This window comes from Jaculus jaculus, chromosome 12 (assembly GCF_020740685.1).
Source record: "Jaculus jaculus isolate mJacJac1 chromosome 12, mJacJac1.mat.Y.cur, whole genome shotgun sequence".
Taxonomy (NCBI): domain Eukaryota; kingdom Metazoa; phylum Chordata; class Mammalia; order Rodentia; family Dipodidae; genus Jaculus; species Jaculus jaculus.
Genome location: NC_059113.1, coordinates 50152557 through 50224645, shown reverse-complemented (window position 1 = coordinate 50224645; position 72089 = coordinate 50152557).

Genomic DNA, 72089 nt, shown 5'->3' with positions numbered 1-72089 from the left:
CATCTGTGAACCTGTCAAACTAGAAAATAAGTTATCTATCCAAAAATGCAATGGCAAATCAAAACCCCAAGTAAGAAAAAAACATGGAAACTGTAGTGTAAAAAGGAGTCATCAAACCTAAGAATATCAAAATCACTAGAGAAATTTCCATCGGGTTTCAAGACCTGAGATTAATAACCAACACTCTGGGGTCTCAGCCCTATTCATTCCTATACAACAGATGTCATTCAAGCAATGTAAAATCAGCAAGCTAAAAATTCAGTCATTTTTTAAAAATAGTGACTAGAATAAAATACTTAAAACTACCATTTAAGATAGAAAAAGCAATGATAGCAATGGATAGCTTGTACTCTCCATTCAGTTTAAGAAAATTATGCCTGCATTTCTGTGATCCTGCAGATGATGCTGCAGTCCTGTCCCTTCAATGCATGAGCTCTCTTACTTATTCTTTTCTTTCCTCAGAACTTTTTGATTTTTCATATTTTTAATTTTCTCTACATTTTGAGAATTCTACTAGGTGCATATCTGTATAAAAGCATTCTGTTCACTTTTGAACTATTTTTACACATGTATGTATGTATGTGTGGTGACATGTGTGAATGCATGTTCAGATGCATGTGGGTGCATGTGTGTAATGAGTGTTCATGTATGTCAAGGCCAGAGGCTAATGTCAACTATCTTCCTCAGTTAACTTCTCCACCTTAGTCTTTGAGACAGGGTCTTTCATTGAACCTGGAACTCACTGATTTGGCTAGACAAGCTAGTTAGCAAGCACTAGGGAGTTTCTTGTCTCTCTCAAACACGTGGTTTACAGGAGCACACCACCAAACCCAGATTTTACGTGGGTGCTGGGAATCTTAACTCAGGACCCCATGCTTATGTAGAAAGCACTTGACCCACTGAGGCCCTGTCACAGTCAGGTTCACATTTCTGGCAGAAATCACCCAGCCAAGAGCAGCTTGTGGGAAAAAGTTCATGCTGGCTTACAGACTCGAGGGGAAACTCCATGATGGCAGGGGAAACAATGGCATGAGCAGAGGGTAGACATCACCCCCTGGGCAATACTAGGTGGACCATAGCAACAGGAAAGTGTGCCAAATACTGGCAAGGGGAAACTGGCTATATATAACACCCATAAGCCCGCCCCCAACAATATACTCCCTCCAGGAGGCATTAATTCTAAAATCTCCATCAGTTGGGAACCTAGCATTGAGAACACCTAAGTTTATGGGGGACACCTGAATCGAACCACCACAGGCCTTGTTATTAATTGTCTGTGAACCCAGTCCTACAGTAGGTATTTGTCACTGACTGCTATCTGAACACTGGATCTGAAACCATTTGTGTTGTCTTCATTTTGCTTCATTCACTTTTGCTCTTGCATTGAACTGCACCAAGTGAATGCACCCTGGTTTCATTGTCTTTTCTACTTCTGATGGAACAGTTGAGTGGTAGCTCCTTACTGGTGTAAGCTGTGTCCTGTGAACATCGTGTGTGTATTCTTGCCATACATTTCTCAAGGGCAGATCAAGGATGAATGTGTCTATGAGTTCTGTGACTAGCTCTCTCCAGCAGTGTGCCTGGGAGAGGTCCCCATCCTCACAACACAGAACCTTATTAATTTCCAATAGATGTGAAATGTAATTTCATTTTGGGGCCAATTCATACATTCTGAATTTTGAACTAACACATAAAAATTATACAAAAATGTTTTGGGGTGCCATGTGCTGTATTGATGCATGTGTGTGTTATATAATGTTCAAATTAGGGAATGTACAGTTTTCCACTTAGACATATCTCAATTCTTTTTTGTTTTTTACGTGTATGGTATATGTGCACATGTGTGCATATGTTTGAGTCCCGTGAGCATACATGAGAGGCTAGCAGAGGGGTACAGTATCCTTAATCACTCTTCTACCCTATTTCCTTGAGATAGTGTCGATTATATTGATACACACATTAGCACTGAACCTGGAGTGACTATGTTTAGGTGAGATTGGCTGACCAGAAAGCCTCATCAATCCTATCTCTGAACCCTTTGGCACTGGGGTTACAAGCATGTATGGCCATGCTTGGTTTTTTTACATGGGAACTGGGGCTTGAACTTAGGACCCCATGCTTACCCTACAAATGCTCTTATCCAGTAAGCCATCTCTCCAGCCCTATTTATCAATTTCTTGTAGTAAAAACTTGCAAAATCCTATCTTCTAAAATACATATGTATGTGCATATATATATACATATATATATATATTATCTATCATGTATCTAGACATTATCATTATCTGTAGCCAACCTACTGTGCCTTGCTCCTAACTATAACTTAGTACCCATTCCTCAACCTCCCTCAACTTCACCCTTCCACCCTATACTCCCCAGCCTCTAAGAACCATCATTCCACTGTCTGCTTCTATGACATCACCTTTAAACTCCTCCTATGCATGAAGCCGTATGTTATTTGCCTCTTTGTGTCTGGCTTATTTCACTTAATGCAGCGTCTTCTTCACATTTCATCTGAGTGGACACAAATGACAGGATTTCATCCTTTCATGACAGAATAGTAGTCCATTGTGGACATAGACCACATTTTTTTTTTCTTTCTCCATTCATCAAGTATGTCCCAGATTTCAATAAGATAGTTGGATATTCTGGCATTTGTGACACTCAAGTCTTTTGTCTATTTTACAGTGCAGTTAAGCCTTTTAAAATAAATGTGTGGTTAAATGCAAATTCTGAGTAATATCAACTTTTGTGTACGTCAGTGATATTCCCCAGTATTCTCAGCTGTAAATTTTAATAGGTAATACACACATATCATTGAAACAGGAACCATGATAAAGTGGATAGCTAGAATTCTGCCTACCACCACGGCTTCTAGACAAGATTCCCAGCAGGAAAAGCACAGTCAGTAATCATGGTCAGATTTTATATCTTTAGAAGAATTTTGAGGCACATACAAGATATGCAGTTGATTTTCCCCCATTCTGGATGTTTTACCATCTTACTCTTTGTCACTTAGACACATATATTGAAGTCTTGCTCAGTTTAGTACATGAAAGGGTTCAACAAATGTTTTATAAGTGCACAAATCCATAACCCTATATTATATATGTGCTCTAAGTCAATCAGACTACTCCCTTTTGGAGGGATGGCCAGGCCCTTTATGGTATCTGCTACCACAAAACTCAACACTGTGAGAAGTGCACTCCTGTAATCCTAGCACTTGGGAGGCTAAGGCAGGAGAATCCTGGGTTGGAGGCAATCCTGGATTATATCGAGAGACCTTGTCTCCAAAGTAAAGTGAATAACTGGAGAGATGGCTCAGTGGGTAAATTGCTTGCTACCAAGCATGAAGAGCTGAGTTTGATCCCCACCACCCTCATAAAATTTCAGGTGTGGAAATGCATGCCTGCAACTCCAGTGTTGAGAGGAGCAGAGACAAGAGGATTGCTGGGGCTCCCTGATCAGGCAGTCTAACTGATATATAGCAAGCTCCAGGTTCAGTGGGAGATCCTTTTCAAGGAATTAAGGTAGATGAGTGATAGAGGCCACCCGAAGTCCTCTGGCATCTTCATGTGTCACACAGGGAAACTCATCTGTACACTCAGGTCTATACATCACACGCATAACACACACACACACACACACACACACACACACACGTGCTTCAGTAAAAAGAAGTGAGGGCTATAACCCCAGAACTGGAAGTATGGTGAAATTTTTGTAAATGTATGAAAATATGAAAATGAGAAATTCACTGGCAGGCCAGTTCATCTCCCTCCTCCAGGAAAGATGGGACCTTTTATTATGATATCTTTTGTATTTGTTTTATAAGAATCTCATTCATTCTGGACAATGGTGGGAGAAAGAATCTTTACTGTGTGATTTTACCCCTTTTGTTATTTGAATTGTGTGAAATTACTGCCTGTATATAATGAATAAAAGAGAAGCGAGAAAAAAAAAAACCTAGGTGAACTCAGCTTAGTAAATTGGGCCCTTCTGGGGGGGGGGGGAGGGGTTGCCAGTCTAACAGGTAACTGAAATTTGTCTTTTCCTGGTAAGACTTTGGGATCTTTGAATTATCTAAGTTGTTAAATTAGTGAAGTAGGAATTAAAATTTTTCCCTTTGTGAGTTTATAATATTGAATCCTTAAAATTGCTTCTCATCCACAAAATAATAAAAATAACCCCACCTTCTTGTTTTTTTATTTATTTGAAACAGTCTCAGTATGTAGCCCAGGCTAGCCTCAAACTCATAGTGATTCCCCTGCTTCAGCTTTCCAAGTGCTGGTAGCCCATGCGTAAGCCTGGGGTAACACCTGGCCCAATAAACATAACGTCTATCATCACTTCATAGTTTATGATTCTGTCTTTTATATCCCTTGCAATAGTTTTGTATGTTTATCTAACTTCCCAATTGCTACTGAGGTTCCTCCCAGTGTCCTCCAGTCTTTGAATAAGTGTTCTTTCTGGAAAAAAAGGAAAAAAATAAAACCTACTCATCGAGTGTGTTTTCTCTGGATCTACTTCTTCAACTGCTATAGCCAAGCACAATTTAGCTGAATTGCCAACTGGGGCTGGAGAGATGGCTTAGCGGTTAAGCGCTTGCCTGTGAAGCCTAAGGACCCCGGTTCGAGGCTCAGCTCCCCAGGTCCCACGTTAGCCAGATGCACAAGGGGGCGCACGCATCTGGAGTTCGTTTGCAGAGGCTGGAAGCCCTGGCGCGCCCATTCTCTCTCTCTCCCTCTATCTGTCTTTCTCTCTGTGTCTGTCGCTCTCAAATAAATAAATAAATAATTAAAAATTAAAAAAAAAAAGAATTGCCAACTGGCTACCTCAGTTAACAAATGAGATAAGTAGAAATACATATGTGTGTGTGTGCACGTGTGCTCAGGTGTGTGTGTGTGTTTGTGTGTGTGTGTATTTTGTGAAGTGATTTTTTCCAGAAAACACACTGTAGTTTAAATTTCCTACTTTTCAGCTGGCAGTTGTGAACTGACACAGCTTAGTAGTTCCAACGTGTCTGCTCTTCTGTAACTGTCACTGAGCCATTATGTAACAAGAGACATGATTTGCCATCAGATCAGATGACAGTGGGAGCCTGAAGTGACTTTCAGATGCCATGTTCCACCTGTCTTGGTTGACACATGAAGATGCTCTGACATTAACTGGGAGCATAACACAGCCTCTGAGAAAAGCCACTGCGGGATGAAGACATCACTAGATTGCAGGGTGCTGGGGTGTGTACATTTGGTCTGGTCTTGGCCAAACCTGCTTGACTCTATAAGCTGTATGAAGGCAGCAGGCAGGGTGTCCAGGAATAACATGGCTGTGTACCAATAAAATTTTATTTATGGGTTGATGGAGAGATAGCGCAGGCGATAAAGTGCTTGCCTTTCAAGCATGAGGATATAAGTTTGATACGAGTTTCCCCTAGGACCCATGGGGGAAAAAAGACAAGCATGGTAATGTAATGCATAGCTATGATCCCAGGGCTGGGCAGGCAAAGACAGGAGGAGCTCTGTGCTTGCTGGCCAGCCAGTCTAGTCTACTTTGAGAGCTCCAGGTCAATGAGAGACCATGTTTCAAAAAAGATGGACAGACAGTTCTCCTGAGGAATGACACCTGAACTTGTCCTCTGGTTTCCACATATACACATACACAAATACATGCACACACACACACACACACATACACATGCACATGCATGTGCACATACACATAAAAAATTAATGGTAACAAAATTTGCATTATACATAGTTTCATGAAATATTACCCTTATTTTTCCTTCTTCTTGAGACAGAATCTTGCTATGTAGCCCAGGTTGGCCTTGAACTTGCAATTCTCTTTCCTCTGCCTTCTGAATTACCAGTGTGTACCACCATGGCCAATGACTGTCCTCAAACAAATTCAAAACTATAAGCTTGTGATCAACTAAAAAGTCAAAGAGCTTACCTAAGTAAATATTGATGGCTCTAAGTAAAGCATTTCCTGAAGTTTGTGACAGTCTCCCAAAGTCTACATCTTTTTTAATATTTAGGATAAGTGAGTGAAAGGTGATATTTTCTTGGTGTAGTTGATAGGGGTAGGAGATTGAAGGATAATTGGAGGATACTCTGTAGTGTCTATATTCAGAATGGCTAAAGTAGTGGTGACAGCAAGTAATTCCCAGAAAAGTCCCCGAGCTTCCCACTCCTACGAGGCTGGGAAGAGGCAGAGGAAAGCTGGGGACATCTCACATGAGGCTTTCATGAGGCAGGAGGTCACTCCATATCTCCACCTGGACCACACTGGAGCTCCAGTCCAGCAGGGCAGCAGCCATGTTCTTTGCTCCTGATCTGTTTCATTTTGAGACAGGGTCTCTTGCTGAACCTAAAGCTCATGATTTGGCTAAAGTTCCTAGCAAGAAAGCCCCAGGGATTCTCCTGTGTCCACGTCACCAATGCTGGGATTATAGGCATGCATTACTGTGCCCATTGTTCTCCATGGGCACTGGGGATCCCAACTCACGATCGTGTGACAGGCACTTTGCCCACTGAGCCATTTCAGCTCAAAAAGCCGTCAATTTTTATATCCTGCGAATGCATTGATCAGATGCAAGAGTTTCTCTGGCAGTCTTCAGGGTCTTTTTAGTACAGGATCATATCATTTGCAAACGAATAAGAATCAACTCCTTACTTTCCTAGTTATATGTCTTTTAGTTCTTTCTCATCATTAGTGTCCGAGCTCAGACTTCCAGCACTATGTTGGATGAGTGGACAGAGTGGGTACCGTCGTCTCCCTCGGGTTTCAGAGGAAATGATCTTTGTTGTTCTGCACTTTTTATAATGCTGGGTATAGGTTTGTCATATTAAACCTTTATTATGTTGAGTTATGTTCCTTCTATTCCCAATAACTGCAGGGCTTTTATTGTAGAGGGATGCCCATCTCTGTCAAATGCCTCTTCTGCATCTACTGAGATGCTCATGTGAGGCATCTGATTGCTGCTTCTTTCTTTTGGTGAGTCAGCCTTCTTTGCCCTCCCCAGATGCTCTTTCTCCTTCTCTGTCTCTGGAATAGACTCCAGACTTCTCATTCAGGGCATACTGAGGAAGTTCTAATTCACTGTCTTATCTGGTGTTGCCTCAAACATTTGCTTGTATTGTTTACCCATTCTATTGTAGGTAGGTAGATGTTAGGCCCAGAAGTCACTGTAGGGTGGACTCCACCTCCTGTTTCCCTGGTGTGGTGGTTTGAATTAGGTGTCCCCCATAAACTCATGTGCTTTGAATGCTTTGTTCCCAGCTGATGGTAACCTAGGAGGTGGAGCCTTGCTGTCGAAGGTGCATCTTTGAGGGAGGGTTGGCTAAGGATGTTACAGCCAGCTTCCTTTTCCTAGAGTTCGGCTCACTCTTCTGCAACTGTTGTCCACCTGATGTTGGCAAGGAGGTGATGTCCAGCCTCTCTTCTTCCATCTTTTACCTGTCATCATGAAGCTTCCCCCAGAGACCATAAACCAAATAAAATACATTCCTCTCATCAGCTGCTTTTGTTTGGTGCTGTGTCCCAGAAACAGGAAGGTAACTACAAAGTCTGGTAACATTAGAAGGGGGAGAGCCCTTCCTCCTGACTAGAGGAGGTAAGATCTGTTAATCATTCAACTGGTCAAGAGATCAGCACTACCTCCAGACATGTTAAGGATGTGGGGGAGGGAATAGTTAGCACCTAATGGAGATAATGGGCTATATCCCTAGAAGCCTCTCCCTTGAGGCATTGTTCACATACTCCCTCCTGAGTCCTAATTCATCAAGAATAAGTTTTCCATGTTCCCTTTCTTTCTCTCCTTTGGATGCTGGCTGACATCCTAAGCATGCTTGCCCTCACAAAACGTCTCCTTTGTCTTACTCACGCTTCTCGGTCCATTCTCCTAATATTTTTCTGGTCATAAGACAAAGAACTGAACAGTATGAAAACCTGCAACCACCCCAAGCTTCTTGTGCCTAGATTTTTCTCCCTCCTTAAAGTTTTTGGTCCATCTGTGTTTTGTTAGTAACTAAGTGCATGGATGACTCAATTTGCTTCTCCTTAGATGTGCCCAGTGTGGCTTTGCAATGTAAGAACATCCTTGACCCACTCCTGAGAATAAGGACTCCTATGAGATTGGTGAACCAGGTGCTAAGGAGCCGTTTTTGAGTGTGCCCTGATCCCAGTCAAGCCTTCTTTGGGCTTTGCTGTTTTGCACACAGCAAACACTACACAAAAACCAGGGTTAGGCCAGCCACACATTTAGCTCCCAGGCTTCGTGTCTCCTCAACCACGCAAGTCATTCTAATCCCTACAGTACTGGGGGGCAGTGTGGTCCAGCAGGGTTTCATCTGAGCAGTGCGACTCACCCACTGGAATTCTTGGTCGCCTGGAAGCAAAGCTTTTCGATGCCTGTCCTGCACACAGGGAGGTCATTAACTTTAACTGGATTAGTTACACCAATGTCCTTATTGTGGTGTGCCTTTGTGAGAAGACTAGCCCTTGTGCTGAAAAGGGAAGCAGGCCAGAGTCGACCCAGAGCATCTGAAGTGTGTTCTTTGAAGTCAGAAGATTCAACATGTTTGTGGTGGAGTGTATCCCAGATAATTATCATATAGTAAGAACTTACTGGCTAACACACACATACATGTGCACACAGTGGTTGTTTGAATGACAGGTCATTCCCAACAGGCTCATGTATTTTTAATACTTGGTTTCCAGCTGGTGGAAATTTTGGAAAGTTGTGAGAACTTCGGGAGGTAGAGTCTTGCTGGAAGAGGTGTGTTCCAGATGGGGGGACCTTGAGGTTTATTAGTCCAGCCCACTGGGTGTTCAGAGCTGGCTCACTCAAACTACTTCCTGCTGCCATGAAAAGAGGGGATGCTTCTGCTGCCTGCTTGGCTGTACTTTCCCAACCACAGTGAAACTTCCTCTCACAACTATAAGCTGAAATAAACAAATAGACCCCTTTCCTCCTATAAGCTGCTTCTGACCATGTGTTTTGCCAGTGGGAACACACACACACACACACACACACACACACACACACACACACACACACTTTTATGTTATGAAAGAGATGGCTACTGGAATCATTTGGAAACACTTCACTAATGTTCACTTGACTTTCACTGTGGGTTTATTGAGAGATTTTAAAGGGAGGGGGCACTTGAATGCGTCTCACCTTCCCTTTATGAGTTGTGCATGGGGGACTAGCTGAGATGGGATGGTGCTCCATGGCTTCCATCATATGTAATACTTTTCTACATCTGGCTTCAAAAATCTATAACTAGTTCCTAAAATAATGCTTGAGACATAAGGATAAAAGCCCTATAATTTGCTATGGCTGAACTTTTTTTTTTTTTTGTTTTGTTAATAGGTGCTAGGGCTAACTTCAAAGTGTCTGAGACAGTTTGTAAGAGAGCTTAGGCTTGAGCTAAGTCCCCTGTATTCCTGGAAGTCCTTTCCATCCCAGGTATTGATGTCACTGATTATGTCCACACTATACATGGTCACATGTGCACACGCGTTACAGACATATTTAATCTCTTTGAAAGAAAATGATATAATATATCCTAGAATCATTAATGGATCACTTTTCTTAAAGCCCCAACTTGCTCCCAACTCTGACTGGTCTCCCCATGCCCATTACTGTCTTCCCCAGGGTTACTTCTACATGAAATTCATGTAGTTAAAATTGATGATCAAGCCAGGCATGGTCGCACATGCCTGTAATACCAGCACTTGGTAAGTGGAAACAGAATAATTATGAGTTCAAAGTCAGACTCAAGTACATTTGAGCTTACAGTTTGAGGCCAACCTTAACTATATGAGACCTTTCTTCAAACAAACAAAAACATGTCCAAGTTGATGGTCAAACCTAGAAAACAGTTCCGTCAAGTAGATTGGAGGAAAGTGGTGGGAGCTCTGCAGGTTCTCATTCTGAACACGCTGATGATGGAGCTTCTTCACCAATGTCAGCATGTGCCATGTGTGCACATTGTGTGGAATTAAGAGGTCAACATCAGGCATCTTCAAATTTTTTTTCCACTTTATTCTTTGATACCACTTCTCTCACTGAACCTAGAGCTCATCGATTAACTAGACTAGCTAGTCAGCAAGTTTTGGGATCTTTCTCCATCTCTCCAGTTCTGGGGTTATAACTATGTGCTACTATGCATGACATTTTGTGTGGTACCAGGGATCTGAAGTTGAGCTCTCTTGCATGCATGGCAAGCACTTTACTCTGAGCATCTCCCTAGACCAACTCTGGGAGTTTTTAAAAATTGTGGTAAAAGATATATAACACAAACCATGAAATTATTTTTGCATGTACACGTGTGTAGCATGTGGAACATAAGTGTGTGTGTGTGGTATATACATGTGCATGTGCCAATGTGGGGTGCTGTGTGCACCTGCAGAGGCCCAAAGAGAACACTGGGTGTCCTCCCTCCTTCACTCATCTGCCTATTTCTTTTGAGACAGAGTCTCTCACTGATTCAGGAGTGTGCTGTTTTCATGAGCCCCTGTGACCCTCCAGTCTTTGCTCAGCACAAGTTATAGACATGTGTGGCCACGCCTACCTTTAATGACTTAAACGTGTGCAGTCCTGTGTGCTCAGCATGATCACTTACCATGGCCAGGACTCTCCTTCTCTTAGAAAACAGAAAGGCCTCCCCTATCAGAACAACTGTTTCTATCGGACATACCACTTCCACATGCTCCTTCCCTCTAGGCCCCCTGGTCCCTGCTTCTGTGAATCTGACTACTCTAGCCACCTCAGATATACGTGGAGCCATACAGTATCCAGCTCTTTGTTTCTGACATATTTTACTTCCTGTGAGCTCCTTGAGGTTTATCCATGTTGTAGCATGTGTCAGATTTCCTTCCCTTTCATGGTTGGATAATTGTATGAATGCACCACATTTTACTTTTCTCTTCCTCCATTTGTGGATACACAGTTTGCTTCTGTCTTCTACTTATTACCAAAAATGATTCTGGGGACAGGGAAGAGGGAGAGTGGTTGGAAGGAATTATGATAATGGTTTATTGTGTAAATGTATGGAGGTTGCCAAGAAAAAGTTTAAAAATATGATTCTGGGATTGGAGAAATGGCTCAGCATTTTTGGTGCTGGCATGTAAAGCCTAAAATCCCAGGTTTAATTACCCAGTACCTATGTAAGTCCAGATACACAGAGTGGTCCATACATCTGGAATTTATTTGCAGTGGCAAGAGACACTGGAATGCCCCTTTCTCTCCTCCCTCCTTGCATATAAATAAATAAAAATATTTTTAATAATTCTATGACCCTGCTTCTAATTCATATTGTGTGTGTGTGTAATGGTGAATACATTTCATTCACAATGAAGACTTCTTAGGTGCTACACAAAAATTCATACTCAAGTATGGCTGTCTTCTTGCTTCTAGCATCTCTGGGTAAAGTAGCAAGTGAAAAGAAGCTGAGAGATGGAACTTCCCAGCTCAAGACGTGCATAAATGACCTGCAATTTTCTAAGTATGCCTTGGAAGAGTCTTTTCTCTACAGTAGTCATAGAGATCACATTACAAAAAAACTAAAATGGTTATATGATTGGCTGACTTACAACATGAATTCAAGACCCAGCCCTGAGAGATGTGACAGTTAAAGTGAGGGCACTAATTGGAACAGAATGGGATCCTGTAAATTGGGATGCCAGAAGACCTAAGTAATGCTGAGGACATTGAAATCTCAGCTTCTGATGGGTTTATTGTGACTGAGGATGGACCTCACCCTAATTTAGTAGCAGATGTGTCCCCATGCATCACCCCTCTCCACTCTTGCTTGAGAGAAGTAATCCTTCACTGGATATGGAACCTATAATGACCTTCCCTGAAGGAGATGCCAAGCAAGACCTTGCTGATGCTCCTCAGAGCCCACCCATGTTCATCTGTAGACCTACAATCAGACATCAGACCAAGCAGGCCCCTAGAGGTGAGATAGAAAGTGCAACCCATGAGAAGTTGTCACACAGCTCTAAAGAACTTGAAGAGTTTTCTAACACACTGTAGCAGAAGCCTGGGGATTATGTGTGGGAATGGATTTTAAGGTGTGTGTAAAGATGGAGGAATATGAAATTAGATGAGGCTAAACTCATTGGTATGGGCTCATTGAGTAAAGAATCTAGGCTTAATACTGCAGCTCACATGATTAAAAAGGGTGTCAGGGTGTCTGAGTGTTTGGCCCAGAGATTGCCCAGACCCAGTGTCTGAGTATGGACCCAGAAATTTCCTATTGTGATTGAGCCAGAGCTACCAGATATCCCTCGGTTTAGTGTTGATGAAGGGATCAAAAGGCTCTTGGAAATTGGCATGCTAGAGTATATTTGCCATGTCAAACTTAATCCTCCATAATGGGAAGGTCAAGAACATGTGCCCCTCTCTAAGCCTATAGAAATACATTTGTTCTGGAGAGATGGATTAGTTGCTAAAGGCACCTGCTTGCTAAAGCCTGATAGCTCAGGTTCAATTCCCACATAAAGCCAGACACACAATGTGGCACATGTATCTGAAGTTTGCTTGCAGGGGCAAGAGGCCCTGGTGTGTCCCATTCTTTCTCTTTCTCTGTACCTCTCTCCCTCCCTCTTTCTGCTTACACATAATTCATTAATTAAGATAAAGAAAGAGATTTGTGAGATGATGACCATCATACTTGAAGAACCCAGTCATTGCTGTTGTTTGTAATGTAATGCAATGTAACCTGACTTGGATGATTCACTTCAACTGGTGTAACCAGATCCCAGAGTTACAAGGGCCAATTGACAGAACTGATTTGCTAAAGGTGAGGTAAGCTTGCCACAATGGGCAGCATAGGCAAAGCAATTTTCACAATGCTCTCTCACTCCTGTAAACCTTTGGTACTGCCTGATCAATCATGATGTTCTCAGAAGTAAAATAGATAAGAAGACTACTGAACTCCTGCTTCAGCTGTATAAGCAGAAAAGTTCCAGAGCAAAGGAATGAAAGACTACTTTGAATCATAGCAACAGAGAATCACAGCCTTTTAACCAATTTCTAGACTTGAGCAGTTTACAGACCCAGAATCCCTAGACCAAAGAGGAGGCAGGTCCTCCTGAGGAATGACCCTCCTACATTTTAAAGTTTAAATATTAATTTTTCTCCTATCCTTCCCCAAGAAGACCTACAGCCTTTTGCTAGGGTACTTTGGGAGAAGGAAAATAATCCTACCTTTTGGGGTCTATGGAACACTGGCTCAAAACTGACATTGATTCCAGAAGACACCAAAGTCACTTAAATTTAGGTGGTTGGTGGAATTTTAGCCAAAGTCTCTCACTGGGTTTTCAGTGGGTCCCTAAACCCATTCTGTGGTTATTAAGCCAGTCCCTGACTGTAGAATTGGGATAGATATGCCCGTAAATGGATAGGATATCCACATTGGTTCCCTCACCTGAGGAGTGAGGACTGTTACAGTTGGTTTCCAAGTGGAAGCCATTAGAGCTGCCTCTACAAGGGAATATAGTGAACCAAAAATAGTATCACATCCCTGGAGGGACTTCAGAATTAATGCCACCATAAAGGACTTGAAGGATGCAGAGGTGGTGGTGTTCATAGCATCTCCCTTTAACTCTCCTATTTGGCCTGTTCAGAAGACAGACAGATCCTGGAGAGTGACAGTTGATTAGTGAAAGCTTAGTCAAGTGGTGGCTCCAATTGCAGCTGCTGTACCAGATGTGGTTTCTTTTCTTGAGCAAATTAACACATCTCCTGGTGCCTGGTATGCAGCTATTGGTCTTGCAAATGCTTTCTTCTCAATACCTGTCCATGAAGAGCATTAAAAGCAATTTGCTTTCAGCTGGCAAGACCAGCACTATACCTTTACTGTTTTACCATGAGGTAAATTCTCCAGCATTGTGTCATAGCATAGTTCATAGGGAACTTGATCAACTCTTCCTTCCACAAGATGCCACTTTGGTCCATTATATCCATGACATTATGCAGATTGAAGTGTCAACCACTCTGGAGTTGCTGGTACAGCATATGTACAACAGAGGATGGGGAATAAATCCATCCAAAATTCAAGGTCCTTTCACCTCAATTTCTTGGTCTTCAGTGGTGTGGGGCCATGCAGGGATATTCCTTCTAAGGTAAAGGATAAGTTGTTGCATCTGGCCCCTCCTACCATTAAGAAAGAAACACAACATCTAGTGGGCCTATTTAGATTTTGGAAGTAGCATATTCCTCACTTGGGTGTGTTACTCCATCCCATATACCAACGGACTCGGAAAGCTATTATTTTCAGTGGGGCCCGGAACAAGAGAAGGGTCTTCAACAGGTCAAGCCTGCTGTGTAGGCTGCTTTGTCACTTGGACCATATGATCCAGCAGATCTGATGACACTTGAAGTGTTGGTGGCAAGTAGGGATGCTGTTTGGAACCTGTGCCAGGTCCTCATAGATGAATCACAGTGGAGGCCCTTGGGATTTTGGAACAGGGCCTTGCCATCATCTACAGACAATTATTTTCCCTTTGAGAGATAGCTCTTGGCCTGCTATTGGGCCTTAGCGGAAATTGAATGCTTGTCAATGGGCCATCAAGTTACTATGTGACTTGAGCTGCCCATCATTATGAACTGTCTTATCAGGCCACAAAGTTGAATGTGCACAGCAGAAGTTTATCATTAGTGGAAGTGGTATATATGTGATCAGGCTCAAGCAGTCCCTGAGGGCACAAATAAATTATATGACAGAAGTTGCCCAAATGCCTACGGTTGCTACTCCTGTTACAATGCTTTCTGCCCCCAAGCATGCACCTATGGCATCATGAGGTATGCCCTATGAACAATTGATTGAGGAGGAGAGGACTATGGTATGATTTGCAGATGGATCAGCATGTTATGTGGGAACCTTCCAGAAGTGGACAGCTGCAGCACTGCAGCCTCTTTCTGGGACAACTTTGAAGAACCTTGGTGAAGGGGAATCTTTACAATGGGCAGAACTTCAGGCAGTGTATATGGCTGTGCATTTTGCTTGGAAGAAAAAAATGGCCATATGTGTGGTTATACACTGATTCATGGGTGAGAAGAAAATTGGTGAGAAGGACATTTGGGGAAGGTGTATGTAGATCGACCTCTCTAAATGGCGAAGGATGTAATACTGTGTCCCATGTTAATGCTCATCAGGAGGTGACCTTGGCAGTGGATGACTTTAATAAACAAGTAGATAGGCTGACCCATTCTGTTGATAGTAGTCAACCTCTCTCCCCAGACATTCCTGTCATGTCCCAGTGGACTCATGAACAAAGTGTCCATGATAGCAGGAATGCAAGTTATACATGGGCTTAACATCTTGGACTTCCACTTACCAAAGATTACCTGGCTATGTGACTGCTAATATGCCTAATCTGCCAACAGCAAAGACCAACATTAAGCCCCAATATGGTAGCATTCCTCCAGGTGACCAGCTGGAAACATAGTGGTAGATTAACTACACTGGACCATTTCCATCTTGGAAAGGGCAGCATTTCTAAACAGTATTTTATTTATTTATTTGAAAGAGAGAATGTGTATGCCAGGGCCTCTAGCCACTAAAAATGAACTCCAGATAGATATGCCACCTTCTGTATCTGGCTGTGGTGGTTTGATTCAGGTGTCTCCCAGAAACTTAGGTGTTCTGAATGCTAAGTTCCTAGCTGATGGAGATTTGGAAAGTAGCACCTTCTGGAGACAGTGTATTGTTTAGAGTGGGCTTATAGGTTTATAGCCAGTTTCCCTTGCCAGTGTTTGACACATTCTCCTGTCGCAATGGTCCACCTGATGTTGGCCAGGGGGTGATGTCCACCCTTTGCTCATGCTATCATTTGCCCTGCTGTCATAGAGCTTTCCCTCAAGCCTATAAGCCAACATAAATCATTTTTTTCCCCACAAGCTTCTGTTGGTTGGATGATCACAAGCAGAATGTGACTGCAACAATAAAGTGGTACCGAGGAGTGGGGTTGCTGCTAGACACCTGACTGTGGCTTTGGCCTTTTGGAGCTGATTTTCAAGAGGAATGTGGAAGGATTTGAAACCTGGGCCTAAGAGATGCTTTGCAGTGTTGTAAGTACAGCTTAATGGACTATTCTGGTCAGAGTTGAAAGACCTGAGTGCAGTAAGAACTATGGACTGTGAGGTTTGGCTTATGAGGGTGAGAAAGAGCTTTGCCTGAACTGGACTAGAAGAAATTTGCATGAGAGGCTTGCTGTTATGACCATGTCCTGAGAACTTGTGCAGGGTTGCATTGCATAGAAATGGACTGGTGTGAGCAGAGGGATATGGCACAGAAAAAAATAAAATCTTTGGGCTGAAACTTCTGCCCATTCTGCTGCAATTGTATGAGAGATTACAGCCATTGAGATTGGGTCAGCTGACCTTCCCTGGGGCAACAGAAAAAATGTAGGCTCTTTTGAAGGAGCCTGAGTGCTCAAGGAGTGCCCTGTTCTTCAAAGTCTGCTTTATTTCCCCCTGGATTAACAAATCGGCATTCTACCTGGTATTATGAGTATAAAAATGCAGGAAAGAGAGGGTTATTGAGTTTGTAATGCAGTCTTGTGTTTTGGAAATGGCCATGGATAGTGTGAAGCTGGTTTTCTGGGTGTCTGCAGGGAGACTCAATTAAGTCATGAGGAAGAACCATGGGTTGCAGTGGAGACCTAGTGGAGATGCTGGGACCCTGAGATGGCTGCTAAGGAAAGCTGCTAGCTTCAATGAAGTTTTCCAAGACTGTGAGTAGCCTAGCTGGAGGGGTGGAATTGGAATACCAGAGACTTGTTGCTGGTTAGAATTATTGGACTTGGAGATTTGTCATTGACTAGAGGTATTGGGCTTGGAGATACAGAATTTGATGTTTGCCCTGGTTGTTTTAAATCTTGTATTGGTTGAATATTTCTTTGCTATGCCTAATGCCATCTTTTGCATTTTGAATGTTTATTCTGTGCCATTATGGGTTTTGGGGGGATTTTTTGGTATTATGGCTCAGTTAAAAGACCTTGGATTATGGGGATGTTTGAATACCACTGGGATTGATCAAAACTATGGGGACTTTTAAAGTTGTACTGAATGCATTGCATTTTAAATCATGTATAGATATCAGTTTATGGGGGCCATGGGCAAAACATGGTGGTTTGACTCAGGTGTCCTCCATAAACTTAGGTGTTCTAATGCTAGGTTCCTGGCTGGTGGAGATTTGGGAATTAATGCCTCCTGGAGGCAGTGTATTGTTGGGCACAGGCTTATGGGTTTCCCCTTGCCAGTGTTTGGCACATTCTCCTGTTGCTATTGTCTACCTGATGTTGGCCAGGGAGTGATGTCTACCCTTTGCTCATGCCATCATTTTCCCTTCCATCATGGAGCTTCCCCCTTGAGCCTGTAAGCCAAAATAAACCTTTTGTTTCCCCACAAGCTGCTTTTGGTTGGTTGATTTATTCCTGCAATGTGAACCTGGCTGCAACACTGGCTTATGTGGGTACTGGGGAATTGAACCTGGATCCTTAAGCTTTGCATACAAGTGCCTTAAGTGCTAAGCCATGTCTCCAGCCCCATGGGCAGCATTTTGTCATTACTGGAGTAGATACTTCTTCTGGCTATGGATTTGTTTTTCCTGAATGTAATGCTTCTGCTACCATCATGGGCTTACAGAATGCCTTATCCACCATCATGGTATTCCACACAGCATTGCTTCTGACCAAGGAACTTACTTCACAGCTAAGCAAGTGTGGCAGTGGCCTTATAGAAGTGGTGTATATGTGGAATTCACTAGGCTTACCAAGTTCCCCACCATCCTGAAGCAGCTGGATTGATAGAACAGTGGAATGGCCTCTTACAGAAATAGTCACAGTGCCAACTAGGTGGCAATAGTGTGGAGAGTTAGGGCAGGGTGCTCAAGAAGGCTGTATATGCTCTGAGCCAACGTCCAATATATGGCACTCTTTCCCATAGCCTGGATTCACAAGTTCAGGAACCAAGGGGTAGAAATGGGAATGGTCCTGCTTACCATCACCCCAAGTGACCCATTAGCTAAAGATTTGCTTCTTGATCCCACAACCTTGTGTTCTGCTGACCTAGAAGCTTTGGTTCAAGTGCAGGGAGTGCTTCTGCCAGGAGGCACAAAGAACATTCCATTGAACTAGAAACTAAGACTTCCCTCTGGCCACTTTGGGTTCCTGATGCCCTTGAGTAAATAGGCTGAGAAAGGAGTTACAGTGGGAGCAGGGGTGACTGATCCAGATTACCAGAGGGAAATTGGACTGCTCCTTCACAATGGAGGTAAGGAAGGATATGTCTGGAGATCCTTTAGGGTATCTCTTGGTGTTACCATGCCCTGTTAGCAAAATCAATGGACAACTGCAACAGCACAATCAAGGCAGTGTGATAAAAGGTGGAGATCCTTCAGTGTCACCCCTCCAGGTAAAGAACCAAGACCTGCTGAGGTGCTTGCTGAAGATGGAGGAAATACAGAATGGGTGGTAGAAGAAGGTAATTACAAATACCAGGCAAGGCTACATGATCAGCTGCAGAAAAGAAGACTGTAATTGCCATGAGTGTTTCTGTCCTATTTGTTAAGAGTGTTTATGTATATGTACACAAATATCAAGATACCTTTGGTTTTCTTTCCTCTATTATGTAATTAATATTGATTGAGATAATATCAGTAGTTAAGTCTTACTAAGCCTGCACTTAAATTATTGAATATTAGAAACTAAGCATGACATAAGGAGATGTGGTCTGGTGTCAAGTTGACAAGGGGTGTACTTGTGATAAGTAAGTTTGTTTTAACTTGGTCAGATCAGGAATGGAGTAAGAGGTATGCTTCTTGGTTGGGTCTTAGAGGCTGTTTCTAGGCAAGATTAACTGAGCCAGAAAGTCCTACCCAAAGAGGCAGGCTTCCACTGAGGGACTATGTGTAATCTTGGCTTTTCTTCTTTGTTGGGCTGCCCATGTTACTCCCTGGTGCATGCTTCTGCCATTCCTTTGGCCTCACGAGCTGAGCCACTGTCTGGTTTTTCAACTTCCCAACTTGTGTCCAGCCACTGGGCTGAGCAGCTACTAAGTCTTAGGACTCTTGGGCCTGCCTTCAGCCTTGTGGATTGAGCAGCTTCAAGACTCTTCAAATCTCCCATCTATGATAGCTGTGGTTAGACTACTTGATCCATATTTTGTGAGCTGACTTAATAAATCCCCCCTTTAAAAATATATCCATTCATTCAGTTGAGAGAGAACCCTGACTAAATACACTAATCTAGTTTATTAAAATAAAAGAGTTAATGTAAGTCCATCAGTTTGGTGGGCCTCTCTCTCTCTCTCTCTCTCTCTCTCTCTCTCTCTCTCTCTCTCTCACACACACACACACACACATACACACACACACACACACACACACAGAGAGAGAGAGAGAGAGAGAGAGAGACGCGAGTGTGTGTTCTTCCATGTGTGTATCATGCCATGAGAATTTACCATTAATCCTTCTGTCTTCAGATGTTCAACAGTTTATTTCTGTGGAAATCCAGTTGGTGGAAATAAAAGAAAAGGAAGACCAGATGGAGTTTCTTCATTTTCCTGAACATCTTGGCTTTCCTGGGCTTTTGTAGGAACAGGAGGGCCCAAGCATGTGCCCCAGCCTTCCTTGGGGAGAGGGGGACCTCACTGGATTCTCATGTGTGTCTGCATGCTGTGGATTGCTACAGCAGTAGTAAAACTTCCGTCCAAGGGCTGAAAGACCCTGCCCAGGGCAAGTTAAGGGACACTGGTAGGCATCAGAAGCTTGGGAGCAACGTCTGGGAAGCAGTCTTCCACAAAGCAGCTCAGGAGCGCCTGCCACACCCCCTGGGCTCTTCCTGTTGCCCTTTCCACACTGCTCCAGCCTGAGGGTGGACACTTGGCCTGAAATGACCAGAAGGATGGTGTAGTAAGTGTCTCTGGGCACCATGTCTATAGTGGTTGGCTGCCTGTTCAAAGAGGAGGGCTAGCCAGGTGGTAAATCTCCCTGCTCCTACACCTGGAGCCAAGGCTACCATTCAATTGAATCAACCACTGTGCAGCTGGGTCTTAGGTTCCTATATCATGCATGGCCCCTTCTAGCTGCAGAAGGCTGGGGGCTGCCACCAACCAGCGGTGTCTATTACTTCTAAGGGTGGTGGCCAGGCCACGTCTTTAGTTTCTTGGACTAGATCTTGTCCCTGCAGGCCTGTGGCCATTTATTTCTGTCCAGCACCCATCCTGCGGTTTTTTCCACTCTCTTCATTTCACTCAGACTTATTTTTGCTTTGTGTGCATGCACGCACGCATGCATGTGTGTGTGTGTGTGTGTGTGTGTGTATGCGTGTGTGTGGAGGCCAGAGGTTGACATCATGTGTCTTTCTCAATCACTCTCCACCTTATTTTTTGGGACAGGGTCTCTCTCTCTCACTGAACCTAGAGCTCACCAATTTAGCTGTCCAGCAAGCCTGAAAAATCCTCCTGTCTTTGCTTCCCAGTGCTTACTGGCACACACCACCACCACACCGGACTTCTGTGCGCTAAGTAGATGCAGCTGTGGGCGAGAATTTCCCAACTCCTCACCTCTCTCTCTCTCTCTCTCTCTCTCTCTCTCTCTCTCTTTCTCTCTCTCCACCTCCTGATTGCTTCAACTCTTAGGCTTCTTTCCTTTTCCAAGTGCATGCATGGTAGAAATCTATGTCAAGCAGGGTAAGGCAAGCACCCTATTTTTCCCTCTTTACCCATAGACTACTTGTAGCAGCCCAGTTGCTTCCCTTGAAGACCCTGTGGTCCTCTGGTGCTTTGGGGACTGGCTGGAGGCATACAGAGCCTGCTTTCTGGAAGCACTGCTGGAGCATAGTTTACCTTCAAGCGCTCAGAGGCGTGGCCTCCCAGGATGCTAACACAATGGCCTGTGCCCTGCCAAGTGCAGAAGGACCCTCTTCTCTCTCAGCTGTGCCCACTGAGTAATGCTAATTGCCAGGAAAACAGAGACAGGTGTCAATGCCGGATTCGCCAGAGTGAGCTGAGAGTGACTCTTCTCTGAGCGTCCACCCACAGTGGGAGGGCGTCCTCGGGGGTGGGGAGGGAGCTGGGGTGGGCAGGTGTTGGGTGGCACCTGTCAGACTTCTGGCAGCGGCTTGCTTTCCTGGTCTTGGACAGAGTGGAGCCACCGGGGCTGCTGGCTCAGTGATTTGTGGATAATGGGCTCCTGGGAGAGGCCTGAGGGTTTCAGAACATATGCTCCGACAGATGGGATGGCTGCAGATGGGGGTGCACTCAGACCTGCCAGTCACAGGCCTCCAGCTTCTGGGGGAGCAAACCACGGGCAAAGCAAAAAGAGATGTCGGACAGCAGCCCCAAATGCCTTTCTGATCATGACTCTTGGTGACCTCTATCTCCTGGAGCCACAGAGACCCTCTTGCTGAGCTTCTGATGAGCACCCATGTGTCACGTTGGGAAATTCCCCTCAGCTCGATCCATGGCCCTCTGGGTGGGGTCCCTGGCCCAGCAGCACCAGCTGGAGACTTGCTGAAACCTGGAATTTCAGCCCATCCCCCCCCCCCACCACACACAGGGCAACAACAACCATCTGAGAGGATTCCAAGATGACCAAGTTTTGAAAAATACCAGGTGAGCTCACTGGCTGTTAATGACAAATATTCCTGTTGTGTGACTTTTCCTGAGGAGATGTGAACAAATGTCTGTTCCCTTCACATAGGGCACCAGTGACAGACCAAAGTCATGATTCCACCAGTGACACACCAGAGTTATGATTCCACCCAAGTCCACCTTGGTGAAAAGTGAATTTATTGGGCTTACTTGGAGTACAGGTGACAGGTTACTTACAGAGGAGCGAAGGTTTAGTTTCGGGCACATGGGGGAAGGGTTACTTACAGAAACGTGGGTGACTCCAAGGCACCTGCACAACTAAAACAATCCCACCCCATCCTGGATGGTGACTTCATGGAGGCTGCATCCTGGAGGCCCGCTTTCAGTTAACCTTCTAGTTTCTATATCCTGCAGCATCACTTGAGATCTCTTGCATTGGGGGGAAGGGCAAGTAGGGGGAACAGTAGCTGGTTGGAATCTCAGGCGAGGGCCTCCTTCTAAGGAGGGTTAGTCGTACCATCACCATTGCCATCACCGTTACCATGGATACAGCTATCGTGGGTGTTTTGCTCAAGAGCTGTCCTGGCTGCTGGGCAGCATCATCTCTACACTGAGCTGGACAATGGGGTGAACATGTTATAGCCAGAGGGGGGAAAAAGGCATTATTTTTAACAGCCCGCCCCTATGGCCTCTGTTTTGTTAAAGGGTTAATAGGTTGTGAGCCTTGAGGAGGTGGGGCCTAGCGGAAGGAAGTTAGGTCACTGGGGATGCGTGTCCTCGAGGGGCACACTAGGACCACAGTCCTTTCTTACTCCCCAGCCACCACGAGGTGAATAGGCCTTCTCTACCGTGTGCTCACACCATTGTGGATGTGTCACCACAGACAGGCCCAAAGCCATGGGCCAAGCAAGCACGGACCAAACTGCTGAAACCATGAGCTAAATAACCCTTCCTTCTTTTTTATTTTATTTATTTGCAAGCACACTCACCCACCCACCCACAGACAGACAGAGAGAGAGAGAGAGAGAGAGAGAAATAATGGGCATACAAGAGCCTCTAGCCACTGCAAATGAACTCCAGATGCATGTGCCACCATGTATGTCTGGCTTTATGTGGGTTCTGGGGAACTAACTGAGCTTGGCTCCTTAGGCTTGGTAGGCAAGAGCCTTAACTGCTGAGCCATCTCTCCAGCCCGCCCTTCCTTTTTATAAGTTGATGATCTTGGGCATTCTATCACAGTGACAGAAAGCTGGCTGCTGCAGGATGGGAAGTGTGCTATGTCCTCCTTTCCATCCTTCTTTCTGAGGCTAGCACAGTGCTGAATGCATGATGTGATGCAAGTGAACATGCTAGGGATGCCCACGGAAGACGGGAACTGAGACATTGGTACTGCTGCTCTCAGCAGACTTGACCTCGCTTGAGAAACCATATGAAATCTCAAAAGAGGATATAATACCTCCATCCAATTTATTTCCCACACTCTTCAGAAGCAAAGAATGGCCCATAGGACTGGGGCCTATTGTCTAAGATCCCTAGAAGACCTACTCCCAGAGAAATCAAGGGTTCATGCAAGATTAGGCCTGTAGTGTTAGGGACTTGTCAGTGAAACCCAAGGTGCCGGCGCAGAGGTTTTCACAGAGGAAGCGCCCAGGTTGGGTTAGCAGGCTCTGTGTGGACACCACCCCGAGGAAGGAGAGCTAGGGAGAGGCTGAGGCTGAGGATGCTGCCCCCATTCTCCAGGATGGAGGCGAATGCGTCTGTGGAGATCCTCAGCAGACTCATCCACAGGAAGCTCTTGCCTCCCTCCAAGCAGGAGCTATGTCCGGTTCTGTCACCAGCGCCAGTACAACAAGAGACAGGACACCATCTGCTGAACGGGCCCTTAGCGAAGGCTTTCTTCAGGTCACTGAATCAGACAGAGTTTTTAGTCCTTTCACCTGTGAAATGGAGCTATTATTAACCCCACGTTCAAGCCCAGGCTGTGCCAGCATCTGCCATCTGCACATGAAGACGGCAGTGGTTTTGAAAATGCAGTTGCCACCCAGCAGTGGAAATCCATGCGCTCAGCCATGGGTCTGGATGAAGTTCTCTTATTTTATCCTGAATGATTTCCTAGTGGGGATTGAATTTAGGCCTTCTTGACATTACCTTTCTAAGTTTTGTGTTTCTTTAGCAGACATAGGAAGGTAATCTTGTAACATGCTTCTGTGAGACCTGCACACGTGTTTAGGTGCACGTGTGTGTCAGGGGTAAAAGTTGAGGCCAGAAGTTGAATTCAGGTGTCTTCTTCAGTTGCTCTCCAACTTCATTCTTGAAACAGGGTTTCTCACTAACCCTGGAGCTAACTGATTAGGTGAGAGCAGCTGGTCAGCAAGCCTTCTGGATCCCCTGTCCCCACCTTCCTAGCACTGGGTCTACAGGCACATGCCACCAGGCTCTGCCTTTCCACGGGCACAGGAGATCCAAACCCAGGTCCTCAGGTTTGTACAGCAAGCACTGTTCCCACAGAGCATCTCCCCAGCCCAAGGAGGGTAAGATTTTCATGAAATTTTTGTTTCAGATATGTCTCATACACAGATATATTTTTGGGAAAAAGTTGGAAGTTATTGACCTTGGGACATGTTGCAGTCAGGTCCACATTGTTTGCAGAAAGCACCTGACCAAGAGCAGCTTGTGAGAAAAGGGTTTATTTTGGCTTACAGACTTGAGGGGAAGCTCCATGATGTCAGGGGAAAATGATGGCATGAGCCGAGGTGGACGTCACCTCCTGGCCAACATAAGATGGACAATAGCAATAGGAGAGTGTGCCAAACACTGGTAAGAGGAAGCTGACTGTAACACCCATAGGCCCACCGTCAATAATGCACTGCCTTCAGGAGGGTTTAATTCCCAAATTCCCATCAGCTGAGGACCAGTCATCTAGAACACTTAGAGTTTATGGGGGACACCTGAATCAAACCACCACAGGTCACTATGCCATTTCTCTTGCTACAATGTTCATGCTCGAGAACTATGTAATAAAAGTTGCCAAAATTTTTTGCAGAACTAAATCTTATAATGTTTTAAGTAAATTTATAATTTTGTGTTGGGCTGCATGCATAACTGTCCTAATCCTGAAGTTGCTTGTGGGCCATGTGGTGGACATGCATATATCAATATATAGTCCTGTCATTTCTCCTTTAACCTTTCTGGTGTCCCTTTGAAAAACCAAGAAAGTACCTTTATCCCTCAGAGATCAGTTTGAATAAGCTTGACTTCAAAACCAAGCCACATATACAAATGACCTTTGTGTACTTGGATAAGCACAAATCCCTAGGGTCTATGACATGAAACCCAAGCTGGGCTTTTCCTTTAGAAGACACAGGGTTTGGCACTTCATAAAATCATGCTTTCCTGAGCAGCCCTGGCGAGGTCGGCAGGTACTCTGCTGTTGCAATGGGCCACCTGCCCCACTTTGCGCATGTGTGGGGCTCCATGGTAGGCAGTTAGTTTCTTGAGCAAGGCAGGATGGCCCTTAGAGGAAGGGATCTTAGGATGTTTCTATGACACACCCTTGTCACACTTATCCCAGCTGGCCTCCTTTAGCTCATCCTGCCTGATCAAGTTAAGAGATTTCCTCTTTCTTTCTTTCTTTCCTTTTTCCTTCTTTCCTTTCGTTTTTGGTTTTTCGAGGTAGGGTCTCAATCTCATGGTGATCCTCCTAACTCTGCCTCCCAAGTGCTAGGATTAAAGGCATGCACCAACACACCTAGCTTGAGGTCGAGAGATTTAATGTTTGCCCATCTCATCCAATTAAATCGCTCTCTTGAGTGCACACCCTGCCCAGGTGTGGGTAGATTTCTCCTCTCAGCCCAGTCCAATTGGCTGGAACACTTGGGGTAGGTGTGTCTGGGTGTGCTAGCACAAACTCTAAAGTGTATCCTGCCAGACCCGTGGAGAGACACATCCATTCTCTCTTTCCCCAGAGCTGTGGCAGTAGCTCTTGGGTCCTGGCACTGGTAAGATCTCTCTGTCTCCCACCCTGCTAGCCAGGCTTGTGTGGGAAGAAACACATTTCACCCTTTATTACTGTCTTCCTCTTAATCTTTTTGGAAGCACATATTTTTAAAATCCCTTTTCACAGGCTGGAGAGATGGCTTAGCGGTTAAGACACTCACCTGTGAAGCCTAAGGACCCAAGTTTGATTCCCGAGTACCCGTGTAAGCCAGATGCACAAAGTGGCACATGCATCTGGAGCTAGCTTGCAGTGGCTGGAGGCCCTGGTGCACCCACCATCTCTCTCTGTAATAAATAAATAAAATAAACTCATAAAATCCCTTTTCATGTTTGTTTTTCTGAGATCCTTGTTGTTTACATGGGCTCCGGGGCTCCACACGACATATCTCCCTTCTTCCCACTTTACCTTCTCTTCCTTAGACCACAGTTTTCACCCTTCCCACATCTTTATGATATATGAATAAAATATGGTATTTTAAAATCATTTTCTTGAATCTGGAATTGCCAATTCTTTGGTTAGTTTGCAGATATGAACTCAGAGCTCGGGGGTCCAGGAAGCATCCCAGAACCCCAAATTTCCCAGTTATAAGCACCCTGTCTTGGGTGAGTTTGCTGGAGGTTAGCTACATGAACACTGTTATTTATTGACATACTGGTTTTGTGATAGGTCAAAAAAAAAAAAAAAAGAGAGAGAGAGAGAGAGAGAGAGAGAGAGAGAAAGAAAGAAACTAGCAAGAGGGACACAATTTTTTTAAATACAGCATCCAAATAAGATTATATGATTTGTCTTGAGAGATTGAGACCTGTGTGCATCCCTGCGACTCAGTGACCTACCCCCTGTCAGACATCTCAGGGAAATTGAAAGCTCCTGTCTCCTTTCACAGCGTGACTTGGGAACCTTGCAAGTCCAGTGCTACTCAGATCACTCTAGAGACATCATGAGCTCTGCCATGTGGGTACATGTCATGGATAAGGCATCTGGGAGGAGGTGGGAATCCCTCCAGCAAAGTGTTGTAGCCATTGCACTTCTCTGAAGTTTCCAGTCTGGGGGGCTGGCCACCCAAACTTGGAGTGATGGCAGGTCTGGAGTCTTTAAAACCCATTTCCATTGACAGGCAACTGTCTTACAAAATAGCCCTCAAGGCTGGCTGACTTGGATAAGTTTCCCCACTTGGAAGCCTTGGGGAAGAGGTGAGAAGACAGGAGCTGCCTTTCTGGCAGAACAAAGTTCCTGTGCTTAAAAAACAAACCTGGAGCTTAGAACTTGTCCAGGGCTTTTAGGATGGAAGGTTGGAAAGTGAAGTTTCCACCTGCAGCCTGAGCCTGGGCTGAGCGGAGACTGGGTGTGCATCATGATATAAATAAGGACAGAGGTCAAGCGCACAGGCAAAGCTAAGGTGACCCCTTTCTCCAGCTCTGGCCTTGTCAGGCTGTGAATGGGACACATCCGTGTCCCCAGGGCTGAGCTGAGGGAACACTGGCAGCAACAGGCTCTTCCTAGGTAAAAGGCCACAATGGGTACAGGGCGCCCCAGCTCAGCGTGGGTGAATGAACACAGAGCTGTCTCCCAGGCTCCGGAACAAACAAGCTTGGTAGGGCTAGGACTCCCAGGCTACCTTGGGGCAAGTTTCTCTGGATTAGCATCAAACCCAGCAACTGTTGGTATACAGGCTATCAGAGTTGTCCCCATTGTCACCTTGCCTCACCTTCTGCAAGGCCAAGAGGCCCAGCCAGACCCTGGCCTGCAGAAGGACTTCAGCAGAGGGGCCACTGGGGTAGGACTGGCTGGGAGCTGAACTGTGTCTAACTCCAGGTGTGGGCTGGGTCAGGGCCATGGGGCGTGGGGTGGGACAGAGCTGGTACTGGCCCTGCTGGAGGGGGCCAAGAAGTAGAGGCTGGTTCCCGGAAACACTGGCAACATGAACAGCATCAGCAACAGAAACACACCCACCATGAAGTTGGGAGGGTTGCTCAGTGGGTAAAGTGTCTGGCTGCCATGCAAACAGGAAGACCTGAATTCAATCCCCGACCCTAGAAAATCCCAGTGCTGGGAGGCAGGAATGGAGGACCCCTAGGTATTGCTGGCTAGAGAGACCCTGTCTTTAAAAAACAGAGAATCAAACAACCTCCCCACCCCCCCAAAAAAAAAACTAAAAGAAAAGGAGGATGGAAAATGATTGAGAAAGACACTTTCACATATATAAATGCAGAGGCACACGTGCACCCACATGAACACTGACACACGCCTCCCTGTGCATGTGTGCCTTAGACCTGCCAAGCCTCTCACTAGAGGTCAAGCTGTGGAGTGTCTGTCGGGTCAGCACAGGGATGAGGCCCTGTTTTGCAGAAAAGCAGTCAGCACCTGGGAGTGCCACACCCTCTCCTTCCCAGACCAGCCTTCTGCAAGCCACTTATCACTGCAGTCTAGAGAAACTTCCTTATCAACCCTTTCCAGAACCTTCTTATCAGATGCCCCAGGCAAAAGGATTAAGAGCAGAGTTTTCCATTGTTTCCTCACCTTGGCCTCCAGCAGAGAGGACTCACCACCAGGCAACATTATCTGGGCCCAGGGTGGGAGGGAGTGGGCATGAAGGGAGGGCACTGCTGCCTACATGCCTCCCCTCTCTTCTGCAAGCATGCAGAGGGTCTGTAGAAGTAGATACAAGGGAAAGGCATGGTACCCCTGGCTGGCCAGTGAGGACAACAGAGAGAGAAAGTCCTCTAGTCCCAGGTGAGTCTATACCATCCTTGGGTCATTCCAGCCAAGAGGCCATTGCTCCTGTACCAGAAGAAAGACTAGGACTGGGAGACAGGAATCAGCCAGCTCAGAGCAGCGCTGCCCCTGGCAGGACAGTCCAGTATACCCAGCTGCAGGGCATCTGGCCAGCTTGCCCTTGACTCAAGGTCATGATCTTCCTGACTCACCTATGCTGTACCACTTCATCTCACAGGGCTCACTTCCTAGTGAAGTCTCTAGTTGCAGCTCCGGGGTCACCCACAACCTAAGGTACTTGGGATTTACACATCTGCACAGAGAGGCATGCGTAGCATCAAGCACACTGAAGCATTGGTGCATACCAGCCGCTGCAACCCAGTCCAAGTGTGAACTTCTGCTGCCACCCAGAGGTGAAATGTGGACAATTGCGTTCAAAAATCTGCTTGAAATTTTGGTCAAAGGGCAACAGTTTTTTTTTCCAAGTTCAAAGATCTAATAAATTCCATTTAGAGAAAAAAAAAGATGTGTGATATTTAGATAACTATTCTCGGCTTTACTTAATAGAATTTTCTTTCCACTGTTTTGAGCTCCAAAGGCTACAGAGTGTGCATGTGTATGAATATGTGCATGCTGTTTGTGTGCTTACACGTGTCCATAAATGTGTGTGGATATGTTTATGCACAGTTGAAAGGTGTGTGTTTTAAGTGTGAAGATGTGCATACATATGTGTGTACTGAGAAGGCATTCTTACTGGTGTCGTAGACTCCCAACTCAGGATAGCAGTCACGGTGGATCACAGGAGAAGACCCAAGGAATGAGGTGGGAAGTGTGATATTTTGTCTAAAGCGTCCAGATCAATGGAAGAACCGGCTCCAAAGTCCCAAGTCCCAAGCAGGGGCAGTTCTACACACATGAAAGCCAGGCTATTGTCCAGCCTAAGCAGAGTATGTGACGAATAACAGGCCCACCTTTTCTACAAGGTTCAGATGACAAAAATCTCCATCTCTGTGGGCCATACAGTCTCTGCTGGGATAGGTCCTTTCTGAATGTTTTCAAATTCCCACAGAAGTTCAATTTTAAAATTTGTACTTTGTACAGTTTTTCACTTGTCATGGAGTATTGTTCTTTTTTTAATTTTATTTATATATTTTTTCAAAATTTTTATTAACAACTTCCTTGGTTATAAAAAATATCCCATGGTTATATTTTGTAATCATGGAAAATGTTAATAAAAATTTAAAAAAAGCTAGACATAGACATACATGACCATGAGTCAAATGTGAGGTGCCAGAGACTGGAGAATCTCCATGGCTTGCTAATGGGCAGCAGCTCAGGATTGAGGGAGAGATGATCCAGTGTTGAGGAATAAGCAGAAAGAGAGGGTCAGCTTGCATTCTCCTCTAGCATCTGCACACACATGCATGGGGCATGTATATCTGAACGCACATGTGAATACATTATCCACTACACACATCTCACACCACACCACTCACACACTCACACACGTGCACAAAAATTAGAATTAGTTATTTCATAGTAATTTTTCTATGTTTAGGTGATGTTCATTTGAAATAAGTTTCTTGCTTAATTTTTCTGGGTAATGAATGAATAAGAGAATGAGTGAGTGAACAAATGAATATCACTGAACATTCATTAAAGTGTGCAAGAGATTTTGATAGAATTTCTGTGTATGGTAGTTTACATATTTTTCATAGCAAACCCATAGAATATGGTATTATTATTTGATGACATTTTATCTCTCTTTCAAGAGATGAGTAAATGAGCTGTAAAGAGATGAAATGACCAAGTAAGTATTATATAACAATTGTCAAACCTAGTAATGAAACCCACCCCCAAATTGTTATAAAACCCACAAATCTTACTCTTTTAGCACTAAAGTCAAACCTGAAAAGCAGAAACTTCTTTTGTATTGATATTTTGCTGCTAAAGAAATTCTCACAGGTAGCTCCGGATAATATTTTTTAAAATATTTTTATTTATTTATTTGAGAGTGACAGACAGAGAGAAAGAGGCAGATAGAGAGAGAGAGAGAGAATGGGCGTGCCAGGGCTTCCAGCCTCTGCAAACGAACTCCAGATGCGTGCGCCCCCTTGTGCATCTGGCTAACGTGGGTCCTGGGGAACCGAGCCTCGAACTGGGGTCCTTAGGCTTCACAGGCAAGTGTTTAACCGCTAAGCCATTTCTCCAGCCCTCCGGATAATATTTTGAAGTTGCTTTTTCAATGGCAAAAGGTAAAAGTGATATTATGATAAGCATGAAAGGTAAAATAATTTATTAGAGCTGAGGACACTAGTTCATGCAAAAATACTATTAAAACAAAATTGATTATGAAAAAAAATATATCCCATGGTAATACCCTCAATCCCTCCCCACTTTCCCCTTTGAAACTCCATTCTCCATAATCCCCTCCACACATGAAGAACCCGTTGACATTTGGTCCAGAACCTAGAGTTTGCTTCATTGAATTTCTCTTTGATTCTCAGATGACGTCCAATGTCTCCTCATGGTCCTATTGGACTTTAACTATTGCTGGATTTTCATGTCCTGTAATATTATCAGTCAGGTTATTGACATCTTGCTGCTGATAGTTTTCAGTGTGCAGAGGACCCATTCTGTTAGCACATCCAGTGAGCAGCTGTTTGTTTTTCCTCCAGGGAGGGTGGTGAAGCACGCCATCAGAAGTGATCTTCACCTTGAACTCTTCTGATGACCTCATCTGTGCCTGGAAGCCAGGGACTCTCCTGGACAACATCATCTTTTCATCTGGTGTGCAGGAAAAAATATATTAGAGTGACAATTTAGAAATAAGCAATTTGTAGTCTTGGACTTTTTTTGTAGCAGGGCATTGCTCCTTTGAAGATTTATAGGTCAAGAATGTTATGGGGACATCTGCACACAGTTGTCTGTGTGCAGGTGGCAGGAGAATCAAGAGTATCAGTGTTCACACATGTTTAACATGTGAGGCTTCAAGGAGCAATTATGAGAATTCTTGCTTGAGTTTGAGATTTAAGAATCCTGTCCTTAGGGCTGGAGAGATGGCTTACTGGTTAAGGCGCTTGCCTGCAAAGTCTGAGGACATAGGTCCAACTCCCCAGGATCCATGTAAGCCAGCTACACAATCTGGAATATGTGTTTGGAGTTTGCTTGCAGTGGCTAGAGGCCTTGGTGTGCCCCCCCTTCTCCCTCTCTCTCTCTCTCTCTCTCTCTCTCTCTCTCTCTCTCTCTCTTTTCCTCATAAATAAATAAAAATAAAATATGTTTTGGTTTTTTTTAAAGAAGCCTATCCTTGGTCTGGAGAGGTGGCTCAGTGAATAAAGCACTTGCTGCACAAGCGCAGGTAACTGAGTTCAGACCCTGGAACACACATAAAGCTGGATGCTATGGCACGTGTCTGTAATTCTAGCATGCTTGTGGCAAGGTGGGAGGCAGAGTCAGGAGAATACCCTGGAAGATCATGAGCTGGCTAGCCTGGCAAAGCAGTGTGAAGCAATGAGAGAGCCTGCCTCAGAAAAGGTGGAAGGTGAGGACCAACACCCAAGGCCGTCCTCTGTCGCAGTTACCTTCATGTTGCTGAGACAAAACACCTGACCAAAAGCTGAGGGCAGGAAGAAAGGAGTTATTTTTGGCTTGTAGTCTCCAGTGGAAGCTTCATGATGGCAGGGGAAAGATGGTAGAGCAGAGGCTGGACATCACCTCCTTGCCATAGCAGGTGGCAAGTAGCAGGAGGGTGAGCCAAACTAACACCGGTAGTCTAGCAGATAATAAACCATCAAGGGCCACTCCCAGCAACACACCTCCTGCGGCAAGGATCCATCTCCAAATTGCCATGAGCAACAGAACACATGAGTTTATGGGGGACACCTAGTTCAAACCACCACATACTCTGACCTCTAAATACATACTATGGGACATATATGCACATACTCACACACACAAATAAATAAATACACACATAAATAATAAGTAAATAAGTAATTAACAACAACTGTATCCTTTCGTTGTTTTTTTTTTTTTTCTCTAGCTACTGTTAATATGTTTCTGGTTTTCTAGTCTCAGTCAACCTCTATTGATGACAATTAATTGTACATTACATGTGAGCAATTTATAAACACAGAAACAGGCAGATATGCTTTAAGACAGTTTTCACAATTTATATCAGATAAGTTCTAATGTTTTTGTTGGAGGCACCTTTGTTTGTCATTTCCTTGTTATAGCTTACTTGGTAAATATGCATGTTCTCATGCCCTTGCTAATCTTCACACCATACCACTTCACACACATCTCCACTTGTAGACAAGAGGAGAGAAGACTGAGGTCTGGCTCCTGGCTTTACTGCCAAGTCTGGGAACTCCTTTTGTCTAATTATTTGGGACTCTACAACTTCCTAAACTTGATACTGAACCCCTACCTTAGGTCACACAACGAGGCTTTCCCTTCATGTAACTTTCTTTCATTAATAGTTATAGGGCTGGAGAGATGCTTAGCGGTTAAGGAACTTAACTGTGAAGCCTAAGGACTCATGTTTGAATCTTCAGGTCCCCTGTAAGCCAGATGCACAGTGACACAAGCATGCAATGTTGCACATGTGCACAAGGGGGCACACATATCTGGAGTTTGTTTACAGTGGCTGAAGGCCCTGATGCACCCATTCTCTCTCTCTCCAAAAAATAACTAAAAAAATTAATAGTGCCAGTTATAGCAATACTAGCTGATTCCATTTTAAACTGGATTAGGGAGCTCAGTGAACTTCCTATCAGCAAGCTCTGGAGACATGAGTCCATCTTTTCCCAAGGCCCAAACACATGGCCTCCAAACTGTTCTGTTAGGTGTCTCAGTTAGGCTATGAATAGATTCATTCCCTTTAAGAGCACCTTTCTAAGCCAAGCCTTTGCCCAGGCACTGTCTCCTTTGTTACACTCCACATAAGTGTGTGCTTTACACCATGAGGCTACCTGTGGGCCACTGCAATTCCCATCAGGGTGATTGGGGTTGACTTTCCCATTTCAGTTATCCAACAAATTCTGTTAGAAAGACAGGTGCCCCAGAGAAGTGGTTACAGGTCTGTTCAAAACCCTGATCTCTGAATACTACCAAGTTTAGTCAGGATTCTAGAAGTTTCTCAGGGAATAACACTGTATAGTTCCTTGAGCTATCAAGCCTCCTAATGGCTCCATGAGTGGGGAGATTCCCAACCCGAATAGAACATAAGCATTACTTGAGAAATTAAGGTAACAGACCTGAATTGTACTCAAAAGATCTTGATACTGGCTATCTGGACTGGGTGCAATAAGGGCATCTGGGACTCTGTGAAGTGTCCAGGTCATCAGAAGACTTGGTTAGGCATGAGCAGCTCACATCCTGCCCTCTGTAGTTCTCAACTCTGCCTGTGGTTTGGTCTCACACAGAAAAATCTATACGCCACTTGGGCCTGCTGTGTGCAGTTGAAGGATGGCCCCTATGTCAGTCCATATCCTCATTCCCAGAACCCATGAAGATGTTACTGCTAGGGTCTGATGTCTCTTTGTCCCCAATATTCATACATTGAAAGCCTAACCATCAGTGTGATGATGTGGGAGGCAAGACCACTGGGAAGTAATTCAGGGTTAGCGTCATTATGAAAAGGGTCTTAGGAAACCTCCTTGTGCGCCCTCACCATGTGGGGACGCAGGACTCACCAGCCACCAGGGAACTACAGGGGCCTTGATCTTGGATATCTCTCTGTCCATAGATTATTCAGAGTATGATATTATGGTACAACATCCCAAAATGTACAAAGAAATGTCCTTACATGATTACAAAAAAAAAAAAAAAATCACAGATGTGATTACATTGAAGATCAAGATATAGAGAGATGATGCTGGCTCACCTGGAGGGCCTTGAGTGTCACCATAAGGGTCCTTACAAGAAAGAGGCCAGAGAAGATGTGAGAATGGACATGTGAGTCACAAGCCTCTGCTTTGACTCATAGTTCTTGGACTCAGGATCTGAGGTCATGAGGAAAGAACGTAACCAGTCTCTAGAAGCTGGGAAGTAAGGGGGACAGACTCTCCCCCAGGTCTGCCAGAAGGAATGCAGCCTGTTTACACCCTGATTTTTATTCACTGACACTAATTTCTTGCTTGTGACCCCCAGAATGGTAAGATAATAAATTCCTGTTGTTATAAGTCACAAAGTCCATGGTAATTTGCTATCACAGTAAAAGGCTATTACCACAGGCATTTAGACAGGATCTCTGATGCTCTGTGCATCAAAAAATTCCCTTTTGAGGAATATCTTTTTTTTATTTTTTTTAATATTTTTTAAAAAAATTTTTATTTATTTATTTGAGAGCGACAGACACAGAGAGAAAGACAGATAGAGGGGGAGAGGGAGAATGGGCGTGCCAGGGCTTCCAGCCTCTGCAAACGAACTCCAGACGCGTGCGCCCCCTTGTGCATCTGGCTAACGTGGGACCTGGGGAACCGAGCCTCGAACCGGGGTCCTTAGGCTTCACAGGCAAGCGCTTAACCACTACGCCATCTCTCCAGCCCTTGAGGAATATCTTAATTTGTAACAATCTTGTTGACATTAATTCCAACTTAATCCCAAGAGTGATATGGTTTGAATGCTTCCTTCCAAAACTCATGTTTAAATTTTGTTATTTTATTGACGATTTGTAATGATTGTTAGAGTCTGTGTCTTTAAGAGGGGATTCGGTTACAAGGACACTGCCCTTGTGGTGTGATCTTTGGTGTCCTCTGCCATGTCATGAGGCAGGAAGTGCTGCAGTGAGATGCTATGGACATGCCCTTAACTTTCTAGGCATGAGGAAAGCAAATAACAAGTCTAAATTCTTTATAAACTAGATGTTCTGTAACAAAATTTCACCAAGACAAATAGTATTCATAAAGTTTCTTCCTGCACAGTTTTGTTCCTTCCCTCAACCTTTATGCTATTTTTAAAATATATTCTGGTTTTATTAATTATATAACCATAAATCAAGACTCATAGTTATTGCTTTATGAAGTGGTATTTTAGATCAAATAGAAAAAAAGGATGAGTAATATTATCTTTTTAATCTATGCACTCCATTATTTTCAGAGCTTTTTATTTCTTCTTGTGGGTTTTAGTTATTGTTAGCTTTTCCCATTTCAACTTAACCTGTTCCTTTAGTATGTTTTGTAGAAAAGTTTACCTAGTGACAAAGTTTCTCAGGTTCCCACTTTATTTATTCTATTTTAATCTCAGAGTGCCTTGATTTCCCCTCCACTTTAAAGAGTGGATTTGCTAGCTATAGAATCCTTCACTCCCAGCTTTATTCTTTCCTCTGCATTTTGTCAGGTCACTGTTGAAGGACACCTTGGTTTCTGATGAGAAATCAGTTATCAATCTTATCAAGTCTCCTCTATATGTGACAAGTCACTCCTTGCTGCTTTCAGGACTATGTTGTAGTGTTGTGTTTGTATGAACATGCTTTGTCCAGGTGTGACTCTTTGACTTCATTTACTCAGAGGTCATCGAACTGCTTGGATGTGTAGATTAGTGGTTAGCACCAGATTCAAGGAGTTTACAACCATTTATTGTGACTGTGAGGCCATGCCTATGTCTCTGAAATTCTGTTAGGTTATCTTCCATTTCCCTACATAATGGCTCATCTCAATTAACCAATCTTCTTTGTTAATTTCTCTGCCGATAAACGACTGCTTTTGAGTTTCTCTAGTGAACTTGTCCTTTCTGCATGGTACTTTTCAATCCCAGAGTTTCTTTTTCTAATTTTTATTTTTTTTTATAATTAACAACTTCTGTGATTGTTATCAATATCCCATGGTAATTCCCTCCCCCCCTCGCTTTCAGCTTTGAAACTCCACTCTCCATTGTATCCCCTCCCCCTCTCAATCAGTCTCTCTTTTATTTTGATGTCATCATCTTTTCCTCCTATTATGATGGTCTTATGTAGGTAGTGTCAGACACTGTGAGGTCATGGATATCCAGGCCATTTTGTGTCTGAAAGAGCACATTGTAGGGAGTCCTACCCTTCCTTTGGATCTTACATTCTTTCTGCCACCTCCTCTGCAATGGACCCTGAGCCTTGGAAGGTGTGATAGAGATGTTTCAATGCTGAGCACTCTGTTACTTCTTAGCACCATGGTGCCTTCTGAGTCATCCCAAGATCAACACTATCTGAAAAGAGAAGCTTCTCCAAACAAAAGTGAGAGTAGAATTAATATATGGGTATGAACATTAAGAGAAGTGCTTACTGGGCAGTTTGATGAGCATAGTATATACATTTAGCCAGATAGCAGCATATGTTATACCGCTAGGGCTCATGACTTCCCTTGTTGTAGGTTTTCAGTGTCAGGGATGTATTCCCTCCCATGGAGGGGGCCTCCAGTTAAATTAGAGGGCAGTTAGTTTCCCCCAAACAGACATGCCACTATTGCACCCATTGTCTCGCCAAATATAAGGATTGCAATGTCGGCTGTTGAGTATCTTCACTGGTGACTTCTCTTTCTCCCATTAAGCTTCATGCAGTGTGGCCTTTTCCAGCTTTCTGTCAGCTGGTCTACATGGAGGAGGTTTTCAGCTCAGTTCCAGCAGGATTTCTCAGTGATTTTGCAGCCCAAGTATGTGGAGTCTTCAGCAATAGGATCTTACCATCTCTTCCTGGTGGGAAACCAAGGGCCTCAACCATGACCTGTAATGTTTTGGGGGCATCAGGGATCTCCCTGGCCAACAACTCACTGGAAGGTATCCCATGCCTGGCACTAGTAACAATCTATGGCTCCTTAGTATTCCATTGTCCAAACTGTAGGTTGTTTCCATATGATTTATTTATATCCTGTTAGATTTTGATTAGCCTCCCTCCATCTTTCCTTTACTCAATCTCTTCCTTTGACCTAACTTAGGCCTTTCTACCTCTATTCATCTGTTCTTCTATTTACATATACACAATACCATCTTATTAAGTCCCCTTCTCCCTTCCTTTCCATCCCCTTTGTATCTCCTTTCTAGATTACTGGCCTCTGCTACTGAATTTTCTTCCTACTCACACAGAAGGCCAATCATCTGTAGCTAGGATCCACATATGAGAGAAAACATGCTACGTTTGGCTTTCTAGGCCTGGGTTACCTCACTTAGTATAATCCTTTCCAGATCCATCCATTTTCCTGCAAATTTCATAACTTCGTTTTTCTTTACTGCTGTGTAGAACTCCATTATGTAAATGTGCCATATCTTCATTATCTACTCATCAGTTGAGGGACAACTAGGCTGGTTCCATTTCCTAGCTATTGTGAATAGAGTGGCAATAAACATGATTGAGTAAGTATCTCTAAGGCAGTGAGTCAAGTCCTTAGGATATATGCCTAGGAGTGCTATAGATGGGTCATATGGTAAAGTATCAACTCTATTTTTTTTAAAAAAATATTTTATTTACTTATTTGAGAGAGACAGAGGGAAAGGGTTAGGGAGAGAAAGAGAGAAGAGATAGAGAATGAGAATGGGTACACTGGGACCTCCAGCCACTGCAAACAGAACTCCAGACGCATGCACCACTGTGTGCATCTTTCTTTACGTGGGTCCTGGGGAATCAAACTTGGGTCCTTTGGCTTTGCAGGCAAGTGCCTTAACTGCCAAGCCCTCTTTCCTGCCCTCAATCCCAGAATTTCTATCTGTGACTTTTAATGTGTTTTTCTTTGTGAGTGAGTATTCTCTGCGTGGAAAGACATCGTCATCTTTCCTTTACCTTGGTAGACATAGTTTCTTTCCTTTAGTCATTTCAACATGTTTAAAAAATAGGTTCAGTGTCTGGGCTTCCTTGAGAATCTTTTCTGCCAGCATCTGTTCCTTTCAGTGCATGACTCATCTTTCATTATTTCTTTTCCTGTGTTATACATTGTGTTGAAAAGTGGACATTTTGGGGAATATTACATGGCAATCCTAGAAGCCAAACTTTTTCCTTCCTGGGTTGCCATTTATTGTTTTGTGTTGTTTGGTTATTGACTTTCTGTTCTCCTTCTGCAAGTCCTGTCTTCATTGTCTACCTGGTTACTAAAGTCTCAGACATACTAGTTTAGTTGTACTAATGAGTAGACAGAGGTGTCTTAAGTGTCTAGACTCAGTGGGTCTCCTTCCTTGTGAGGAGGGGCTCTGAGGCATGTTGGGACATGTCTACAGCACTTCTGTAGGCAGGTGACCACTCCTGTTTGCCTGATAAATCATTCAAAGCTAACTGCGTGGGGCTTTGCAGGTCTTTCCTAAGCATGCCAATTGCCAGATGTGAAGCTTAGATCTCAGAAATGTCTCCAGGGCTTTTAAACATCATGTGATTGTCTCGTTGCTGGTTAGTCTATGGCTTAAGATGTATTTCTCTGTCTGAGGCAGCCATATGTTCCACAACAGCCTCTTAGGGAAAAGCTCCTGTCACTGGGTCAGTATCAGATTAGGCCAGAACAAGAGAAGGGCTGTGTATGGAATCTTCCAGACCACCTGTAGGCAGGCCTACTGCCTGCCCTTGCAGGGATAGCAAGTTGTTGGAGCTGGGGAGGAGAGAGATGACAAAGCCTGTTGAAATGCCACAAAACTTGTTGGGTTTAAATTTTTGAAATCGGGTTGTGTTCCCCTTTCACTGAATAACACCACATATGTTTAACTCTGGGTCATTCCAGAGTTCTGACAAAGTCGGTCTTTGTAATCTTTGCAAAGGTTTTCTTACTGATGGAGATTTTTTTCTGAGTATCTGCTTGTCATTCTTGGTGACTTCTCAGGTAAAGTAAATTTTATTATTGTTAGCACCTCAGAGCTCCCTCCTCATTTAAACACTGGGTCTGGCTCCTTCCCTGAGCACTAGTTCACACCTCCATAAGCCGCTCTCCTCTACTGTGCAAGTCACCACACCCCAAGGGCATGGACATAAAAGGTCAGATGCCACTTTCTCAATCTGTAGTTTTTGGCCTTCTTTCCTGAACTAAGGTGCCCATTTCTCTGCCTCTCATCTGCTTTCCTTTTTACATACACACACCTTTCCTCCCTCTCCACCCTCTTGTCTCCCTCTCTCTTCCCTTGCTTTTCAGCTCACACCTATGTAAAGACTGGGTGCAACTGCTTTTGTCTTAGTCCCAGCACTGGGGAGATGGAGCTAGGAGGAGCCCTGGGGCTCACTGGCTAGCTAGTCTAGTTGAGTCAGTCACCCAGTGAACTCTAAGTTCAGTGAAGAGACCCTGTCTCCAAAATAAGATGGGAGTAATGGAGGCTGATACCTGATATGAACCTCTGGTCTATACACACAGACACACATACACATGCATGCACATACACACATACACATACCCACACATGCAGCAAGTGGGAGCCCAAGTAGAGACTCCTCCTCCAGCCTGCAAATAGAGGATCCCTTTCCCAGCATACGCAGAGACAGCAGCATGTCTTCACATGGCGCAGCTTGGCTTTGCAGATAGGTTGTAGCTGCACTGCAGCCATGTCAGGGGCTGTCATCTTCTTTATTTCAGGGCTGGAGGAAAAGCCCCTGTCTGGGCACATGCAGACTGAACCAGACAAGCACATTTGGCCTCTCTGCTTGGATGGGCAAGTCCACACCCACACAAATTTTCCAATAAGCCAAAGCCAGTCATTTAGCCCATTGCTTATAGGACAAGGATGTATATTCCCAGGTAGAGCTGGGGTGTGGCAAGGGAAATAAATACTGACTATACTACAACACAATCTCCCATCAAAACGAGCCAGCCAAACTGGGGAGATAGATGCTTAGTGGGTAAAGTGTTTCCTGCATAAGCATAAGGACCCACGTTTGTATCCCCAGCATCTACAAAAAATGTTGGGCGTGTTGGTGAGAGCCTACAATCCCGGCACTGGGCAGGTAGAGACAGGAGGACCCTGATGCTCACTCTCCTGCTGACTGGCACGATTAGCTGGGTTGCTGAGCTCCAGGTTCAGTGAGGGATCCCATCTCAAAAAAACAGATGGCGACGGCTCAGTGGTTAAAGGCACTTCATTGCAAAGCCTGCCAGCTCTGCTTAAATTTGCCAGTACCCACATAAAGCCAGATGCAAAAGTGGCACATGCATCTGGAATTCATTTGTAGCAATAAGAAACCCTGGTGAGTGTGAGCACACCTGTGTACAAATAAATAATTTTAAAAATCAGATGGAGGACAATTGAGGGTGACCACTCCTTGTCAAAGTCCAGCTTTCACATACACACATGCATGTACCCAAATGCACATGGATACTCATACATGCATAGACACATACCATACACACAAAATTAAGCATAAATAAAAATAAACCAACCATCCACTTAGTAGCTTTTCATGAATAGTGTGAGCATTGTAAATCATATAATATTATATATAGCATGATTTAATAATAATAGCAATTTTGATATCTCCCACTGTTTTCTGGGAGCTTCAGTAAGCACCATTTTTTTTCTTTCTGTAAAAATGCATGCATGGGGCTGCAGAGATGGCTTAGTGGTTAAGGCACTTGCCTGTGAAGCCTAAGGACCCAGTTTTGATTCTCCAGGTCCCACATAAGCCAGATGCGCATGGTGGTGCACGTGTCTGGAGTTCGTTTGCAGTGGCTAGAGGCTAGGTGCACCCATTCTCTCTCACTTTCTCTGTAATAAATAAACAAAAATAACTTTAAAAATGCATACATGGGAAGAAGGAGTGCAAGCTCTGGGAATGTGGGAGCACAGGAAGGAGTCAAGGTCCTTCTGTGTCCTTAGCTCATCTGGATGAGCAGGTTTCAAGGAAGGCGCACGTGGTCCAGCAAGCAGTTTGCCACCTTCCAGGCAGAAGGATTCCTGGAAGGACACCATCAGCTCTGCTGTTTCATGGGAAGGGTGACTTGCCAGCCTGAAGCAGCCATGAACTCCTCAGCACACCCCAGATGAGTGGGGGCGGGGAGGGGGGAAGAAAGCAGGGAGGCAGCTGCTGCCTGGAGACCTTCAACCTGGCAGCCTCCCCAGCATGTGCCTGGGCTGGAATCCCATGGGAAAAGCAGGCCAGAGAGAGAGAAGAGAGATGGAGAGGGTGGGGGAGGGGATGACCAGTCGCTAAGAACAGTGATGTCTACATCATGCCACTCTGAGTATGCAGCCACATTTGTCCTTCCCATCAGTGTGACTATTTACTGCAGGGATGCCTCAGATTTGGGTTTTCTATTACCCTCATGGCAGCTGAGGGAAAATTCCCTGCCTTTGTTGTACGTGTGGTCAGCCCAGGCCTACCTGCAACTTGCTGGATGAACTTGAACTTCAGACCTTCCCGTCTCCCATTCTTATTATTTATTTATCTACTTATTTATTTATGAGAGAGATAGAAAGAGGGAGAGAGAGAGAGATAAAGAGAAGGGGCGGGGAGAAAGGGAGAGAATTGGCATGCAAGGGCCTCCAGCTGCTGTAAACGCATTCCAGACGCATGTGCTACCTTGTGTATCTGGCTAATGTGGGCCCTGGAGAATTGAACCTGCATCCTTTGGATTTTCTGGCAGGTGCCTTAACTGCTAAGCCATCTCTCCAGCCCATGTCTCCAACTCTTGACTGCTAGAATTACAGGCAAAATCCACCATTTTGTGTGATGCTGGATGTCAAACCCAGACCTTTGCATATGCTAGCCAAGCACTCTGACAACTGAGCCAAATCCCTTCACTTATTCATTTGTTTATTTGTGTGTGTGTGTGTGTGTGTGCAGGTGTGCCACAGTGTGCATGTCACAGCATGCATGTGAAGGTCAAAGGACGATTTTGATGTGCCTGGGTTCTACTCTCTAGGAGACAGCATCTCTTGCTGCTACAAACAGACTGCCAGACTGCAAACTGCCAAACAAGCTGGGCCTCAAGCTTCAGATGCTCCCGGCTCCCCCTCCCACCGCCACAGGCATGTTGGGATTACAGATGCATGCACCACTTTACATCCGGCCCTATGTGGGTGCTGGGGAATTGAACCTGTCCAGCAGGCTTTGTAAGTAAGTGTCTTTAACCACTGAGACATCTCCCCAGCCCAGAGTACCCTATTTTTGTGATTTCATTTTTTTTGAAATTATTTATTTGCAAACCGAGATCTAAGAGAGAGAGAGAGAGAGACAAGAATGGGCATGTCAGGGTCTCCAGCCTCTGAAATGAACTCCAGATGCATGCTTCACTTTGTGCATCTTTATGTGGGTACTGGGGAATGGAACCTAGGTCACTGGGCCCTGCAGGCAAGTACCTTAACCACTGAGCCATCTCTGCAGCCTATTTTTATCAGGCACTTTCATCAGCATGCTGAGGCAAAAGCTATGGTGGCTATTGGCTGGAACAGTGACTCCTACCAGTGCTGGAGGCCAGGACCCCACACTCTGCCTCTCACATGGTGTGCTCTCAGCAGTGGACATTGAGGCAAGGACTCAAATGCCTCCTGTTTCTAGGCCTGCCACCCAGCACATCTGGACTAACTGTACAAACATTCCTTGGTAACTTATAAGATTGCCAAACATACGGTCAGCTCTTCACATCTGTGTCTGTGAGTTTTGTCTCAAGAAGTAATGTCATTCCTAAGGGCATATTAAGACTTCCTTACAAAGCCTCAAGTTTGGCCAGACGGGCCAAATGACGGAATGGGTGCAATAGTGGTATGTCTGCTCTGGGGGAAACCAACTGCTCTCTACTTGGACTGGAGGCCTGCTCTATGGTAGGGAATACATGCCTGGTACCTACTCAAAAGCCTATGGCAGAGGAGGTCATGAGCCTTAGGGGTATAAAGCCTATTCTTGTCTGGATAAATGCACATATTACTCTCAACAAAATGCCCTGAAAGCAGTACACTTAATGATCATATATATTAATGCTACTCTCACTTTTGGTTAGAAAAGCTTCTGTTTTCAGATGGTAGTGACCACTAGGATGACTTAAAAGGCAATATAGTGCTGAAAAGAAGTGACAGAGGAGTGCTCAGCACTGAAACATTTCTATTACACCCTCCAAGGCTCAGGGTCCATTGCAGAAGAGGTGGCAGAAGGAATGTAAGGGCCAAAGGTACAATGCAACTGTCCAGACAGAAACTGGCCTCCATATACATGACCTCGCAGTGCCTGGCAATACTTTCCCAAGACCCTCATAATAGGAGAAAAAGATGATGACGTCAAAATAAAAGAGAGACTAATGGAGAGAGGAAGGGGCTATGATGGAGAGTGGAGTTGTGAAGGGGAAAATGGGAGAGTGGAGGGAAATGTCATGGATTATTGTCTGAAAGTATAGAAGTTGTTAATAAAAAAATTAAAAAGGAAAAAACAAACACTTCCTTACAGGGCTGGGGAGATAGCTCAGTCAGAAAAATGCTTGCCTTGCAAGCATAAAGACCAGTAGTTGAGCCTCAATACCCATGTAAAAAGTTTTTGTGTGTGCTTACTATCCCAGTGCTGGGGAGGCAGAGACATGTAGGTTCCTGGAGCTTGCTGGCCAGCTGGTATAGCCTAACTGGCAAAATTCAGACCAATGAAAACTCTGCCTTAATAACAACAAAATAGGGTGGTGCCCAAGAATAACCATATCTGAGGCTGTTCTCTGGCCTCCAAAGGTTCATATGTGTAAATGCGCACATACTTATAAAAAGACTCCCTCCATCAATATTTGAAAACAACCCTTTGAGCTGGGGAGATGGATCAGCAGTTAAAGTCACTTGCTTGCAAAGCCTGGCGGCCCAGGTTTGATTCTCTAGGACCCATGTAAAGTCAGATGCACAAAGTAATGCATGCATCTGGTGTTTGTTAGCAGTGGCAGGAGGTCCTGGCATGCCATACTTTTTCTATCTCTTTCTTAAATAAATAAAAATACTAATAAATAAAAATGTGTGGTTAAAAGTAATAACTCTGGGCTGGAGGGATGGCTTAGCAGTTAAGGTGTTTGCTTGCAAAGCCAAAGGACCCAGATTCGATTCCCCAAGATCCATGTTAGCCAGATGCACAAGGGGGCTCATACCTCTGGAGTTCATTTGCAGTGGCTGGAGGCCCTGGAGTGCCCATTTTTTTTCTTTCTCTCTCTCCTTCTTTCTCTGTCAAATAAATAAAAATATAAAATATAAAAATAAAAATAAAATATTAAAAAAAATAGTCCTTCAACCACAAAGCATTGTGTGTGCTTTCATCATTTAAGGAGATAACTGAATACATTTCTTATAAGTAAAGTGATAGGTTCTCAACACAGTGCTATTTAAAAATGCTATTGTCCAGCAAAGAGCCTTCCCTGAGAGAGCTACTTTTCATTTTGGTGGGCATCTGTCTTCCCTGAGTGTGAAGGCAGGACAGGATGCCCCCTGAGTAACAAGGGAGGGAAGAAAGGCCCTGGCCCTGATCCAGCACTCATCTGCCCTTCCCAGCCAGAATGGTGTGCTTGCTTTTACCAGTAATGAAAACGCAGAAACAAACTCACCCGAATCTTTAAATTCCCAGGAGCGAGGATCTCGGAAGTCTGTCCCTCTTCCCAGCTTGCTTTAATGCCATCACGTGACTCCACTCGGATTCCGGCAGCCAAGGGCATGACTCATCCGCTGATTGCACCTGCTTGCCTGGATCTGAGTCAGGAAATACTGTCACTGTCATTGGCATTTATAGGAAATAGAAGCTATCTAAACAGAAGTGTTGATCAGCAGCTAGTGCAGGGCTCCTAGAAAACAAATTGCAAAGTGCTCTTATTTAGGCGCTGCTTTCTCCTGAGGTAAAAATAGCTTCATTCCCTGTAAACATGACAACGTTTCTAGGATGGGAGTGGGGGCTGCAACGGAAGGCACCGGGCACAGTATGGTTATCTGTCTCCACATCATGCACGTGTGACTATGTCTGGCTCCAGAGCTGTCATGAAAAATTGTGTGTGACCCCAGAGGTTACATTGTGGGCACATTCTGCTCTCTGCTTCTTTTCTAGCATCAGACCCTGTGTGGCTGTGTGCATACTCAGGACCTCAGCTGCCATGGGATATTTCCAAAGTTAATCTCTAGCCAAGGTCTGGGTCCATAGGAGTAATTTCAATTGGCATTACTTACTAGAGGGAACCTTTGTTTTTTTTTTTTTTTGGCCTGTGTATGTGTTCATAGTGTGCATGTATGCATACATGCATGGTCATATGTATGTGGACACATGTGTGTGTGCAAATGGAGGCCAGAGGTTGACATTAAGGTATCTTCCTCACACTCCACCTTATTCTTTGAGACAAAGTCTTTTGCTGAACTCAGAGTTTGAAGATTCACCTAGACTAGCTATCCAGACTAGCTATCAGGAGTCCCAATCTCTGTCTCCACAGCTCTGAGATTTCATGCATATACCACCATGCCTGGCTTTTTCATGGGGGGTTGGGATCTGAACTCAGGTCCTCAGGTTTACATGGCAAACAGGTTGGGCCTGGGGCCTCCAAGCCACTCCACTTGACACCCAAGTATGAGAACCTGAGTTTGGATCACAGGTACACACAGAATAATGGGCATGGCGACATGTACCTGTAATCCTAGCTTTGGGAAGGTAGAAACAGGAAGGTGCCTAGAACTTGCTCGCTAGCTAGTCTAGCTGAAACTTTGAGCTCCAGTTTCAGCAGGAAACTGTTTCAAAAACTGAGGTGAAAAGTAATGGAGGAAGACATAGGATTTTGACTTTGAGCCTCCGTGTGCATGCATACACATGCCTGCATACAAGTGCACTCACATGCATACATACATTCATACAAACACAACACGAACACACACATCACTGTTAGCTACCACGGAGGTCCTTCCTCTGCTGGCCAGCCAGGGGTGCTCAGCACCCTATTCTCCCAGGTCACTGCAGATGGCTAATGACCCCCCTGCATGACACCACGAGTCTCCTCACTCCTCGCGGGCAGGACCCACTTATGCCACACTCTTTGACTGATGAAGGTTCTGGAGCAGGGAAATGTGCGATGATGTGTTGAATTGATATGTTCAGAGTTCCTTCTGGCCATGGGTCTGAGGTACCACAGCACTCTAGAATATTGCAGGACATCTGTGTGTGTTGTGTGTGTATGTGTGTGTGGTGTGTGGTTATGTGTGGTATGTTGTGTGTTGTATGTGGTGTGTGTGATGTGTGTATGTGTGTGTGGTGTGTATGTGTGTGTGTAGGCCAGAGGAAAGCATGCGGGTTATCCTCAGGAATGCCATTCTTCTCATTTGAGACAAGGACACTCATAGCCTTGGAGCTCACCAGTTAGGCTAGACTGGCTGGCAAGTGGACTTCAGCACACATATTCTCTCTCCCTTTCTTTTTCTCTCTCTTCCTCTCTCTCTCTCTCTCTCACACACACACACACACACGTGCACACACACACACACACACACGCACACACACACATACACAGGAAGGTCCTTTGCATTTTGTTTCTGAGGGCTTGGGTTTGCTGGTTTGATTCTGGTCCATGCCTCTGCTCCACAGCAGAGCAGGGTAAGAGGACACACCAAGTCCCATGGGACTGTTCCCACTGGTTCCGGTCATAATTGTGGAGTGTGGTAGAACTGGTAATTGTCTTCCCCAGGATGGTGGTCTTTGCTGCCTTGTCTTTGATGTTGACTGCTGTTTTCATAGACCATGTAAATAGTAAGTTGAGGGCTAAAAAAAGCAATCCATATAAAAAAAGTCACTGAATTGCTTGTTGAATCTGGAACATTCCTGCTGATGAACATGAAAACCTTTTCCTAGTGCAACTAGGTGTAGGAATTCAAAAATAGAATGCATTCAGTTTTACATTGTTCAGAATACTCAAAAAATTCTCTTTAAAAATATCTTTGGGCAGCATGCATTTGGGAGCAACAATAACCAGCAAAAAAGGACAATATTTTTCAGGAAATCAAAATAGACATGTTTGTTATCTGTTACTATTTATGCACAGTGGAAATCTGTTCCTCTTTATCTGTGATTATGTAACAGTCCCCAGTCTAGTTCTTTCCCCCTGACCTCGTTCCAAGATCTGCATCTGAGCTGCTCTTCTCCAAGCTGGTTTGAGCTGACATCTGACCATGTCCCATCTTGATGGCATACGCAGGGGCCAGCCAGCTATAAGTGTGACATTTTCTGGCCTCAGAGTGTGTGCTCTTTCTCATTCCTCAGGGTTGATTTTCTGGAAGTATGAAGTTCTTCCAAAGAAACATTACAGGTGGGACAGAACCTCAACAGAGTTCTTTCTATAGTAACAACCAGTAATGGAGAAGCCAGTCACAAGCAGACAGATGTGAGCTGGGGTCATAGAGATGCCGAAGCCAGGATAGCTCACGAACACAGCCACAGAAGTACTCACCTCACAGGTGGTGGTGTGTAAGCTGCACACTGAAGGCAGGGTGAACTTTGGCCTCTGCAAATGGAAGTCATCTTCATATACAAAGGAAACGTGGCTTAAGTCTGGCGGCAGACACCAGAGGCCGGCCTTACTCAGACACTCAGCTCATAGCGAGTTGGTGGCACTGTGGCACGTCCAGAAGATGAATCAAGCAGGCAGGAAGAGGTCTGGCTGGGTGCTCAGGAGAGACATCTTCAGAAACTACCTGGCTGGTTTCCTTTCGTGACCACACCAGAATGGGAGGAAAGAGATGAAGGGGCTGAGGCGATGGCTCATTTGGTGAAGCCTTTACGGTACAAGCCTGAGGAGCTGGGTTTGAATTCCTAGAGCCCAAGTAAGATGCTGGGCAGGCGTGGCTGCCCACCAGTACTCTCAGCACTTGGGAGACAGAGACGGGATCCCTGGGACAAACCAACTTGCTAGATTAGCCAAACGGGAGAATTCCGGGTTCAAGTGAGAGACCCTGTTTCAAAACTGAGGTGGAAGCAATTGACTTCTGGCTTCAACATGTCTGCCCCCCAAGAGCACACATGCACACTGCACATATATGTACACCTACAGACATATATGATATATATATGAGCGTATATATATGATATGTATCATATATATATCTAAAAAATAAAGATAGAAAAGATGCCTGAGACAAAGAAGGAAGCTAGAGCCGTCAGTGGGTGTGACCAAGCACCCCCAGTGCATGGGGCGGGGACACAGAGACTGAACAGCCAAGCTCCATCATGCCTCTGGCTCCTGGCCCGCTGGGAGAGAGGAGTTTCCATGCAGCAGTCAAGCTGGAGGCCATAATGAGGCAAAGTTGAAGAAGGACAGGTGGGGGCTGAGATGTAGCGTGGATGGGCAGGGGAGGCTAGAAGCTCCCTATGGAGGCTGGGCCATCAGTATAGTCCTGAGTATTCATGCAGGTGAGTACTTCTTTCTTTTGGTTGTTCAAGGTAGGATCTCACTCTAGTCCAGGCTGACCTGGAATTCAGTATATCGTCTCAGACTAGCCTTGAACTCATGGCAATCCTCCTACCTCTGCCTCCCGAGTGTTGGGATTAAAGGTGTGCGCCACTACACCCAGTTCACACCACGTGAGTACTCTTGTCTTAGGTGCTGTCCTAAAATCCTTCTGGAGAAACACCACAACAATGTCCCTGAAATCTCCTCTTATTACATGTGGTGATTGTCCAACTATTCCTAATACACATTTGTGATGGGTAATCTAGACTTTCAGCTTGACAGGATTTAGACTCACCCAGGGGAAAAATTTCTGGACATGTCTATGAGGGAGTTTCTAGATTAGATTAATTGAGGAGGGGAGGCCTACCCTCAGAGAGGGAAGCACCACTCCATGGGCTGGTGTTTCAGGCTGAATGAAAGAGAGAAAGCAACCTGAGCATCAGTGTCCACCTCTCTCTGCTTCCTGAGTGCAGATGCAGTGTGACCAGCCGCCTCACACTCTTGCCACCACGTCTTCCCAGCATGATGGACTGTTAGTAACCTCAAACGGGGAGCCTTCAGAAACCCCCTCCTCCAAGTTTCTTTTGTCAGATGTTTTGCTACACCAATAGGAAAAGTCACCCCCTATACTTACTGTGAAAAACACATCCATGTTTTACATTTCTGACTCACAATCTCTACTGAGTTCTCAGACTGAATGCCAGTCTCCTACAACCTCCAGTGCTCTTACCTTGACATCTCCACCCTGAAGACACCTCCTCCAGCCAGGTAGCAATGCCCCTCAACTTCCACTTCATGGGCCTGGGTGTAAAGTGGATAGAGCCTTGTTGTACCTGATGGAAGGGTTTCCCCCACAGCACAGGCACCACCATGTGAACTTTATTGAGTAACTGTGGTCAGATATGTGACTCTAACATCTGCATCCATCATGGGGTTAAGAGTCAGGTCCTCAGCAGCAGGATGAGGGTCAGCTGTGGATGCTGGAGCACATGGAGGGACTAGAAGCCAGGATGTGATATATTCTCTTGAATGGCTTGTAAGAGTGCCACAGAGGTGGAGGTGACAATAGTGATGAAGATAATGGCCATAAAGTGGTGAAGATCAGGGCACTGATGTTCAGGCACTTGGCAGTGAAGGGGTAGGCCTGGACCCCAGTCACGTTGCACACCATCTTCCTATTCCTAGTCTTCATGGACTAGGACAGGCAATGAAACCCAGGCAGCTGAAGTCCATGAAGAGTGCATTGAATAGGACCAGACCACATGGACACACAGGGAGACCTCACTGGGCATGTTGATCATAGTGGTCCTATCAGCAGCTGAGCCCCAGGGTCCCCTGAGTATGGCAACTTCATGCTCATCTTTAGTTCTCTTATTGTCTGTGGAGAGTCCAGCATTGGTGATGGCCAAGAAGGCTTGGGAAGTGTGGTTCAGAATGTTGACCAGAGAGCAGTAGTTGGGAGGAGTGGAGAATGAATGGCTCTGTGTGCCCACCATCTCTCCAGTAGACTTAGTTTCTCAGCATGAGGATGTCCTAAACCATGTCTTAATCTAAAGGAGTGTTTGATGGTCATGCGTGGTTCAACTACACTCACAGACAACAGAACCAATGGAAATTTATGGTCAAAGTTTTATGTGACCAGAGTTATAATTTGTCTGTGTTCATATTCTTAAGAGAACTCTCAATGTGGCTGTAGGTGACCCTGGTGAGGCTTAACGCCATCCCTGTCCTGAGGATGAGAGGGACATGAACTTTGAGAATCAGTGATTGAGATCCCAGCAAACCTGTGCACGAGAGAAGAGGGCTGTGAGCTGTGACCATCGATGACTAAGACCGCAGAGGACATCACCACTGATGTGTGCACTGATGTGCACCCAGTTTTCTGAACTCCTTGTTTCTATTTCTCCTCCCTCCTCTCTGATCCCTTGGTAATTGCCTCTCCCCCAGTTAAATGCACATAACTTAAACTTCTGTGCTCGACTTTAATTTCTGACATGATGTTCAAATCATGTAGGTAAAGGAAGACATTTTAAGGTTATAGTAGGACACTGGGTGATGATGACCTTTATTCTGTAGCAGTCAGATTACATGGGAGTAGAGGCAATTGAGGCAGCCAATGTCTGTTACTAAAACAGATAATGTGTAATCTGTATAGACGTTAGGGATAATACTTTTCCTGAAATACCATGCTTTTAGAATTTTGTTTGCTTTATACAGCTGTGTTCCCTATGACCATCTTATCTTCCTTTCTCTTTTCATCTTTGTTTTAAAATGTTTTTAGATTCTAGTTGCAATTTCTCTTGCAGCCACTAGATGGCACGAAAGTACCCAATGATACCTAAAGGTAATGTATGTTTTAATAAAAATGTGTACTTAATTTAAATCAATTATCTGATTACAAAACAGATGATATTTATTACATATATTTTATAAATATCAGAAGACAGGAGGAGAAAATAAAACAACTTCAGTCCCTACACTACATTCACAGCTAACCATTGTTGCCAGGCAAAGCATTTTTGATTCATGTATGCACTTTATGCTGAATTGGAATCATACCCAAAACACTGTCTAGCTCCCTGATTTTTTTCCTACTGAACATTTTTATACGCACTTTTAAATTTTATTATTAAAATTCTTTTAAAATATTACTTATTTATTTAAGAGACAGACAAAGAATGTGAATATGGGCAAGCCTGGGCCTCTTGCTGATGCAACCCAACTCCAGATGTATGCACCACTTTGTACATCTGGCTTTGAGGTGGTACTGAGGAATTGAACCAGGACTTGCAGACTTTGCAAGCAAATACCTTTAACCTCTGAGCCACTTGCCGAATCCTAGATTGACTCATGGATGCAGTATGGTGGCTTGATATGTGCATACAGTGTATAATGATTAAATCAGGGTGGTTAGCACTTTTGTCTCCTTAAACATCAATCATTTTGTGTGTGTGTTGGTAGTCTTCAAAGTTCTCTCTCTTAGCTCTCATGTATAATAATTCATATATTATTCTCTATGTGTTTTTAAGCGATGACTATATGTTGTATGTGCATCTGCAGACAAGACGATGGCAACAAGCTAAAGGCGTGCAGACAGATAAGTGACCGCATCTCTGGCCTCTCGAGGGGTGTCTTCATAGAATTTTACCTGGGGGTCAAAAGGAAAGGACAGTGTGTGTATGTGTGTGTGTACTGTGCCTGCATGTGTATATGTATATTTGTATACATATGCATGTGTGTGCATGTGTGTATTATATGTGTGTGCCTGGCTGTGGAGGCCATAGGTCCACATTGGGGGTTTTTTTCAGTCACTTTATACATTATTCTTTGAGGCAGGGTCTCTCACTGCACCTAGAGCTCACTGATTTAGCTAGGCTAGCTAGTCAGTGGCCTCTAAGGGCTCCCTTTCTTCTCCCTGTAGCTGGAATTACTGGCCTGTACCACCATGCCTGGCATATTACATGGGTTCGGGGGAATCTGAACTCTTTTTAGGTTTGATCAGCAGGCACCTTATCATAAGTATCTTTCCTGCTCAGGAATAGGTGTTTTTCTTTTCTTTTTTTTTTTTTTTTCAAGGTAGGGTCTTACTCTGGTCCAGGCTGACCTGGAATTAACTATGTAGTCTCAGGGAGGCCACGAACTCAAGGTGATCCTCCTACCTCTGCCTCCAGAGTGCTGGGATTAAAGGCATGCGCCACCATGCCTGGCTTGGAATGGGTGTTTTAATAAAGGCTCTTGACCAATCATGCCAGTTGCTTCAAAATGAGTTCCCATGAGCATATTGGCCACACCTGATCTAAGCAGGCCTCTTCCAATGTCCTCCTGCTCATGGAGATTGTGGTTCTCATTCATAGTAAAGAGGCATTACTCCCTCACTTTTCTGTTCAAAGCTAATGGTAAAAACAAGTTGACCAGATGGCTGGATGGAAGCTGACACAAGTAGCCAAGCTGAGCACATCGCAAAAGGTAGTGACCAGCAGGTGGCGCTCTTAGGATACAAGATAAACTACACTGCTATTTTTTTTTCTTTTTTTCTTTTTTTTTGCCATGATTTTTCAGAGCAATGAATGACTTGGATGTAAGCCTTCTGTAAGAAGATCATTAGGTATGAACCCCACAAGTGTTGAGTTAAGCAGATGAAATGTCTAGGGGGTTTATCAGGAATCCAGCTGAGTCTAGAAAGTTGAATACATTTGAAATTTAACAACTGTCCTGGCCATGTTTGATAGTTTCCTGAGGAACTGTGATCTTTTCCAAACTTCACAAACCAGGTAAATCCAGTAAAGGAATGGTGATGATGGTCTTATTTTATGTTTACACTGATCTAAATGGTTGGGAATACCACAGAGAGGTCACACTGCATGGTTTTCAATAATGAAGACACTGACCTCTGATAGCCATAATGGTTTTCAATAATGAAGACACTGACCTCTGATAGCCATAATTATACATGTGGTTGTGGCTGGTGTGTTGGGGGCATCATTGCATCCCTTTGACAAAATATCAGGGAGGTAGGCTGGCATGCCAGAACCTCCAGAGGCACCTCACTGGCCCTCAGGTGTCTTCCTGCAGGGGAGAGCAGTCTGTGCTCATCCTGGAGATGAGGAGACCTCTGTAGACAGCCAATCTGTCTCACTGTTTTTCTCCACTTGTGTGGTGACCAGAGCTATATATTCTGCTGGTTTAGGAATTCAGTGGTTGTAAGTAGTTTTTTTTTTTTTTTGTTGGGGGGGCATCTTTTACCTTCTGTGTCTTATTTCTAATCACAGAGATTTTGCAGTTTAACCATATTAGAACTTTTTTCTTTAATCAAACAGAAATGAAGGTCAGGGGATTACTCTATGGGTATAGCACTTGGTATGCAGGTGTGACAAATAGAGTTGGATCCTCAGACCCCACATAAAGATGGATGCAAGTAGCACAGGAGTCTGAGATCCCAGCCCTCCTATAGTGAAATAGAAGGCCGAGACAGGAGAAACTTGTGATCCAACTAGTGGTGAGCAAGAGACCCTGCCTCAAACAAGGTGGAAGGTGAAGGGTGACAGCTGAGGTTGTCCTCTGGCCTCCGCATGTGTGCTGTGCCATGCACACACCCACATCCTCATACATGAGCTCACACACACAGAGACAGACACAGACACATAGACACAGACACACACATGCACATGCACATGCACACACACACACATGCAAAGGTTAAAAGAAAAGAAATCAGCTAGAGTGAGACCCTACCTGGAAAAATTAAAAAAAAGAAAAGAAATCAGGACCACTGTCAATAGTGGAGACAATTTTTCAAATATATTGGTGATTATTTTGAAATATACCATATCTGTGTTTAGTAATTTTATCTTAGGGACAACCTAGGCGATCTGATGTCTATCCACTTTCTAGCATTTGTGTGCAACAAGGCATGAACATTTTCATGGAATAGATAATAACTATGGTCCCATGAAATACAATTAGAGCCCAGTTACTTACTGCATTTACCAGTATTTCCTTGATGTCCTGAAAGCATTCACCAATCTGAGGTCCTTCTGCTGCTCACTGATGAGCCCTGGGTATCTTTCTTGGTCAGTTGCCTCAACATAGGGTGATGCTAAAAGGGAAAAGGCACAATGCAGATTTTACACCAGATGAGAATGAAAGGATTGCTCCTGAGTGCGAGGAGGAAATTTGGGTACTTTCAATGCCAGCTTGATTAAAAACTTATAGTATTCAGACTTCCGGTTAAGATGGTGGCGTAGGTACCACGCCAAAGCAGCCTAGGGGGGGAAAAGACCAAAAAAACTCAGCAAAATACACACTTTTACTAAAAAGTGAGGTGTATAGGAAATTGAAGTGGCAGCAGAGAAGTAGGAGAGATCCAGAGCATCCAGAGCCCGCACAGGTGGGAAAAGTGGCTCCGGCAGCTCAGGCAACCGCACGCACCAGAAAGCTGCCAGGCTCAGCTCCACCCGCAGGAAAAGCCAGGTGCAGGAGCTTCCCCTCACACTGCGCTCTCCGCAACTCGGGAAACGTGAGGGGAGAGCGGCAGCGAGCAGCGGAGGAGCAGACCGCGAGGTAGAAGAACGCTTGGAGCAGCGAGAGACCCAGAGCAGCTGCGGCTCCCTCCCCTCCCCCACCGCCTGAGCCCAGCTCCGGCGAACAGAGCAGTGGCCCGGGACACGGACACGCCAACTTGGGCTGACAGCAGGACCCAAGCAGGAGCAGAGTTTGGCAGCAACATCAGCGGCTCCAGCACCGGTAACAGTGGCCGCAGCAGCAGCAGACCCAGGAGTGGCAGCAGCGGCAGACTCGGCAACAGCAGCTTCAGGGGGAGCAGCGGCAGTGGACACAGCAGCAGCAGCTTCAGCAGCAGTGATGGCTCCAGCAGTGGCAGCTACAGCAGCAGCAGAGGCAGCAGCAGCAGTGGGTCCAGCAGCAACACCTTCAGCAGCAGTGGCTACAGACCCAGCAAGGGCAGCTTGAGCAGCAGCAGTTCCAGCAGCAGGGGTGCTGATCTGCAAGGCCACACTTGCCAGGCTCGGTTTGCCCCGCAGGAAAAGCAAGTGCCCAGCTTCAGAAATCAGAAGAGCAGCCCAATGACCCAGGCAGTAACTTGACTGAGACCAAAATCATCCAAGGTAACTGGGATTGCACCAGGGAAGTGTCTCACTTGGTCACAAGCTGACTTGGATCCCTCAACAGACCAGAAATCTTAACCTCTTTGTCGATAGAGGATCTGGTCGTTATAATAACTACTCTTGCATACATACTCGGGGCTGTTTTTCATTGAATGTGTACAGTGTTTAGTTAAATTTTAGAATCTATCTGTATTTTATTCCACTCAGCCTGCTTGAGTACTCCTATAGCAGGGAAACTCAACCCCTAAGAACATCTTTGTAGATACTCTGAGAGTCTTAAGAGCCACACCTAACACCTTAAGGTCCTACCCTGAAAATATATTACATCAAATCAATTGATACAGCAAAGAATACACAGCTAGCTAGAAAATCCAAGCATTAACTTAATCCAAGATGCAAAAATATATAAATTATAACACAAGAAACACTAAAAAGCAAGACAATATAAATCCACCTAAAAGTATTAATGCATCAGAAATGTCCTCCAGTGAGAAAGAGTTAGAGGAAATGCCTGAGAAAGAGTTCAAAAGAATGATTATAAATATGTGCAAAGAGGTCAAAGAACACATCAAAACAAAGAAGATATCAAAGAGGAAATCAAAGGAATCAAAGAAGATGCAGGACACCAATTTAATGAAATAAAGAAGGCAATACAAGACATAAATAAGCAAATAGAAATAATAAAGAAAAACTAGTCAGAATTACTAGCTATGAAGAACACAGTTAATGAAATAAAAAACTCTGTAGAAAATCTCACCAGTAGGATGAATGAGGGAGAGGACAGAATATCTAAGCTAGAAGACCAGGTGGCAGACCTAATGCAGTCCAACAAAGAGAAAGACAAACTTATAGAAAAGTATGAGTGGGAATTTCAAGATATTCAGGACACTTTGAAAAGATCCAATATAAGAATTCAGGGCATAGTAGAAGGAGAAGAACTCCACTCCAGAGGCATAGTAGGCATCCTCAACAAAATCATAGAAGAAAATTTCCCCCAAATTGGGAAAGAGGTGCCAATGCAGATACAGGAAGCCTTTAGAGCCCCAGCCAGACAAAACCCAGAAAGAAACTCTCCTCGCCATATTATAATCAAACTTCCAAACACACACACCAAAGAAAAAATATTGAAAGCAGTTAGAGAGAAAAATCAAGTTACCTACAAAAGCAAGCCTATCAGGATTACAGCAGATTATTCAACACAAACTTTTAAAGCCAGAAGGGCTTGGAGTGATATATCCCAAGTTCTGAAAGATAACAACTGTCAACCAAGGTTATTTTATCCTGCAAAGTTATCCATCCAAATAGATGGAGCAATAAAGACATTCCATGACAAAAGCAGGTTAAAGGAGTATTTGAAGACAAAACCAGCTCTACAGAAAATACTTGATAGAATCCTCCATGCTGAAGAAAAGGAAAAGCACACATATAAGGAACCTAGAAAAAACAAGCAATACTCAAATACTAGTTAACAGAAGAGAGTACAGGTAGAACCAGAAACACACACACACACACACAAATGGCAAACATAAATACACACCTTTCAATAATATCTCTTAATATCAACGGCCTCAACGCCCCAACGAAAAGACATAGATTTGCAGACTGGGTTAAAAAGCAGGATCCTACAATTTGTTGTCTCCAAGAAACTCACCTTTCTACAAAGGATAGACATTATCTTAGGGTGAAAGGTTGGAAGACGGTGTTTCAAGAAAATGGGCCTAGAAAACAAGCAGGGGTTGCTATCCTAATATCAGACAGGGTAGACTTTAGTCCGACGTTGGTCAAGAAAGATAAGGAAGGTCACTTTATATTGATTAAGGGCACACTCCAACAGGAGGACATTACAATCCTAAACATATATGCACCTAACATGGGGGCTCCCAAATTCGTCAAACAAACACTATTAGAACTAAGTTCACAGATAACACCAAACACAGTGGTGGTGTGTGACTTTAACACCCCACTCTCATCAATTGACAGGTCATCCTGGGAAAAAATAAACAGAGAAGCAACTGGACTAAATGAGGTCATAGAAGGAATGGACTTAACAGATATATACAGGACATTTCATCCAAAGGCTGCAGAATATACATTCTTTTCAGCAGCACCCGGAACATTCTCTAAAATAGACCATATATTATGACACAAAGCAAATCTTAACAAATTCAGGAAAATTGAAATAATTCCTTGCATTCTATCTGACCACAATGGAGTTAAACTACAAATCAGTAGCAAGAAAGGCTATAGACCATACACAAAATCATGGAAACTAAACAATACACTACTAAATGATGAATGGGTCAATGAAGAAATCAAGAGGAAATCAAAAAATTTATAGAGTCAAATGATAATGAGAACACAACATACCAAAATCTCTGGGACACAATGAAGGCAGTTCTAAGAGGTAAATTTATAGCCTTGAGTGCCTATATTAAGAAATTAGAAAGGTCTCAAGTAAACGACCTAATGCTTCGCCTTAAAGCCTTGGAAAAAGAAGAACAAGGCAAACCAAAAATCAGTAGATGGGAAGAAATAATAAAGATTAGGGCAGAAATTAATGAAATAGAAACAAAAGGAACACTCCAAAGAATCAATGAGACAAAGAGTTGGCTCTTGAAAGGATAAACAAGATTGATAAACCCTTAGCAAATCTGATCAAAAGAAAGAGAGAAGAGACACAAATTAATAAAATCAGAGATGAACAAGGTAACATCACAACAGATTCCAGAGAAATTCAAAAAATCATAGGGACATACTATAAAAGCATATACTCCACAAAGTATGAACATCTGAAAGAAATGGATGATTTCCTTGATCTATATTACCTACCTAAATTAAATCAAAATGAGATTAATCACTTAAATAGACCTATAACAAACATGGAGATCCGAACAGTTATCAATAATCTCCCAACTAAAAAAAGCCCGGGCCCAGATGGATTCACTGCTGAATTTTATCAGACTTTTAAGGAAGAGCTAACACCATTGCTTCTTAAGCTTTTCCAGGAAATAAAAAAAGAAGGAATTCTACCAACCTCCTTCTATGAGGCCAGCATCACCCTGATACCAAAACCAGGCAAAGATAGAACAAAAAAAGAAAATTCCAGACCAATCTTCCTCATGAATATAGATGCAAAAATTCTCAACAAAATATTGGCAAACAGAATACAAGAGTATATCAAAAAGATCATTCACCCTGAGCAAGTAGACTTTATCCCAGGGATGCAGGGATAGTTCAACATACGCAAATCTATAAATGTAATACATTACATAAATGGGTTGAAGGACAAAAATCACATGATCATCTCATTAGACGCAGAGAAAGCATTTGACAAAATCCAACATCCCTTCATGATAAAAGTCCTACAGAGACTGGGAATAGAAGGAACATATCTCAATATAATAAAAGCTGTTTATGACAAGCCTACAGCCAACATATTACTAAATGGGGAAAAACTGGAAGCTTTTCCACTAAAATCAGGAACAAGACAAGGGTGTCCACTGTCCCCATTTTTATTTAATATAGTTTTGGAAGTCTTAGCCATAGCAATAAGGCAAGAGACACACATAAAAGGGATACAAATTGGAAAGGAAGAAATCAAGTTATCATTATTTGCAGATGACATGATTCTATACATAAAGGACCCTAAAGACTCTACTAGCAAGCTGTTAGAGCTGATCAAAACCTACAGCAATGTAGCAGGCTACAAAATAAATACACAGAAATTAGTAGCCTTCATATATGCTAACAACAAACACACAGAGGATGAAATCAGAGAATCACTCCCATTCACAATTGCATCAAAAAAAATAAAGTACCTTGGAATAAACCTAACCAAAGAAGTAAAGAATCTCTACAATGAGAACTTTAAAACACTCAAGCGAGAAATTGCAGAAGACACTAGAAAGTGGAGAAACATCCCTTGTTCCTGGATTGGAAGAATCAATATTGTGAAAATGGCAATCTTACCTAAAGCAATCTACACATTTAATGCAATCCCTATCAAAATTCCAAAGGCTTTCTTCATGGAAATAGAACAAAACAATCCAAAAATTCATTTGGAATCACAAAAAACCTCGAATATCTAAAATAATACTGAGCACCAAAAAAGAGGCTGGTGGTATCACCATACCTGATTTTAACCTATACTACAGAGCCATAGTAACAAAAACAGCATGGTACTGGCACAAAAACAGACATGTAGATCAGTGGAACAGAGTAGAGGACCCAGATGTAAGCCCAAGTAGCTATAGCCACCTGATATTCGATAAAAATGCCAAAAATACTCATTGGAGAAGAGACAGCCTCTTCAGCAAATGGTGTTTTGAAAACTGGATATATATCTGCAGAAGGATGAAAATTGATTCTTCTCTCTCGCCATGCACAAGAATTAAGTCCAAATGTATTAAAGACCTTAACATCAGACCGGAAACTCTGAAACTGGTAGAGGAAAAAGTAGGGGAAACCCTTCAACATATTGGTCTTGGCAAAGACTTTCTGAATACAACCCCAATTGCTCAGGCAATAAAACCACAGATTAACCACTGGGACCTAATGAAATTACAAAGATTTTGCACTGCAAAGGACACAGTGAAAAAAGTAAAGAGGCAACCTACAGAATGGGAAAAAATCTTTGCCAGCTATATATCTGATAAAGGATTAATATCTAGGATATACAAAGAACTCAAAAAGTTAAATAATAAGGAATCAAACAAGCCAATCAAAAAATGGGCTATGGAGCTAAATAGAGAGTTCTCAAAGGAAGAAATACGAATGGCATATAAGCATCTAAAAAAATGTTCTACGTCACTAGTCATCAGGGAAATGCAGATTAAAACTACATTGAGATTCCATCTCACTCCTGTCAGATTGGCCACCATCATGAAAACAAATGATCATAAATGTTGGTGGGGATGTGGAAAAAAAGGAACCCTTCTGCACTGCTGGTGGGAATGCAATCTGGTACAGCCATTGTGGAAAACAGTGTGGAGGTTCCTAAAACAGCTAGAGATTGATCTACCATATGACCCAGCTATAGCACTCCTAGGCATATAACCAAAGGACTCATCTCATTTCCTTAGAAGTACGTGCTCAACCATGCTTATTGCTGCTCAATTTATAATAGCTGGGAAATGGAACCAGCCTAGATGTCCCTCAACAGATGAGTGGATAATGAAGATGTGGCACATTTATACAATGGAGTTCTACTCAGCGGTAAAGAAAAATGAAGTTATGAAATTTGCAGAAAAATGGATGGACCTGGAAAGTATTATACTAAGTGAGGTAACCCAGACCCAGAAAGCCAAGCGCCACATGTTCTCTCTCATATGTGGATCCTAGCTACAGATGACTGGGCTTCTGCGTGAAAATGAAAATACTTAGTAGCAGAGGCCAGTAAGTTAAAAAGGAGACATAAAGGGTAGAGAAAGGAAGGGAGGAGGATACTTAATAGGTTGATATTGTATATATGTAATTACAATGATTGTAATGGGGAGGTAATATGATGGAGAATGGAATTTCAAATGGGAAAGTGTGGGGGTGGGGAGGGAGGGAATTACCATGGGATATATTTTATAATCATGGAAAATGTTAATAAAAATTAAAAGAAAAATTTTAAAAAAAGTGTATACCAAAAAAAAAAAAAAGCTTATAGTATTCTATGCATGCTTACTCTGTAGCTGCTGTAACAAAAGACTTCAGACTTAGTGGTTTACAACACCAGGGATTTTCTCTCTCCAGTGGTGGAGGTCAGAGCAAGGCTGGGCTTCCCCAGAGGGTGTGTGGGAGAATAGACCCCTTCTCTGTTCTGTTGGCTCTTGTTGCTCCTTGGTTTGTGGCTTACAATGCCAGCCTTGACAACCATTTTTACATGGCCTCTGCCTTGTCTCTGTGTCCTTTCCTGTTCTGTGTCTTTTAATGTTTTTGAATGTGTGTGTGTGTGCAGTATGTGTTGTGTGGCATATGTGTAAGTTTATGCATGCAGATTGGTGTGCCTTACGTGCATATGTGCAGAGGCCGGAGGGAAACGGTAAGTGGCCTCCTCTAGCACTCACCTGCATGTTGTTTTGAGACAGAGTCTCTCACTGAACCTAGAGCTGCTGTCGCAGGTCAGACTCATTGACTTTTGAGCCCCCGTGGTTCTCTGACCGCCCCTCCCCACAGGTCTGGGATTTTAAGCATGTGTGGTCACATTCAGTTTTACACATGGATGCTAGGGAATCAAATTCAGGGTGAACCAGGGCCTCTTGGGTTCTAATACTTGCTCAGCAAGTGCTTTTACCCACGGAGCCATCTCCCTAATCTCTTTCTGTTTCTTTGAATGAAAGACACTTGCCATTAGATTTAGGTATACGTGGACAATCTAGATTATGTAAACTTAACATACTTAACTGCATCTTCAAATATCCTTTTTCCACATAAGATCATATTCATCAGCTCTAGAGATTGGGGTTTCAGATATCTTTCTAGGGCTTCAGAGATGGCTTAGCAGTTAAGGCGCTTGCCTGCAAAGCCAATGGACTCAGGTTCGATTTCCCAGTACCCATGTAAAATCAGATGCAGCTACCATTCACAGAAGCATTAAATGTCCTTCACTGAGTTTACAGGCTCGATGTGCTTAATATCTTCATTGTACCTTCAGGGATAGTGGGATGATTGTAGATCTTCCATCACTTTCCACCAAAGCACCTGTAAATAGCAACTATCTCCTGTTGAAGGAAGAGCCCGTTGAAGACCGCACATTGTCCTATGTCAGTGAAAGGAAAGGCTGTCACTCACTCATGTTTTCATAATTATAGTTTCAAAAGCCTCTAGAAATAAAAGTTTCTGCAGTCATTAAGCCAAGGTAAGCCGTGGTATGTAGTTTTATCCCAGTAGAAGACAGAACAAGGCAGTGTGAGATGAGGATGGTAAAGATGATTCCAAGCACGAATTAGTAGTGTGAGCAAAAGGATGTGGGGAAATTAAGGATGAACTAACTTTTCAATGGTCTGCCTGGCCCATTCTCTACCAGAATCCATGCAATTAGGTCAAAATCCAGCGGTGACATACTTTCTTGACTATGTTATTGATCAGGAAGTTCTTTTAGTCTACTTTGTATTCTGGTAAAATTTTATATCCTACATACATAACCAAAATATAGTCTTAGTCTTTGTGGAATCTTGCCTAATCTTTATGCCTTCTTGTTGATTCTCTTTGAACAAAATTAACTGACCTAACACAGTGTGGATTCCTTATTTTCCTACTTATTTATGGACATAGATAGCTCTGATCATTCCTTTTCTTTGAATCCTTCACTCTTCAAAACATCGCAGCCACAGCTTTCTTCTCTAGTCATCATTACTGTCCCTCATGACAACTATTAGTGGCATCTTACACACATACAGTTCTGTGAAAAATAGGTGTTGTAACTACATGGGCTTACTATGGATATCCCATCCCATCCCATCCCGCTGTCCTCTCCTCTCCTCTCCTCTCCTCTCCTCTCCTCTCCTCTCCTCTCCTCTCCTCTCCTCTCCTCTCCTCTCCTCTCCTCTCCTCTCCTCTCCTCTCCTCTCCTCTCCTCTCCTCTCCCCTCCCCTCCCCTCCCCTCCCCTCCCCTCCCCTCCCCTCCCCTCCCCTCCCCTCCCCTCCCCTCCCCTCCCCTCCCCTCCCCTCCCCTCCCCTCCCCTCCCCTCCTCTCCTCTCCTCTCCTCTGTTCCATTCTATTTCCTGTTCTATTCATCTTTCTATATTTGTTTGTTTTGTGCCAGGGCCATAGTCTTTATCACTATGGCTCTGAGGAATAGCTTGACCTGAGGCTTTGTGACACTTGTAGTATAGTCCTTTTTGTTTAAGATTGCTTTGACTCTTTAGGGATTTTTTTTGTGCTGTTATATAAATTTCAGGATGGCCTTTTCTACTTTTTCAAAGGATATTATTGGTGGGCTAGAGAAATGGCTTAGTGGTTAAGGTACTTTTCTGAGAGGCCTAAGGACCTAGGTTCAACTCCCTAGAACTCACGTAAGTCAGATGCACAAGGTGGCACTATATATCTGGAGTTCATTTCAGTGGCTGGAGGCCCTGACACATCAATTTTATTTCCCTATCCACCTGTATCTCTCATAAATAAACACAAATAAAATATTTTTTAAAAACTAACAAAAGAGTATTATTGGAATTTTGATGGGGATCACACAGAATCTACAGATGACATTTGGTAAAATAGCCATTGTTATAATGTTGGTTCTACCAATCCATGAGCACAGGAAGATGGGAGGTCTTTCTGTTTTCTAGTGTCTTTTTCAGTTTTTTACTTCAAGTGATATAAAGATTTTAATATATATATATTCATATTTTATATATGGGATGTTTTCCTTGATTTCTTTCTGGGCAAGTTAATAATTGATTTATAAAAAGGCTACTGATGGGCTAGATAGATGCTTAATGGTTAAGGTGCCTGGATGCTAAGCCTAAGAAACCCATGTTTGCAGGCCAAATGAGCCAATGGGTACAATAGTGGCACGTCTGTCATGGTGGAAACTAACTGCCCACTAATTGCACTGGAGGCCCGCTCCATGGAAGGAAATACATCCCTGATACTGAAAACTTAAAACACGGGTAGTGGGGCTAGGGGTGTAACGTCTTCTGCTGTCTGGCTAAATGTATATACTATGCTTATCAAACTGCCCAGTAAGCACTTCTCTTAATGTTCATACCCTTATATTAATGCTACTCTCACTTTGGGTAGAGAATCTTCTCTTTTCAGATGGCAGTAACCTTGGGATGACTCAGAGGGAATCATGGTGTTGGAAAGAAGTGACAGGAGTGCTCAGCACTGCAATATCTCTATCACACCTTCCAAGGCTCAGGGTCTATTGTGGAAGAGGTGGCAGAAAGAATGTAAGAGCCAAGGAAGGGTAGAACACCTTACAACATGCTCCCTCCAGACACAAAATGGCCTGGATATCTATGACCTCACGGTGCCTGACACAATCTATACAAGGCTATCATAATAGGAGGAAAAGATCATGGCATCAAAATAAAAGAGAGACTGATTGAGATGGGGAGGGGATATGATGGAGAGTGGAGTTTCAAAGGGGAAAATGGGGGGAGGAAGGGCATTACCATGGGATATTTTTTATAATTATGGAAGTTGTTAATAAAAAAAGTTGAAAAGAAACCCATGTTTGACTTTCCAGGTCCCACATAAGCCAGATGCAAGTGCACAAGGTTGCACATGCACACATGATGGCATAAATATCTGGAGTTTGATTTCAGTGGTTGAAGACCTTGGCGCATCAAATCTCTCTCTCTCTCTCTCTCTCTCTCTCACTTTCTCTCATTATTTATGATAAAAATAATAATAAAAGATTTTAGAAAGGTTACTGGGATGGAGAGATTGCTTAGTGGTTAAGGTACTTGCTGAAAAGCCCAAGAACCCAGGTCAGTTCCACAGGACCCACGTAAGCCAGGTGTACAAAGTGGCACATAGATCTGGAGTTTGTTTGCAGCAACTATACTCATTCTCTCTCTGCCTCTTTCTCATTTTCTCAAATAAAAATAAATAACAGTTTTTAAAAGGCTACTGATTTCTGTATGTTAATTTTGTATGAAGCAACTGTTAAACATGTAGATCAGCTTTAAGGGTTTTCTAATGGCTTATACAGGCTTATTTAAATACAAGGTCATGCCATCTTGTTATAGGTATAATCTCTCTTCTTCCCTTCCTAATTTTTATCCCTTTATTTATCTTGTCTTATTGCTTAGCAAAGTCTCTAAGTATTCTACTGAATGGGGGATGAGAGTTAGCACTCTTGTATCATTCTTTTTAAAAATATATCTTATTTATTTATTTGATAGAATGAGGGAGAGAGGGAGAGAGAGAGAGAGAGAAAGAATGAAAGAATGGGTGTGCCAGGGCCTCCAGTGGCTGCAAATGAACTCTAGATGCATGCTCCACCTTGTGCATCTGGCTTACGTGATGGGTCCCGGAGAATTGAATGGGGATCCTTTGGCTTTGCAGGCAAACACCTTACCCACTAAGCCATCTCTCTAGCCCTCTTGTCTCATTCTTGATTTTAGAAGAAATACTTCTAGTTTTCCCCATATAGTATAATGTTGGCCATAGATTTGTTGCATACAGCCTTTATTATGTTGAAACAGGTTCCTTCTATTCCCCATTTCTTCCAGGCTCTTGTCATGAAGGCTGTTGAATTTGATCAAAGGCCTTTTCTGTGCTAATTGAGATGATCATGCGATTTTTTATGTATATGTTTATTCATATTATCATTACGCTTATTGACTAATACATATTGAAGCAACTTTACAACCTTGAGATGAAGTCATGTGATCATGGTAGATGATTTTGCTCATGTATTCTTTTTAAAATTTTTTTTTTGTTCATTTTTATTTATTTGAGAGTGACAGACAGAGAGAGAAAGAGACAGAGAGAGAGAGAGAGAGAGAGAGAGATTGAGAATGGGTGCACCAGGGCTTCCAGCCACTGCAGACGAACTCCAGATGTGTGCGCCCCCTTGTGCATCTGGCTAATATGGGTCCTGGGGAACCAAGCCTCGAACTGGGGTCCTTAGGCTTCACAGGTAAGCGCCTAACCGCTAAGCCATCTCTCCAGCCCTGCTCATGTATTCTTGAATTTGGCTTTCTAGTATCTTATTAAGAATTTTTACATCTATGTTTTCCAAGGAAATTGGAGTACCATGTTCTTTCCTTGTCGTGTCCTTAGTTTTGGCATCACTGTAATACTGGCTTCATGGAATGCATGTGATAGCATTTCTTTTTAAAATTTTTTTATTACTTGTTTGCTGGCAGAAAGAGAAAGAGTGAGAATGAATGGGCATGCCAGGGCCTCTTGCCACAGCAAAAGAACTCCAGACACATGCATCATTTTGTGCATCTGGCTTTACATGGGTATTAAGAATGGAACCAAGGCCATCAGGCTTTGCAAGCAAGTGCCTTTAAACACTGAACTATCTCTCTATCCTTTTTATTTATTTATTTGCTTACTATTTATTTATGTAACACTTCAAGGAGAATGGGTGTTAGCTCTTCCTTGAAGCTTTGGCAGAATTCAGCAGTCAATCCATCTGTCCTAGATTCTTTGTGGAGAGACTTTTAATTATAACCTCTCCTAGATCTGGCTAAGTGGCCTTCCCACTGTCTTGCCTCCTGTCTTACCACATGGGTTATTTTGCATGAAGTCTCCCACTGTGCTGTCATCTGCCACCAGCTGCCCCTGGAGGCCAAACAGCAGAGGGTCTGGCTCGGGCCCTTCATTCACAACAGCTCACTTTGTGGAGCACAGCCTGGAGCATTTTCTCTCTGTGCTCCAGTGAGCACTTCTGGCCCTAGGGGGCTGTGAGGCTGGCTGGTGTTAAAGAAGAAATGGAGCACTGTCTGCTGCCATGTTGAGGCTTTGAATTTGGGTCTCCTCATCAAACCTGACAGCTTTCATTTGCATATTTTTTTTGTTTGTTTTTTGAGGTAGCACCTCACTCTAGCCCAAGTGACCTGGAATTCACTATGTAGTGTCAGGGTGGCCTCAAAATCGTGCTGATACTCCTACCTCTGCCTCCTGAATGTTGGGATTACAGGTGTAAGCCCCAATGGCTGGCTTCATTTTCCATTTATTTCAGTAAAATTAAAAAACACACACATTATATTAACTTTACCACCTTAACTACAATCAAGGATATTTCTATTAACTATATCATTGTGTACTCTTATTTTCACTACTCATGTACTCATTCATCTTGAAAACTTGAAACTCTTTTTAAAAATATTTTATTTATTTAATTGAGAAAGCACGCATGAGAGAGAGAGAGAGAGAGAGAGAGAGAGAGAGAGAGAGCGAGAGAGGGAGAGAGAGAGAGAATGGGCTTGCCAGGACCTTTAGCTAGTGCAAATGAACTCCAGATGAATGTACCACCTTGTGAATCTGGCTTTCCATGGGTCCTAGGGACTTGCACCTGGATCCTTTGGCTATGCAGGCAAGTGCCTAAACCACTAAGCAGTCTCTTCAGCCCCCAAACTTGAAACGCTTTACTCATTAATCCCAACCCCTCCTCAATTCCTCCCTTATTTCAGCCCCTGGCAGCGTCCGTTCAACTTCCTGTCACTATGGAGTTGGCTACTTTAGAAATCTTGCACAAGTAGAGTAAGACCACGCTACTGTCTTTGTGCCAAGGCTCATTTCACTCATCACCATTTCCGTCGGGTTCCAGAATCTCCTCTTTCAGAAACAGTGATAGTGTGGCATCTGTGTACACGCAGGCGTCTCTGGGTTATCAATGAATGCCTCAGTGGCTTCCATCTTTTGGCTAAGGCAAGTGATGGTTAACTTGACCTTAAAATACCTGTTTTAAGTCCCTGCTTTCAATGTGTTTGGTTGTATACCTATAAATGGCAGAGCTGGGCTGTATGGTGATTCTGTGCTTAATCCCTCAGAGCATCTCTACTGTTTCCCATGAGGCAGGACCACCTTGTTCACAGCACCAGGGAGCGGCCATTCCCATTTCCCATCCTCATTGATAAAGCTTGCTTTCTCTTCTTTTGACAGTAGCCATGCTCGTGGCTTCTAGATAATGCTATTTATTTTAGTTTTATGATTTTTTAATTTATTTGCAAGCAGAGAGAGATAGGAGAGAGACAAAGAGAATGAGTGCACCAGGACCTCTAGCCACTGACAATAGACTTCAGATGCATGCAGCACCCATGCATCTGGTTCTACTGGGTACTGGGAATTGAACTTAGTGCATTAGGCTTTGCAGGCAAGCACCTTAACTACTGAGCCATCTCTGCAGCCATAATAATTATTATTTATTTAACTTTTTATTGACAACTTCCATAATTATAGGCAGTAAACCATGATAATTCCCTCCCCTCCCCCACTTTCCCCTTCACAAATTCACTCTCCATCATATGCCCTCCCTCTCTCAATCAGTTTCTCTTTATTTTGATGTCATCATCTTTTTCTCCCATTATGAGGGTCTTGTGTAGGTAGTACTAGGTACTGTGAGGTCATGGATATCAAGGCCACTTTGTGTCTGGAAGACAGCATTGTAAAGAGTCCTACCCTTCCTTTGGCTCTTACGTTCTTTCCGCCACCTCTTTCGCAATGGACCCTGAGCCTTGGAAGGTGTGATAGAGATGTCTCAGTGCTGAACACTCCTCTGTCACTCCTCAGCATGATGGCGCCTTTGGATCATAATTATTTTTTTTTAGCTGTGTATGTGTAGATGCAGGCATTATGTGCTACATGTGTAGAGGTCCGAGGATAACCTCACGTGTCAGTCTTACTTTCCATCTTGTTTGCGGAAGGATTTCTTATTGTTCATTGCTGCAACTCCAAGCTAGCTGGACATGAGCTTCTGAGATCCTCCTATCTCCACCTCCCATCTTGGTATAGGCACACCAGGATTACAGACATGAGCTACTATGTCTGGCTTTATGAGAGTTCTGGGGGTCCAAATTCAGGTCCTCACACTAACATGGCAAGCACCTTGTCCTCTGAACCATCTCCCCAGCCCCTTATTTATTCTTTAAGTATTCTCACATTACCACACAGTGTTTGGTCCTGGTCCTTTTCTGGTTTGCTGACAGAGATTTAGAGTAAGCTTGCTGGTTTCATCTTCTTCAGGCAGAGCTGGAGCCAGCTTCTATTTCAGTGGATTTGGGGAAAAGGAGTAGAATTCCCCCATCATTCAAAACCATATTGCTTTTGGAATTAAATATTCACAAGCAATTACACAGATGCCCAAGCCAGGCAAATGTGATATCTTTAACATCACATGTCTCCCTTGATATGATCTTTTCTGACAATTAACATAGAGTAAAAATTTGCAGGTGGCACACACCTTTAATCCCAGCACTCTGCACTCAGAGGTAGGAGGATCACTGTGAGTTCAAGGCTACCCTGAGACTACATAGGGAATTCCAGGTCAGCCTGGGCTAGAGTAAAACCCTACCTCAAAAAGCCAAAATAAATACATAAATAAAATAAAATAAAATAAAATTGCATGCCAGGATGCCCTGTTCCTTAAGTCATCTAAGGTTTCAGTAGGGGCAGGAATTGGTCACCATGTTAAGTGAACATGGGAAGTTTACGTTGATTCAGTTATTCATAGTGCAGCGTGTGATTCGCACTCCTCTTCTAAGATTACACACCATTATGAGGCAAGATGCTCAGAACAGACTTCTCTTCCCACCTTCTATTACCCTGCATGGCGCTAGAAATCATTGCAAGCAGTAAAGCTCACCACAGGCCTATCGGGTACAGTTCATGGGCCAAACAAATGCTGTAAATGCCAAGTTCATTGTTGCAAACTCCTGTTTTATTGGCTGGATTCCCTAACAGTGAGAAGCTGATTCATGACTTGCTGCTAACCTCAGTCATGGGCATCTGCTGTAGCAAGTTTATGAAGTGTATGTATCCCCAGTAACTGTCATTTTTTTAGGAATGGACTTAACTGGAATTTATGGTGAAAAGCATCTTATTTTAGCATGAAGGATTCATTCTTCTGATGAGCGCTGCCTCCAGCTCCTCTGAGGTACTTATGGTGCCCATGGCAGCTCCTGTGCCAGGGGGGATGTTCCAGAGTTGGATGATCTTTGTCTGGAACAGATTCAAAGCAGCCCTCTTATGAGTGAAAGTGTATCAGGAGACAGTGAAGCCGATACTGAACAGCTCTTTAAGGAAAACCCCAGAGAGGCATTTTTCATTGAGATAAAGGGTGCTGACCAGCAGTGTTTCTCCGGCTACTCAGTAATGTGATTTAGTATGTAGGGGGCAGTCTTATTTGCATCGAAGTAATACATAGAAATGGTTTAAAATAGCAGAAGTTCAAAAGGTTTAGGAATCAGACACAGTAGTCTCATGACTTATTTGATCCCCTCTCCCAAGAGAACATTATTTTGAAGTACTGTATGTTTTTCATTTTCTCTTGCTGGTTATATTTATGTACATGTATGTGAATAGAAATGCATGTGTGCCATGGTGTGCACAGGGTTGTCAGTGGATAACTTTGGATGTGAGTTCCCCACCTTCTGCCTTGTTTGAGGTGATTCTCACCTTTCACCTTGCTTGAGGTGATCCTCAACTTCTGCTCTGTTTGAGGTGATCCTCACCTTCTGCTCTATGTGAGCTGACCCTCACCTTCTGCTCTGTGTAGGTGATCCTCACCTGCCTTGTTTGAGGTCATCCTCAACTTCTCTGTGTGAGGTGACCCTCACTTTCTGCCTTGTTTGATGTGATCCTCAACTTCTGCTCTGTGTGAGGTGAGCCTCACCTTCTGCTCTGCCTTGTTTGAGGTGACCCTCACACTTACTGCCTTGTATCAGGTGATCTCCATCTTCTACCTTGTTTGAGGTGACCCTCACACTTACTGCCTTGTATCAGGTGATCTCCATCTTCTACCTTGTTTGAGGTGATCTTCACCTTTTGCCTTGTTTGAGGTGACCCTCACTTTCTGCCTTGTTTGAGGTGATCTCCATCTTCTGCCTTGTTTGAGGTGATCCTTACCTTCTACCTTGTTTCAGGTAATCTCCATCTTCTACCTTGTTTGAGGTGACCCTCACCTTCTGCCTTGTTTGATGTGATCTCCATCTTCTACCTTGTTTGAGGTGATCTTCACCTTCTGCCTTGTTTCAGGTGATCCTCACCTGCCAGCTGTCTTTGGGAGAAGCTTCACCTTCTGCCTTGTTCACTTCTGCACTTGCCAGAATAGCTGGCCCAGTAACTTCAGGATGTGTCTCCTGTCTCTGTCTCTCTTCTCACCATAAGTGCAATGTGATGCCAGGCACTCCCAGTACAACTGTTACCTTTAGGTGGGTGGTGGGGATCCAAACACAGGGCCTCACACTTTGCATGGCATGCACCTTATGCACTGAGCCATCTTCCTCACCCCTTTCCCCCCCCCCAATTGTTATTCCTTAACTTCTACCTCCAGTTCTATCCTTGTTGTGAAACAATTTTTAAACATACCTAAGACATTTAAATACAACAATATTCAATTTAACTATTTAAATACAAGTAAAATGGGCTGGAGAGATGGCTTAGTGGTTAAGCGCTTGTCTGTGAAGCCTAAGGGCCCCGGTTCAAGGCTCGATTCCCCAGGACCCACATTAGCCAGGTGCACAAGGGGGCACATCTGTCTGGAGTTCGTTTGCAGTGGCTGGAGACCCTGGCGAGCCCATTCTCTCTCTCTCTTTCTCTCTCTCTCTGTTACTCTCAAATAAATACATAAATAAAAATTTTAAAATATATAAGTAAAATACTTTTTGGATATTGTCTTCAGTGTGTGGTGTAGTGTGTGATGTAATGTGTGTGGTGAGTGCCTGTGTGTGTGCAGATACACATGTGCATGCTTGTGAAGGTCAGAGGAGATATCTGGTACCCTCTTCAATTGCTCATCTGTGTATTTCTGTGAGGTAGAGTCTGTCCCTCAACCTTGATGTGCCCTTTTTCTTTCAGGCAGCAAGCCTCAGTGATTCTCCAGTGTCTGCCATTCATAGAACCAGATTTTTACATGGGTGCAATAGACTCAAACTCAGGTTGTCTCAGCCCTCTTAGGCCCCCATGCTTAAGCACCAAGTTCTCTTACCTGCTGAGTCATCTCCCCAGCCGCCAAAGAAAACTTCTAATAAACTGTAACCAATACTCCCAAGGATGGTAAAAAGAAAAGACATTGTATATCAAGAAGAAAAAGGGTGAAGACCTGGGAATGAGAACTAGGAACCACCATGGAAGAGAGGAAAGCTGGGGTGGGGGGGAGGGTTCCCGGCTTGAAATCAGGGTGATGGTTAGGAGTCTGTTTTTGCATTAGACCAAGATAAAAGTGAGAGAAGGGAGG